The sequence below is a fragment of the Coregonus lavaretus genome (genome assembly GCF_964263955.1).
Source record: "Coregonus lavaretus genome assembly, chromosome: 28".
NCBI classification, from domain to species: domain Eukaryota; kingdom Metazoa; phylum Chordata; class Actinopteri; order Salmoniformes; family Salmonidae; genus Coregonus; species Coregonus lavaretus.
The window spans coordinates 20,386,187-20,439,351 of NC_140015.1; the positions used below are offsets into that span (position 1 = coordinate 20,386,187).

Sequence of the window (53,165 nt, forward strand, 5' to 3'; positions counted from 1 at the left end):
ACACACACACACACACACACACACACACACACAGCAGTTACACTACCTGGGAGTGAATCTGGTTCTCTCCACTTTTTCAGCCTGCTGTCCATAGTACATCTCTTGGCTTTCAGTGGGGGCTAAGCTTCCCCTTCTCACTACAGCCATAGTTTTACCAATCTCAGCTACTATATCTAGACTTACGATGAAAATACGTATTTTCCAGACGTTGACAGCACGTGCATTTCAGGTGCTGAATGAAAGGTTAGAAGACATATATTCCAGATGTCAAAAAGAAACATTTTCCGGACGTTGAAATCAGGTGCATCTTATGTGCTGAATGAAAGTAAAACATTTGACTTTTCCAGAAGTACATTTACAGACATTGAAAATAATTCTTTTTCGATCATTGGTTCTATGGCCAAATTTCACCTGCTATACATTCTCAATTAAGTAAGCAATAAAACACAATCATTTTTTCACACCTCTAAATGGGAAAGAGGAGAAAACTGAAGTTTGCAACTAAATATTTGTTTTATTGCTCCCATCTATCACATGCACTTATGTTAGAGTTTTCAAAAGCTTTAAAACAGACAGGGATGATGTTCAAAGTAGTCATACAGAATAAACCAAAAGTCCAATTCAACTACAATAACATTCTGTGTAACGGTTACAGATTTTATTTTCTTGCTATGACTGCGATATGTTATTGTTTATCTACCTTAGTTGAATGCACTGACTGTAAGTCACTCTGGATAAGAGCATCTGCTGAATGACTAAAATGTAAATGTCACAACACACTTGCAAAACATTCTGGGTATTATTCTAATGAGCTCTGCCCCCAAACAAGTACAAATGTGGTCAGTGTGGACCAGATCCAAATCTGAACAAATCATAGACCTGTTTCACAGATTTGAACATCACAGTACAGTATGGCAAAGTTTAGTACAGTAGAGCACAGTAGAACACAGAAGAATACAGTACAGTACAATACAGTACTGTATGGTACAGGACAGCAGAGTTTTATTCAGTAGAGTACAGTACATTACAGCACAGTACAGTAGAGTTTAATTCATTAGAGTAGAGTACAGTAGAGTACAGTAAAGTGCAGTAGAGGACAGTATAGTATAGTTTAATTCAGTAGAGTACAGTACAGTAGAGTTTAATTTAGTACAGTAGAGTATAGTACAGTAGCGTACACTACAGTACAGTATAGTTTAATTCAGTAGAGTACAGTACTATACAGTAGAGTTTAATTCAGTAGAGTAGAGTGCAGTACAGTATAGTTTAATTCAGTAGAGTACAGTACAGTTTCGTTCAGTAGAGTACATTAAAGAAGGGTAAAATACAGTACACTATACTTTACTTTTCTTTACTGTACTGTGTACTGTAATATACTTTACTATGTTGTGCTCTACTGTACTGTGCTGTACTGTGCTGTCCAAACTTGTGAAACATACAGTAGATGCCGATGATCGGTTCAGATTTGGTCTGGTACGGGCCGGACCAAATCTGAACCAATTATAGACGTCTAGGTTTGGGCTAAATCAAGGCTGGACCGGACCAAATCTGAACATCTATGTTGTTGACGTTAAAATTAAGGCCGGCCCAGGTCAAATCTGAACCAATTATAGACGTCTATGTTTGGCCCAAGTAACAGCTTCTACCCCCAAGCCATAAGACTCCTGAACAGCTAGTCAAATGGATACCCGGACTGTTTGCATTCAAGGAACATGAACCAAATATACACTGAGTGTACAAAATATTAGGAACACCTGCTCTTTCCATGACATAGACTGACAAGGTGAATCTAGGTGAAAGCTATGATCCATTCAATCAGTGTAGATGAAGGGGAGGAGACAGGTTAAATACTTTTTAAGCCTTGAGACAATTGAGACATGGAATGTGTATGTGTGCTATTCAGAGGGTGAATGGGCAAGACAAAACATTTAAGTGCCTTTGAACAGGGTATGGTAGTAGGTGCCAGGCGCACCAGTTTGTGTCAAGAACTGCATCGCTGCTGGGTTTTTCACGCTCAACAGTTTCCTGTATGTATCAAGAATGGTCCACCACCCAAAGGATGTCCAGCCAACTTGACACAACTGTGGGAAGCATTGGAGTCAACATGAGCCAGCATCCCTGTGGAACCATTTTGACACCTTGTAGAGTTCATGCCCCAACGAATTGAGGCTGTTCTGAGGGCAAAAGGGTGTGCAACTCAATATTAGGAAGGTGTTCCTAATGTTTTGTGCACTCAGTGTAGACATCTATGATTGGTTCAGATTTGACAGGTAGACTTGATACACAGGGAAGTGTCTATTGTCAAAAATCGACGTCCGTAGACGATGAAATCAAGGCCGGTCTGGACCGCACAAAAAAAATACCTAAAAAAGACCGTCTGTCCGGACAGGACCAAAAAAGACGTCCAAAAGACGGCGCCTGACGGTAAATGCATAGTGGGCTTTTGCACCTCAACAGGAAAGCACCTGTATTTGTTGACTCTACCTTCCTTCTTTCAGTCGTTATTGTTGTTTTGTCTGTGTTTATATTTCCTGGAAGGTTTCTTGATCATTCAGCAACACACTACTGACAGCTTTCTATGATATCAGCAATGTACATTGTTTTTGTTTGACAATAGACACTTCCCTGTGTACCAGGTCTACCTGTCAATAAACTGAAATATATAAATTCACACAATAAGTGCTTAGCACAGGTCAAGTTTCTGTCATGTGGATTGCAATTGACAATTTTTTGTGTGCAATTGACAATTTTTTTCTTAGGGTGGAAAAATAAGCTGAATTGTTGTTTGTCTATTTGGTGTGTATTTTTAGATACACATACACCTACATTTATTATGTTGCAGTGTGTTTTTAGTTTCACTATGCTTCTCCAGACAATAGTGTCTCTGTGTCCCTAAATAACACTATTATTAGTGTGGTGATGGTAATACTATCACTAACTGAAAATGTGTTCTCAGTTAACTTACCTGTCAAAATAAAGGTAAATGGATAAACAGTAAAACAGTAGGCTGCAGTAGGAGACTAGTTGGTGTAGTGGTAGATTCCTTGACATGAACCTTGGTAGGTTCTCTCTAAACTGTGTGTGTGCTTCAAAGCAGACAGTCTAGCACCAGTCTAATGACACACGGGGATAACCTGGATGATGTAGCCCATCCTGAATGGACTGGTACTTATATGGTCATAAAAATCCTTACAGTGCACATACCTCTTTCATTAAACACCACCTTATCTGTGCCCCCCTTCTCCTCCCCTCAACTATTTCAAGTTGAAGATTTTTTTTGCCCAGTGGCACTAGTTTCTTCACTGGGAAACGCCCCTTCAATAACATTATTGGCCCAGACAGTAAGGATTATTATAACATTGGCTGGGAGAAGCTGGGAGGGCGGAGACATACCATATAGGCCCCTCCTCCTCTGGACCGCACCCCGACTGAATACGCGAAGAGAGAATTTAACTAGCTAGTGGAAGAGAGAGGGGAAAAGAAAGACAGAAAAAAAGAAAGAGTGAGGGAGAGCAAGAGAGGGAGGAAGCTAACACTATAGTTTGATCCGAGCTCTTTGCGAGGCTGTTGTCGACTGAAAAGGAGTTTGTTTCGCGGCGACACGGAGACCGACTCAGCCACCGGTTGTAGCTAGCCAACCCCAAAAGCGTCTGCATCTCAACAGCAGGTACAATTCCAGCTAGCTAGATACCTCTTCTAGCTACATTCTCATTTCCTTCAGCCTCTTCACATGCTTGTGTCTAGCACCCGCGGTGAGCAAGTGTACCTAACCAGGAAGGACGAGAACTGCAACTTCATCACCTCACTTGGTGGGACCTCATAACCCAGATGTATTGATTATTGAAAACTTTTCAACATGTAACTGTATCAACTTTTGTCTATATAGTTGATACAATTGAGGTGGATATTAGTTTCATTGTAACAGGCACGGTGTCAAAGCAACATATCAGCGACTAAAGAAGTAATGGCGAGAAAAGACGTAGCAAGTCACGTATGCTAACTTGCTAGTTACAGGAAGTGATTCGCATGAATGAGTTGTAGAAAGGGAGGGAATGAAAAGTAACGCTACATAATTGAATGCATCAACTATGAGCACGGGCCTGTCAGAGCCCTTTTGAAGTGTATTTCATCGTGGATTAACTTTTCTAACATGTTGTATAGTTTAGGTCTCGCTGTGTGGTCAGCCGCCGGGCAAGCAAAGAAGTCTGTAGGCTACCCGGGGAGTGTTGTTGCACACAATTACGTCACTCTTTAATTGATTCGCTGTGTACTGTCCACGCTTCATGTTCTTCGATTGACCGATTTAGGTCTACGTCATTGAATTTGTCTTCTGTTTGCATTTCTCATGTATTTCATCCTACACTGCAATGAACCCATGATCATGCGTGAAATGGCTATGTAGCCAGTCGTATGCAGTTAATGTATTACTTCTCAAATGATCCTAACTCTCAAATGTTATCTTTCTTGGCCTAAGTAATTTAACTAAATTGGACTTGATTCACTTTTCTTGGTAGGCCTAGTGAACCTTGTTACACTATCAGACATTTATATATGCAATGACACCAGTCTATTTAAGAAGTGCTTTGTCAGTAATTTGGGTTTGGATAGAGTCAGTGTTTTGTGTTGTGAGATTGTAGATCACTGCGGTACTTTGATTTGGATGATTTCGACCTCCGGGACTTTGCCTGGCTACCCAAACTCCTTGCTCCGGCCAAACTCTACGCCACGCCCACGGACGTTAGTTTCTTCTCCACAATGAGTCTTGATCTGAATAGCTCCACAACGCAGAGGCTAGCGCTCTAGAAATCAGAGTCCCCAACAACCAGATGTTCCGGTTTTCAGGGGAAATGGAAATAGCCTGTGACTCGACTTCCGCTTTTGGACATTAACAATATGACACTCCAGCTTAACTCCTCCTCCGCATTTATCGGATTGGTTGAACAGTACAGAAGAGAACCTCTCCCAAGTTTATTTTTATTTTTTTCTCATCAAGACCAGTATGTAGGCGGATCTAGTTTCAGGTGTTTCTTTCACACCTGCTAGTTAGGTTACTAGAACACAAACCCATTCTAACCATTCTGATTGCTCCCAGAAACCAATGGTTTGGGCCAGAGCCAGAACACACATGGGTGAAGCAGCATTTTGGAAATGTCATTGGCTTTGATACTCTGAATGGTTAGAGATGATCCAATCACTAATGACCTTCATTTTGACCTCACCACAAAGGACTTCAACTTTAGCAGTCTCAAACTGAACTGTAGCGAATATATATATAGAGCAGAGGAAGAATTCAGTTTGAGTCGTCAGGCAATCCGGGACTCACAGATTACAGTAAATTGTGCATGGTTCTCCCGTCAGCTTGGGCAATTCTCCTGATATAGGAACATGGCTCAGTCTAGGCCTGTGCAAAAGTCTGTTCCCACTAAACTGAGTGAATGTCTGTCCTACAGATATGGCCACATTTGAATATCATGCCCATTGATTCAAACTTGTTATTTCAAGTGACACACAGGCCAACTTCTTACAACATGTTTTTCTGTCTTTTGAAGGCAATAGTATGCAAAGACAAGTTCATGACTGTCTTGCATACAGCCTTGGTGTCTCTTTTGTTGGTGTCTTTTGTTTCAATAATGCAGGGTGTTGGTTCCTGTGAGAATAACAATTTCCTGTTTGTGCTTTCACTGCACTAAACTATGAATCAAACCCATGGCAACATCTGAAACTAATCCTCTGGATTTCAACATTGCTCATTGGAAAGGCTTTCACCATTATTATTAGATTGAGTTAAAATGACCTGGTGGATATAAACTGATTAGTCTTACTTGTGGTGATCCTCTTACATTCTACCCACTGTGTTTCAATGATGTCCCTACTAGAATGTATCCAATTCATGGGCCTCCTGTAGCTCAGTTGGTAGAGCATGGCGCTTGCAATGCCAGGGTTGTGGGTTCGTTTCCCACGGGGGGCCAGTATGAAAAATGTATGCACTCACTAACTGTAAGTCGCTCTGGATAAGAGCATCTGCTAAATGACTAAAATGTAATGAACAGTGGGTCGACCACATTTGATTAATATGTAGCCTAGCCTAAAAATATGCTTAAAATCATACAGGACAAATGAAAATGCCTGTGGATGTGTTGAAGGCCAGCTAGGATGCAGACATCCTGGCTAAGGAAGATTACTGTTGGGTATCAACTTGCTTTTGTTTCAATGAAAAACATGATTTGGGGCAAGGGCACTGTGGCACCCAAAAGTGTCCCACAGTTAGCCAAAGTTCAGTGGTAGCTGGGATTCTTGAGTTGACGCTATCAGTCAGTCCCAAGGCTCACTTCACAACCCCAAGGCGTTTCTGTCAGGTGAGGCCCTCTGACCTAACTAGATTTACAGGACGAGTTGCCCTTTCAGAGATGAGGGACAGTAAATGGGAAAATGCTTGCTGATAATCCGGACAATGGAAACAAAAAAACAAAAAAAAGAGCCCTGCATTTTTTTACCTTACCATCACAATTATGCAATTTCCCCAAGTTAACAATCCTCATCATTTTATATTCATCTTAGGCCCTATGTCCCAGCTAGCTACATCAGATCAGATGTATTTGATCAGATGAAAGGTCATCATCTGGACAGGATGCAGTATGTTTCATTAATATTTATGAGCCTTTTCATATAATGTACAGTACATCTCCAGGCAAAGGGGCAAGTAGAAAGCAAAGATCAATCATCCACATTAGTCAATATCAGTCGAGTAATGTATACAGACCGGCTAGTAGCCACAGATTGCACGCGTGATAGAACAGCAGAATATGTACTGCAATCTTTATTTACTACACTGCTCCACGCACCTCACCTCTTTTTCGTCCACAAAACAAAAACGGTGACGGCGTTGGGGTGGACAGTGGCACCGTTTCCCCTAATACGGATTCCATCTTTAAACTAGGGTTCGGAATTGCCAGGGACCTCACGATATTTTCATGATACTTGGGTGCCGATACGATTTGTATTGCGATTCGATACTGTGATTCTATTGGGATTCGATGTTCCAAACATATATTGCTCACCATTTGTCTGCTGCAGAGAGACGAGAGCGCATGAGAAATACATAATGGAAATGAATGTCCTGAAAACAAATTGTCTCCCTATTTAAAAAGATGGAGAACAAGCTATGAGGGAAAAATACTGGATAAAATAATGAGTAGAACTAACATGGCTATATACAGGGAGTAGGAGATGACATGGCTATATACAGGGAGTAGGAGATGACATGGCTATATACAGGGAGTAGGAGATGACATGGCTATATACAGGGAGTAGGAGATGACATGGCTATATACAGGGAGTAGGAGATGACATGGCCATATACAGGGAGTAGGAGATGACATGGCTATATACAGGGAGTAGGAGATGACATGGCTATATACAGGGAGTAGGAGATGACATGGCCATATACAGGGAGTAGGAGATGACATGGCTATATACAGGGAGTAGGAGATGACATGGCTATATACAGGGAGTAGGAGATGACATGGCTATATACAGGGAGTAGGAGATGACATGGCCATATACAGGGAGTAGGAGATGACATGGCCATATACAGGGAGTAGGAGATGACATGGCTATATACAGGGAGTAGGAGATGACATGGCTATATACAGGGAGTAGGAGATGACATGGCTATATACAGGGAGTAGGAGATGACATGGCTATATACAGGGAGTAGGAGATGACATGGCTATATACAGGGAGTAGGAGATGACATGGCTATATACAGGGAGTAGGAGATGACATGGCCATATACAGGGAGTAGGAGATGACATGGCCATATACAGGGAGTAGGAGATGACATGGCCATATACAGGGAGTAGGAGATGACATGGCCATATACAGGGAGTAGGAGATGACATGGCCATATACAGGGAGTAGGAGATGACATGGCCATATACAGGGAGTAGGAGATGACATGGCCATATACAGGGAGTAGGAGATGACATGGCCATATACAGGGAGTAGGAGATGACATGGCTATATACAGGGAGTAGGAGATGACATGGCCATATACAGGGAGTAGGAGATGACATGGCTATATACAGGGAGTAGGAGATGACATGGCTATATACAGGGAGTAGGAGATGACATGGCCATATACAGGGAGTAGGAGATGACATGGCCATATACAGGGAGTAGGAGATGACATGGCTATATACAGGGAGTAGGAGATGACATGGCTATATACAGGGAGTAGGAGATGACATGGCTATATACAGGGAGTAGGAGATGACATGGCTATATACAGGGAGTAGGAGATGACATGGCTATATACAGGGAGTAGGAGATGACATGGCTATATACAGGGAGTAGGAGATGACATGGCTATATACAGGGAGTAGGAGATGACATGGCTATATACAGGGAGTAGGAGATGACATGGCTATATACAGGGAGCATCAGTACAGAGTCGATGTGCAGGGGTACGAGGTAATTGAGGTAAAGCGTAGTTCCCTGACCGGGAATTGAACCCGGGCCGTGGCAGTGAGCGGTACAGCGCTATATCGTCAAATTATTTATATATAACTGTATTAGATTACATTTCTTTCCCATCACTACTTTAAATAACATACAGGTTTGATATCATGGATTCTAAGTAATGCAGACATCAAACACAGGATATTACGTGCACGTACATCAGTGCTGTCTGATTCAGACTTAAGTCATATTTCACTGCGGCTGGCCTGCCAGTCAACCTCTTTCAAACTTTTATTTTAGTGCCATTACTCTCACTAACAACTCCTATCTATTTATATGTAATAAACTCATTCCTTAGTTCAGTCTGGCTTGAACAATGTGATTTGAATTGGGTCAATCAGATCGGTGGAGTTGGCAGGCCTAGTGCAAATCCCACTACTAGGTGTATTCTACTGTTTGCTTGCTTGTTTCCTTCCTTCCTTCCTCTACTCCATTCTGTCAATTTCTCCATCCCTCCTATTTGAGGCCACATCCCATCCTCCCCCTCATAGCGCACACCTGTAGGGTTCCACTGAATGGAACAATGGCAGGAAATGACTTCTCTATGGCTGGTGTTCCAAACAAACAAGGCTTGTTCACTTCTCTGGACTTTCTTAACCGTGGCAACTCTGATTGCTGCTTGGTTTATGATACATGCTAGGCCTATGCTCTTTGGTAGAGGGATGAGATCATCAAGCTTGCTCTTGCCCTGAAAATCCAACCTGATGTAACTTCCTGTTGGAGCTGGAATAAAGCTGGCATACCAGAAACAAATGTTTATACTGCCTATGTCTGTTCCCTAATGGAAAAACCTATTGGACTACTTCCTGTAGGCCTATTGATGTGGGGTATAGTGAACAAAAATATAAACTCAACATGGAACAATTTCAAAGATTTTACTGAGTTACAGTTCATATCAGGAAATCTGTCAATTGAAATGAATAAATTAGGCCCTAATCTATGGATTTCACATGACTGGGAATACAGATATGCATCTTTTGGTCACAGATACCTTTAAAAAAAAAAAGGTAGGAGCATGGATCAGAAAACCAGTCAGTATATGGTGTGACCACCATTTGGCTCATGCAGCGTGACACATCTCCTTTGCATAGGATTGATCAGGCTGTTGATTGTGGAATGTTGTCCTAATCCTCTTCAATGGCTGTGCGAAGTTGCTGGATATTGGTGGGAACTGGAACATGCTGTCGACCCAGAGCATCACAAACATGCTCAATGGGTGACATGTCTAGTGAGTATACAGGCCATGGAAGACCTAGGACATTTTCAGCTTCCAGGAATTGTGTACATATCCTTGCGACATGGGGCTGTGCTTTATCATGCTGAAACATGAGGTGATGGCTACAGATGAATGGCACGACAATGGATCTCGTCACGGTATCTCTGTGCGTTCAAATTGCCATCGATAAAATGCAATTGTGTTCATTGTCTGTAGCTTATGCCTGCCCATACCATAACCCCACCGCCACCATGGGGCACTCTGTTCACAATGCTGACTTCAGCAAACCGCTCGCCCACACGATGCCATACACGTGGTCTGCGGTTGTGAGGCCAGTTGGACGTACTGCCAAATTCTCTAAAACAACGTTCGAGGTGGCTTATGATAGAGAAATTAACATTACAATTTCTGGTGGACAGTCCTGCTGTCAGCATACCAATTGCACGCTCCCTCAACTTCAGACATCTGTGGAATTGTGGTGTGACAAAACTGCACATTTTAGTGGCCTTTTATTGTCCCCAACACAAGGTGCACCTGTGTAATAATCATGCTGTTTAATCAGCTTCTTGATATGCCACACCTGTCAGGTCAATGGATTATATTGGCGATGGAGAAATGGTCACTAAGAGGGATGTAAACAACTTTGTGCACAAAATTTGAGAAGCTTTGTGCGAATGGAAATTTCTGGGATCTTCTATTTCAGCTCATGAAACATGGGACCAACACTTGACATGTTGCATTTTATATTTTTGTTCAGTGTAACCAATAGAGAGAAACAGATTACTAGTTAGGTAGAGGTCTTTTGTAAGAAACCATGTCGGTGGTGAAAAGCTGCCTTGCATGTCCGAAAATAGACTTTGTTCCGGGTTGGGTGTGATCTGCGCACCTGGTGTGTATGTGTGGTTTGTTTGTAGGCAGACTGGCTATTGCCCAACGCATTCAACTTGAGCACTCGAACACCGTTTCACACTGAACTTTGAACCGCTCTCTGTACAGGGACGTCCCTCTGACTGCCACTCCATATTTTATTTCCTTGTCAAGCCAAATGCAGTTCAGGTACTATATGCCCCACTATTTTGAATACAGCACACATTCAACTGGCCCTGAGTGCTTTTTGTTTGGTTGGTGAATAGCCTCCTTAAACGTTACACTCAATTTGTTGTCTTCATGTAGCCTGGACTGTAGAGTGTGATTCAACGGGAGTGCACTTATACTGTAGATAAGACTTCTATTCAGAGATCAGGAGAGAGAGGAGTTAGCAGACAAAAGGGAGTGGATGTTTTAGTGTAAGTGAAAATAATGCGACGAGAATGAAGAGGTGTTCACGGTCTGGTGAACGCTTTTTTTATGTCCTGAGTAGGGTTTAGAAGGACATGTTTATTTAAGTGACAGAGGAAGCAGGCATGTATGACTCCCTCCAGCATTCTTTCACAACTGTTAAAGGCTTACAGTGGGGGAAAAAAGTATTTAGTCAGCCACCAATTGTGCAAGTTCTCCCACTTAAAAAGATGAGAGAGGCCTGTAATTTTCATCATAGGTACACGTCAACTATGACAGACAAAATTAGATTTTTTTTCTCCAGAAAATCACATTGTAGGATTTTTTTATGAATTTATTTGCAAATTATGGTGGAAAATATGTATTTGGTCAATAACAAAAGTTTCTCAATACTTTGTTATATACCCTTTGTTGGCAATGACACAGGTCAAACGTTTTCTGTAAGTCTTCACAAGGTTTTCACACACTGTTGCTGGTATTTTGGCCCATTCCTCCATGCAGATCTCCTCTAGAGCAGTGATGTTTTGGGGCTGTCGCTGGGCAACACAGACTTTCAACTCCCTCCAAAGATTTTCTATGGGGTTGAGATCTGGAGACTGGCTAGGCCACACCAGGACCTTGAAATGCTTCTTACGAAGCCACTCCTTCGTTGCCCGGGCGGTGTGTTTGGGATCATTGTCATGCTGAAAGACCCAGACACGTTTCATCTTCAATGCCCTTGCTGATGGAAGGAGGTTTTCACTCAAAATCTCACGATACATGGCCCCATTCATTCTTTCCTTTACACGGATCAGTCGTCCTGGTCCCTTTGCAGAAAAACAGCCCCAAAGCATGATGTTTCTACCCCCATGCTTCACAGTAGGTATGGTGTTCTTTGGATGCAACTCAGCATTCTTTGTCTTCCAAACACGACGATTTGAGTTTTGACCAAAAAGTTCTATTTTGGTTTCATCTGACCATATGACATTCTCCCAATCCTCTTCTGGATCATCCAAATGCACTCTAGCAAACTTCAGACGGGCCTGGACATGTACTGGCTTAAGCAGGGGGACACGTCTGCCACTGCAGGATTTGAGTCCCTGGCGGCGTAGTGTGTTACTGATGGTAGGCTTTGTTACTTTGGTCCCAGCTCTCTGCAGGTCATTCACTAGGTCCCCCCGTGTGGTTCTGGGATTTTTGCTCACTGTTCTTGTGTTCATTTTGACCCCACGGGGTGAGATCTTGCGTGGAGCCCCAGATCGAGGGAGATTCAGTGGTCTTGTATGTCTTCCATTTCCTAATAATTGCTCCCACAGTTGATTTCTTCAAACCAAGCTGCTTACCTATTGCAGATTCAGTCTTCCCAGCCTGGTGCAGGTCTACAATTTTGTTTCTGGTGTCCTTTGACAGCTCTTTGGTCTTGGCCATAGTGGAGTTTGGAGTGTGTCTGTTTGAGGTTGTGGACAGGTGTCTTTTATACTTAGTTAAAACAGGTGCCATTAATACAGGTAACGAGTGGAGGACAGAGGAGCCTCTTAAAGAAGAAGTTACAGGTCTGTGAGAGCCAGAAATCTTGCTTGTTTGTAGGTGACCAAATACTTATTTTCCACCATAATTTGCAAATAAATTCATTAAAAATCCTACAATGTGATTTTCTGGATTTTTTTCTTCTCAATTTGTCTGTCATAGTTGACGTGTACCTATGATGAAAATTACAGGCCTCATCTTTTTAAGTGGGAGAACTTGCACAATTGGTGGCTGACTAAATACTTTTTTTCCCCCACTGTATGTAACCATTATCTAATATCCAATGCGCTTTCACTTGTTCAGCAAGCGGGTGCAATATCATGCCAAATTTAAAGCCAATCGTGTTCAATATTGCTGTCGAAATGCCAACAGGAAAATGAGCCATTTCATAAGCCCTTTGACCCCAAATCATTCTACGTTTGTAGGTGTAGATATGTGTCAGTCTAACACCTACTGGCTGTCAACCAGTACAGTTAATATAATAATCCTGAAGGAAAATGCTTAGTTCAATTTTTTAAATATGTGCATCTCTAGCAAGGAATGTGGATAAGGGTCTGTCATGGAGTGTGGTTAGTTTCCAGCACTTAATTTACAGAGGGCCGAGAACTTTTCGTTTCAATGGTGTCTCCTGGCGCACTCTGTAAGAATTCACACAACAAGTTCCACAAATGGCAAAATAGTTTTCCCTCTTTGTCATTTCCTCTTCCCTCTCTCTCCTCGGCTCCCCCTCCCTCCCCTGTTTTAGGCAGAAAGACGGTGTCTGAGTCCATAATGAACTTAGACTCTCCTGCCCTCTCTGGCCTCGTCTGGCGCTCTCTCTCTCTCCCTCAGGGCGTCAGACAGTGGAGAGGACAAGGAGAGCCAGAGGTAAGGTGAGAGGGCGGGAGATGGAGGGATAGGCTGTTTTGAAGCTTAACATGCATACAAGACTGACCCTGCTAGACTGGACCCAACAAGAGACCATCTGATGACTAGAGTAGGGACAGACAGGATGGGGTAGGATGTGGTATGAGAGGAGGATGTATTAACGGTTGTGTACTATTAATATTCCAGTCAATGGAGCCATACACCATGGCCAGTTGGCCACAGCTGTTTAACGGCTTTATAATAGTATGAAAAATGTATGCACTCACTAACTGTAAGTCGCTCTGGATAAGAGCGTCTGCTAAATGACTAAAATGTAAAATACATGTAAAATAATGTGGCTGGTGGGATACAAGGCTTATTTGGTCTCCGACTGACGAGATGGAGGATCAAGACCTTCTCTTTTCCAGCTACTCAGCATGGCTCTGGGTGAGGTGGAGCAGGGGAAGGCACTGAGCTGGAATGGAATGAGAGTGGAGAAAGGAGGGAGGGAGTGAAGGATGACTCTGAAGAGCAAGCAGCCCTTGGTGTGCCTTTTTAACAAGGGGGCCAGGCGTTAACAAGGACACTCCTTACTTCCTCCCTTTGTGCCTACATTCTAGTCTCTGTGATGTCGGTTTGAGACTGAGTCATAATAAAAGACTGAGGCCTACTAGGCTTACCCAGTGTTATCTTAATGCCATGTACAGGCTAGGCAATGTCTAGCAATGGCAGCGGCAGACCATCACACTTTAGGTTCGCCTTCACCTTTTCTTTCAATGTAGAGCACCTTCCATAGAATGACTGTGAAAAGAATAGATGTCGTTATAAATGTAGCCCTGTGCTGCTCTCAGGAGATGATTGGAGGAGATGCAAGTATGTCACTGACTAATCTGTGTCAAGAAGACGTGTAGAACACCAGCACAGGCCTCTCTGCTCCCTCCCTCCCCAGGGCCGTCCAAAACGGCTGCATGCTCTCCTTTTTGAAGTCTGATTTTATCCTTGTTATCTCTATTCAATATCAGTGGGTTATATTCCTATCCTGCTGGCTTATCTATGTCTTGCTGGTAGACAATGCAAGCTAAACTCTCTGGCAACATACAACAGATGGCCTGTGTATGTTTGAGCTGCTTGTTTGAGGCTCGACTGACCCGGTGATGGGGATAAGAGGCATAAAGACAAGGAGAGACTGATGGGGATAAGAGGAAAGAAATGTGCAGCATTCCTTTGCTCTCTGTCTCTGATAAAGGGTCAGTATGGGAGGAATGTGACCCTGGAAGACTGGATAAACAGAGGGGAGGGGGAGGGGGGGGGGGGGGGGGGGGAGACGAGCTGACCGAGAGGGGGCCGGGGGGACTAATTTGTGGGGTACCTCACACTCTACAGCAGGAAACTGGGGAGTAAGGATTGAGGAACCGAGTTGAGAAAGGGAAGGGTGTAGTGATGGAAGTCAGCTGTAGAGCTCTGAGGGGCGTGAGAGGAATGGTGCTACAGCCCTGGTTCCCTCCCTGTGTGCCTAACTTAGAGCAGGGTTAATGTGCCATTTAGTGTTTCTCATAACCCTTTCTCTGTCTGTAATGCCAATATCCAACGCAGTACAGCCTTTCTCAATACATTCCCAAACATCTACTTGCCCTAGCCTAGTCTTTGTGTGCAGTAGACTGCACTGCCCCCGGTGTAGGCTAACTTACCTATAAAATATTTGTTTGTCATTCTACAGCAGGGAAACCTCACACTCAATGATTTTGTTATTTCATAAGAATAGCTTTATGATTGCTGGCACCATAAGAGAACTTGCCACCTGTGAAATCACATTGTATGATTTTTAAGTAATTCATTTGGCATTTTATTGCATGACATAAATAAGTATTTGATACATCAGAAAAGCAGAACTTAATATTTGGTACAGAAACCTTTGTTTGCAATTACAGAGATCATACGTTTCCTGTAGGTCTTGACCAGGTTTGCACACACTGCAGCAGGGATTTTGGCCCACTCCTCCATACAGACCTTCTCCAGATCCTTCAGGTTTTGGGGCTGTCGCTGGGCAATACGGACTTTCAGCTCCCTCCAAAGATTTTCTATTGGGTTCAGGTCTGGAGACTGGCTAGGCCACTCCAGGACCTTGAGATGCTTCTTACGGAGCCACTCCTTAGTTGCCCTGGCTGTGTGTTTCGGGTCGTTGTCATGCTGGAAGACCCAGCCACAACCCATCTTCAATGCTCTTACTGAGAGAAGGAGGTTGTTGGCCAAGATATCGCGATACATGGCCCCATCCATCCTCCCCTCAATACGGTGCAGTCGTCCTGTCCCCTTTGCAGAAAAGCATCCCCAAAGAATGATGTTTCCACCTCCATGCTTCACGGTTGGGATGGTGTTCTTGGGGTTGTACTCATCCTTCTTCTTCCTCCAAACACGGCGAGTGGAGTTTAGACCAAAAAGCTATATTTTTGTCTCATCAGACCACATGACCTTCTCCCATTCCTCCTCTGGATCATCCAGATGGTCATTGGCAAACTTCAGACGGGCCTGGACATGCGCTGGCTTGAGCAGGGGGACCTTGCGTGCGCTGCAGGATTCTTATCCATGACGGCGTAGTGTGTTACTAATGGTTTTCTTTGAGACTGTGGTCCCAGCTCTCTTCAGGTCATTGACCAGGTCCTGCCGTGTAGTTCTGGGCTGATCCCTCACCTTCCTCATGCTCATTGATGCCCCACGAGGTGAGATCTTGCATGGAGCCCCAGACCGAGGGTGATTGACAGTCATCTTGAACTTCTTCCATTTTCTAATAATTGCACCAACAGTTGTTGCCTTCTCACCAAGCTGCTTGCCTATTGTCCTGTAGCCCATCCCAGCCTTGTGCAGGTCTACAATTTTATCCCTGATGTCCTTACACAGCTCTCTGGTCTTGGCCATTGTGGAGAGGTTGGAGTCTGTTTGAGTGTGTGGACAGGTGTCTTTTTTTATACAGGTAACAAGTTCAAACAGGTGCAGTTAATACAGGTAATGAGTGGAGAACAGGAGGGCTTCTTAAAGAAAAACTAACAGGTCTGTGAGAGCTGGAATTCTTACTGGTTGGTAGGTAATCAAATACTTATGTCATGCAATAAAATGCAAATTAATTACTTAAAAATCATACAATGTGATTTTCTGGATTTTTGTTTTAGATTCCGTCTCTCACAGTTGAAGTGTACCTATGATAAAAATTACAGACCTCTACATGCTTTGTAAGTAGGAAAACCTGCAAAATCGGCAGTGTATCAAATACTTGTTCTCCCCACTAAGTATGGTAAAGTTGAAAAATATCCCGAACTTTTAACATTTTTTGAGTGTTTGCTTTTTTGCAACATTGTATATGTAAAAATAACGGCGCTAGTTGTTGTAAAATGTCAACGTTTACTTCTACCCTGGGGAGTAAAGGAAGGTTTTAGGCTAACGACCCTGGCGGTGGTGGGAAAGCACTACGTTTCCGTTGTTGGAATGATGATAATTGGGATTTTAAAGGCTCCAGTGCCTGTGAGAAGCACAGCGCGTTCAGATAATGGCCTTCCCTTTTCTCTGTCCCTCTGTCTATAGCTGAACGTTATGAGACACCCTTCCCTTTTTCTCCCACTGGTTTCTTGTAATACTTGTCTAGTCACTCCATGTGGGTTACTCCATGGAACTGACTTCAATGACTTAGATGTTGTTCATGAGCTGTGAGGCATGCAAAAGCTGAGCCCGTCCTGTTTGGGCCTTCAAACGATGTCGCTCACCTCTGGCATTGTGGTTGTGTTTTACACAAGCTTTGTAAACAAGATTCAAGTCTGAACATTGTGTTTAGGCCTTTAACCCCATTTTTTTATGGAATATTTAGACTTGAAGTCCCTTGAATGTTCTCTAACTTTTGTTTTTGAACATTGAAGGTTCCTTAGGCCTCGTGGTCCTCTGTAGCTCAATTGGTAGAGCATGGCGCTTGTAACGCCAGGGTAGTGGGTTCGATCCCCAGGACCACCCATACGTAAAAATGTATGCGCACATGACTGTAAGTCGCTTTGGATAAAAGCGTCTGCTAAATGGCATTATTATTTATTTATTTATTTATTTATTATTATTATTATTATTATTATTATTATTATTATTATTATTATTATTATTATTATTATTATTATTATTATTATTATTATTATTATTATTATTATTATTATTATTATTATTATTATTATTATTATTATTATTATTATTATTATTATTATTATTATTATGTACAACAGTCAAACATCCCACTCTGACCTACTCCTCCTCCCTAAAAAACCCAACGTTGCGAAATGCAAATTGTTTTGAAGATTGTTCTCCAAGCGTGTAATCAACAAAGTCGTTCCCAAAACCACGTATTTAGATGAAATGGTCAGCACATGTTGCACATTACCACGAATGTAAGTTTTACAGCACTGTGACTTACGATTTGTTAGTGAGGTCTTCTTGGCTGGAGAGGGAGAGCGCCCCGTAATTTGATTAGCATCTGTAGCGGTTGCCAGGAACGTGGGGGCCTAGTTGACATTAGTGTGTTTTATGTCGACCTGACTTAACCTTAGCACTCTCCCTGTTGTAGAGAAACATTGGCGTCCCCAGCGTTCCTCAGACATTACATAAAGACAAACGGCCAGGGACCAGACCTCTCTGACAGACACCAACTCACAACCCAACAAACTTTGGTAGTGGGTTCGATCCCCGGGACCACCCATACGTAAAAATGTATGCGCACATGACTGTAAGTCGCTTTGGATAAAAGCGTCTGCTAAATGGCTTATTATTATTATTATTATTATTATTATTATTATTTTCTGAGCAGTGGCGATCTTTAGGTCAGAACAATCCCATGGGTATTGAGGATGTAGATTGATGCGAGGGTGAAATGAAATGTAATGCCCACATTCTTGTTTTGGGTATAGATAATGCAAGATAATGCTTTGTAGTTTAAGGGAAGTCTTTGTTTACTTGGCTCAGTATATGTCAGGACTGTTGCTCATTTACATCAGGTTTGTTTGTGGGTTGAGGTACAACTAAATTGAATTGATACTACAACTAAATGCTCCATTTCCTAGCCCTAACCAACTTCCGGGTCTCTCTTTCCACAGCAACCATGGCGACGGACGCAGACAAGTTCCTGTACGTGGACCGCAACATGGTCAACAACCCTCTGGCCCAGGCAGACTGGGCCACCAAGAAGCTGGTGTGGGTGCCGTCGGAGCGGCTGGGCTTCGAGGTGGGATCTCTGAAGGAGGAGCGCGGTGAAGAGTGCCTGGTGGAGCTGGCAGACTCTGGCAAGAAGGTGAAAATCAACAAGGACGACATCCAGAAGATGAACCCACCCAAGTTCAGCAAGGTGGAAGACATGGCTGAGCTCACCTGCCTGAACGAGGCCTCAGTGCTGCACAACCTCAAGGAGAGATATTACTCTGGCCTCATCTACGTGAGTATTTTACACCAGGCACACACTGAGCTGAAGGACACAGCTGAAAATCATTGTCTTTTTTTTTTTTTAGATGTTATCCAAGGTCTTGCTTAATGGTGGTTACGAAAGCACTGTTCGCTCATATCACAACTTGGCTTGGTTCCAAACCAGGTAGTCCTTCTATCCAGCCTCATTACCCCATTAAGCCCATTGTTTCAGATGACCCATTGTGTGCAGGTTGTCACCCCAAACGAAAGGCTGTAATCTGTTTACCAAGCTTTTTAAAAATCAGAACGATTATGTTCAGTCCTCCCTTTCTGGCTCCCTTCCCTCTCTTACTCTCTGTATCAGCAGGAAACAATACTCTCCTGAGGGGGAGGGGGAGGGGGGGGGAGGAGAGAGGGACACGAGGAGGGGCGGGGGTCAGAGAGGGACACGAGGGGGGGGGGTCAGAGAGTAAAGCTGTTCAGAGTTGAGTTTCAGGCGGAGCTGGAAATGAAATGGATATGGAATGTAAATCGCGCTCCAATTGTTATTGTTCCCCCATAATGCCACTTATGCCTCTGTCCACAACTGGGAGTGACTTGGTGCCTGCTACACTGGGCTTTGACCCGGACAAGTCAACACACCCTGGCCCTCTTGGGGTTCTTGTATTGCTGTGTTGCGCACAACTGGACCAGGTACCCTTCAGAAAAGCCCCTCTCCTGGGAGAGGCAGAGACAACTACCAGACCAGAAGCAAGGGCACGGAGCAATGGGGAGGGGAGTGCAGGAATGTAGCTGAGAGGGAAGGAGACAGAAATATGGAGGGCGGATTAACATAAATGAAGTGGGGAGGAGAGATGCTCCAGATGCCCATACCAAGATGAGGGGTATATGGAAGGGGACAGAGGGGGGTGGGGTGACATCACCTCGGATAATGTCACTGTTTGGTAGAAGGTCTTGGTGATTGTGAAACATGACTGATCTAACCCAGACTCTAGCTGTAGTCAGGGAGGGGGATTGGGATATAAAGTATGGAGCTGGTGTTGACGAGAGACTTGGAGAGGGTTAGATTCAGAAGATAATGTTCACTATGATTTCCCCATTCACAGCGTATGTGTTCTCTCCTGAAACATCTGTCCACTCTAGTTCTCGGCTGTAGACCATAAGAGGGTCATATAATATGCAGTCAGTTGAAACTATTACATTGGCAGTGCATCTACTGCAATCTCTCACTGATATAGACAGTGGAATTTTGTGTTCTTTGTTCAGGCCATGGATAGAAGAGATGCTCAGTAGTTAATATTAATAAGCATTTCTCTTTGTATCACAGACATACTCCGGCCTCTTCTGTGTGGTTATAAACCCCTATAAGAATCTGCCCATCTACTCAGAAGAGATTGTGGATATGTACAAGGGCAAGAAGAGGCATGAAATGCCCCCCCATATATACGCCATCACTGACACGGCCTACAGGAGCATGATGCAGGGTAAGTGGAGACCCTTGTTATACCACAACATCGTAAGTAACCAAATGTGTTCAGATGAGACTGAGTAAAAGGGTTATTGGTAGTATTTTAACATCCATGTTTAGTAAGATAATTTGTCTATAAGATATGCATCGGTTTAGACTCCTACAGGCAGACTTAGCTCTGAAAGTTTGCATTTAACTAGTGAAGCATTGGCCTCAATTTCTGAGGGCTCCTGCCTTCCTTAACCAAGGAAAGGCCATTAGTCAGTCTAAGGGGATGTAGGCTACCTACAGTACATTCTCAGTACTCTCTTTCCCAGACCCATTATCTTGATGTACCGTTGGGCATTGTCAGGCTGTCCATTCACTCCCTCTTGTCTTGTTAGTCCATTGTTGGCCCCCATTGAAGTAAAGGGAATCATTTAACTCTAGGAGAGAGGGAGGGAGTTACCGCGCAGTATGTGCAGGGGGATAGTTAATTGGCTTGTTGGTTAAAAGGCAGCACCCTTTCCAGTCACAGGAAACCGGATATTGATTTCCTGTGTGACCAATGCACTTCCTGTTTCAGAGAGACAAATGTGGTGCATGTGCTCCTTAGATAACAAATACACACTGTAGAATTCACATTTTATATAAATCCAGCTGGCAACAACATACTTCTGTTATTCTGACAATGGAACTGTGAAGTTCCTCTGCACAACAAGCACCCATGATAGGCTGCAAATAATAACATAAACTATTCTGTCACTATTGAATTCAAATGTCCTAATAATAATAATAATAAAATAAAAAATAATATGCCATTTAGCAGACGCTTTTATCCAAAGCGACTTAGTCATGCGTGCATACATTTTTGTGTATGGGTGGTCCCGGGGATCGAACCCACTACCCTGGCGTTAAAAGCGCCGTGCTCTACCAGCTACAGAGGACCACAATGTTATTCAATCCAAACTTAATGCATGTAATATGTACCTTTTTTAAAACCATGGCTCCACCTCTTTTCACAGACCGTGAAGACCAGTCCATTCTTTGCACGTGAGTCTTGAGCACAAAACCCTATGAACAGCAAATCTTTGTCTCTCAACATGACCTTGAAATATCTTGGTTTTAGTTGTGATGTTGCTGACAACTGATTGACTTCCTTGTTACTTTTTTGGTTCTGTCTTTCTCTCCTCTTTCTCATTTTCTCTTCCACAGAGGAGAGTCTGGTGCTGGGAAGACAGAGAACACCAAGAAGGTCATTCAGTATCTGGCCCATGTGGCCTCTTCCCACAAGACCAAGAAAGACCAGGTCAGTCAGTCAGTCCTCTACCTTCTAACCTTACCTCAACTACTTTACTATTCTCTCTCCTAATTCCCTCTGATGTTCACCCTCTCCTCTGATGTTCACCCTCTCCTCTGCTCTTCACCCTCTCCTCTCTTTCCTATACCTGTTTTCTTTCTCACTCTCCCTCACTCTCTGAAGTGGGCCTGGTTTCCTATGGTCCTTTATCAGCTCGGAACCAGGCTTTTCCGAGTCATCAGTGCTCAACTACTTGTACTGTGATTGTGTGTGAGAATAGTGGTGCCAGTAATACTTAACATTACATACTTGTCAAGCCATCACCATATTGTTCCAAGTCTTGGATAGGTGCGTTTTCTACATCAGTCACACCGCTCTATGCTACCAGAGCCATAGAGTACCACTAAATAAGGGTTGGCCAGTCCTGGTTCTTGAAGACTGACAGTAGCACAGCACTGCAGGCTGTAGATTAAACTCCCTTGGTAGCCGGTTCATAGTGTGATATCTAAACCACAGTGGACTGACGTCATTATTCCTATTGTTGACATTTCTCCTCCAGCAGCTGAGCTCTATAAAGCCATGAGACAAAATAAAACCCTGCAGTGCTGTAGTTGGCCACCCCTGTGATAGATGCAGCTGTAACTACAGGGTTCAAGAGAGGCTCAGTCTTTTCTGAAAGCAGACCAGTATCCGTATCTATCATTCCTTTTGAGGTTGTGTATTTCTCTTTTCCCATCAACAGACCAGCTCGTTCCTGTCACATGTGAGTTACCCTCTCCCTTCACCCCCCACCACCCCCTTCCTTCCTCTCCCATCACATCTCTGGATCTCCTCCTCCACACCCTTCCTCCCTCTCCCTGGCTCTTGCGCTGTCTCTCTCCCTCCTCCCCCGTGCTGCTGGAGCGTGCTCTGTGGTGGGCTAGTGGGTCACTTGGAAGTGTAGGTCACATGACCAGTGTTGGTCAAGAGGAAGAAGGAATGTTCATTATTAAAGGGGAAATTGCCATTTTTGAATTCAGCCAGACAAAACTAAGAGCACATCCCTTTTGTATTGTTGATTTGATCTTCTTTAAATACTAAGTTCAAATGTATTTAATGAGTAACCAACTCTGCAGTTTAACAAGTCTGGCTGAATTTTGCATAACGCTGTTGATCCTTTGTTTTGCCCCTGGTGGTTCCAGAAGTGTGCTTGATGTGTTTACCTGTGTGTGAGACTCCATGTCTGCTTGCTGTGTGTGTTCCAGTGTGTCTGTTTAGAGATCTGGTCAATGTTCTCTCACAGTTCCCCCTCCATTTTTCACTCTTTGTCCACACCATTTTAAAGATCTCTGGACAAACTCATTGAGTTGCTGTGTGCATTGTGATGCCAGTGGAGTAAACTGTGATTGTATACCTCTGTGTGAGTGAGTTCACTGGGGATGCTTCATACCAGTCAACAGATCCATTATTCCCTTCTCCTTATTACCGCATTACCGGTTAAGCAAGCTCCTCAGATTGATAACATTGACAACGCCCCTGCTATAGCAGCTACATTTTAAAATTTTTAGTCATTTAGCAGACATACTTATCCAGAGTGACTTACAGGAGCAATTAGGGTTAAGTGCCTTGCTCATGGGCACATTGACAGATTTTACACGTAGTTGGCTTGGGGATTCGAACCAGTGACCTTTCGGTTACTGGCCAAACTCTCTTAACTGCTAGGCTATGTAAGAATATGAGTGTGAGTCTGTATTTGTATTGAGTGGGCTCCAAGCTCCTCACATTAAGAATGTTGACGAAGCCGGCTCTTTAGGGCATCAGTAGGCTTTCCTGTCTACGTATAGATCCTTTAAAAATGAAAATACACTGTAGTATTACTAGTGGCATTTTAGATGGATTCATGTGCATGGATCCACCTGTACAACAACAGTCTGAAGTAGAGCTCAGTGTGAACTATGTGCAGGTTTAGGGCTGTAGGGTTTTTGTATAGTTACCAATGTCCGTGTAGTGAATCTTGACAGTCAGTTCTCTGCATGGGGTCTGGGGGTTACTCTGCTATGGGTGAAAGGTGACGGTTACTGATGAGGGCCACAGGGTCGTCCATTGGGTGTCAAGGTGTGGGTACTAACACTGCGCTGTGTGTGGGGAATTGTGTACTTGTGTAAGTGTTCCCGTGTGTGTGTGATATTCAATGGTCTGCATGCAGTTTGTTTTATTTTCTCCATAAGTAAGGTAGGCAGTTGGCAAATGTGTGATTTTATCTTACGACTCATGATTCAATTATGGACTTGGGCGTAAAAAGGGAACATCCAAATACAAATCAAATGTTTAAACAACTTAAATCCTCCCAATGAAGTGATACTAGAGTAAATTAAAAGCAGATGACTGTATATTTCTCACAATGCACGACTATGAATTATCCATCGGAATCACCAAAGGTATTCACAGTTTGATCCCACTGCTGAGAAAGGACAAATGGCATGTCCTGTAAGGGTGTCACTATAGAATTTGCACTTATCTAGATAAGTCCTTATATGGATGTGGTGATTTTAAAGGATCCAATGGGATGAAGTCATTGGTTGATGGAGGGGTTCTGTGTTTGTCCACTAGGGCGAGCTGGAGAAGCAGCTGCTGCAAGCTAACCCCATCCTGGAGGCCTTTGGAAACGCCAAGACTGTCAAGAACGACAACTCCTCCCGATTCGTAAGACATTTTAACATCTCTTAGTGATGCTTGTGTTTTGACTTCTATTTATTACTTTTTTCTGTTGGACAATTATTGCCTGCTTCCTTAGTCATTCACTGTGTTCTCTCTCCCAGGGAAAATTCATCAGGATCAACTTCGATGTCAATGGATACATTGTGGGTGCCAACATTGAAACCTGTATCCTTCATACTATGTTAACTACACTGAAATTCACTCCCTCATTTGAAATATACAATGGTTTCTCTATAGATTCAACTGTAGTTTAACTCCAGACACCACTCGGTTAGTGTTTACGGTAAACTAGACAATTAAGTCACACACACACTCGCCCCGGCCAGTAGAAGCTCATAATCCATTCTGAGTGGCTCCTTGACTCCCTGACCTCCAGACCTGCTGGAGAAGTCCCGTGCCATCCGCCAGGCCAAAGACGAGAGGACCTTCCATGTCTTCTACTACATGCTCACTGGGGCTGGAGACAAACTGCGCTGTAAGCCTCCTTCATTATCACCTTTATCAAGTACAGGTAACTGTGCATATCAGATCTAATAACTCTGTGCTCCCCTCAGCCGAGCTGTGTCTGGAGGGCTACAACAACTACCGCTTCCTGGTAAATGGAAACGTGACCATCCCTGGCCAGCAGGACAAGGACCTGTTCACCGAGACCCTGGAGGCCTTTAGGATCATGGGCATCCCAGACGACGAGCAGATTGGTGAGTGGGAAGACGGGACGCACTACCCTCTCACAGGTTTATTTTGGGGGGTGTGTGACTCTAACCTTTGTTGTTCTCTAATGCAGGTCTGCTGAAGGTGGTGTCTTCCGTGCTCCAGCTGGGCAACATGAGCTTTAAGAAGGAACGCCATTCAGACCAGGCCTCCATGCCTGATGACACGGGTACAGCAAACCTTTATGTGGGCTGGTCTTATCCTAAAAGAGATCATAGTATCTATCAATTACACTCTACTGACCATCAGACTATACACCTTTCAGTCCACAATCATTATTTTTGGTTTCAAAGTCTAGTTCCATGCACTGCTGTAGGCATCAAACTCTTATTCCCTTGGGGGATCCCTCCCTCTCAACCCCATCTCATCTCTCCGTCCCCTGTCCCTCCCTGTCACAGCTGCTCAGAAGGTGTGCCACCTGATGGGCATGAGCGTGACAGACTTCACCCGTGCGATCCTGTCCCCTCGTATCAAGGTGGGCAGGGACTATGTGCAGAAGGCCCAGACCCAGGAACAGGCTGAGTTTGCGGTTGAGGCCCTGGCCAAGGCCACATACGAGAGGATGTTCCGCTGGCTGGTGATGAGGATCAACAAGGCCCTGGACAAGACCAAGCGACAGGGAGCCTCCTTCATCGGCATCCTGGACATTGCTGGCTTTGAGATCTTTGAGGTAAACTGGAGTGGGGGCAAAGACCAAAGGGATTACAATGTCTTGAGTAAGAACCAGTCGTGGTCAAAAGTTTTGAGAATGACACAAATATAAATTTTCACAAAGTCTGCTGCCTCAGTTTTTATGATGGCAATTTGCATATACTCCAGAATGTTATAAAGAGTGATCAGATGAATTGCAATTAATTGCAAAGTCCCTCTTTGACATGAAAATGAACTTAATCTCCAAAAAAACATTTCCACTGCATTTCAGCCCTGCCACAAAAGGACCAGCTGACATCATGTCAGTGATTCTCTCGTTAACACAGGTGAGAGTGTTGACGAGGACAAGGCTGGAGATCACTCTGTCATGCTGATTGAGTTAGAATAACAGACTGGAAGCTTTAAAAGGAGGGTGGTGCTTGAAATCATTGTTCTTCCTCTGTTAACCATGGTTACCTGCAAGGAAACACGTGCCATCATCATTGCTTTGCACAAAAAGGGCTTCATAGGCAAGAATATTGCTGCTAGTAAGATTGCACCTAAATCGACCATTTATCGGATCATCAATAACTTCAAGGAGAGAGGTTCAATTGTTGTGAAGAAGGCTTCAGGGCGCCCAAGAAAGTCCAGCAAGCGCCAGGACCGTCTCCTAAAGTTGATTCAGCTGCGGGATCGGGGCACCACCAGTGCAGAGCTTGCTCAGGAATGGCAGCAGGCAGGTGTGAGTGCATCTGCACGCACAGTGAGGGGAATACTTTTGGAGGATGGCCTGGTGTCAAGAAGGGCAGCGAGGAAGCCACTTCTCTCCAGGAAAAACATCAGGGACAGACTGATATTCTGCAAAAGGTACAGGGAATGGACTGCTGAGGACTGGGGTAAAGTCATTTTCTCTGAATCCCCTTTCCGATTGTTTGGGGCATCCGGAAAAAAGCTTGTCCGGAGAAGACAAGGTGAGCGCTACCATCAGTCCTGTGTCATGCCAGCAGTAAAGCATCCTGAGACCATTCATGTGTGGGGTTGCTTCTCAGCCAAGGGAGTGGGCTCACTCACAATTTTGCCTAAGAAGACAGCCATGAATAAAGAATGGTACCAGCACATCCTCCGACAGCAACTTCTCCCAACCATCCAAGAACAGTTTGGTGACGAACAATGCCTTTTCCAGCATGATGCTGGAAAAAGTGATAACTAAGTGGCTCGGGGAACAAAACATCAATCTTGGGTCCATGGCCAGGAAACTCCCCAGACCTTAATCCCATTGAGAACTTGTGGTCAATCCTCAAGAGGCGGGTAGACAAACAAAACCCCACAAATTCTGACAAACTCCAATCATTGATTATGCAAGAATGGGCTGCCATCAGTCAGGATGTGGCCCAGAAGTTAATTGAAAGCATGCCAGGGTTGATTGCAGAGGTCTTGAAAAAGAAGGGTCAACACTGCAAATATTGACTCTTTGCATAAACTTAATGTAATTGTCAATAAAAGCCTTTGACACTTATGGAATGATTGTAATTATACTTCAGTATACCATAGTAACATCTGACAAAAATATCTAAAAACACTGAAGCAGCAAACTTTGTGAAGACCAATACTTGTGTCATTCTCAAAACTTTTGACCACGACTGTATATTTGTTGAAAGCGATTTTCCTCTCGTCTCGATCTCCACTTATCTAGAAAGACAGAATGGGGGTGGATGCCTGCAGGGAATCTGTTTTCACCTGTCAAGTTCTTTCACATCATTGCATATTGGGGAACGGGGACAAATAAAGAGAAACACTTTAGTTTTTGGTCATGATGAATGCACTTTCTGACAATTTCTCTTTCTCCTCTAGCTGAACTCGTTTGAGCAGCTGTGCATCAACTACACCAACGAGAAGCTGCAGCAGCTGTTCAACCACACCATGTTTATCCTGGAGCAGGAGGAGTACCAGAGGGAGGGCATCGAGTGGAGCTTCATCGACTTCGGCCTGGACCTGCAGCCCTGCATCGACCTCATTGAGAAGCCTGTGAGTCTACCCCTTTGTATCTCCCTACCTTTCATCATGTACTGAATACTCCCTTTCTCACTCCACCCTTTCCTGTATATACCTCCCTGTTAACCTCTCACTTCCTGCAGTCCCATCCCTTTCCTCCAATCCTCTCTCATATCTCTCTCCACCTGCCACCTCCCTTCATCTCTCCCCCTCCCTCCATCTCTTTCAGTTCAGTCCCATGCTATGCTGCAGCTCCAGGCTCCCTGGTCTCTCTAAGCCCTGTTCTCTGCTCTCCCTCAGGCTAGCCCCCCTGGTATCCTGGCCCTTTTGGATGAGGAGTGCTGGTTCCCCAAAGCCACTGACAAGAGCTTTGTGGAGAAGGTCCTGCAGGAGCAGGGCACCCACTCCAAGTTCCACAAGCCCAAGAAACTGAAGGATGAGGCCGACTTCTGCATCATTCACTACGCCGGGAAGGTAAACGGACCAGTAATGAAGACTAAGTTTAGACTCTGCTTAATCTGTGTGCCCTGGGACATCATGTCCCATGCAAACCTTGTGTAATACTAATGTCTATATGGTGTTCTGTCTCCTCAGGTGGACTACAAGGCTGACGAGTGGCTGATGAAGAACATGGACCCTCTGAACGACAACGTGGCCACACTGCTCAACCAGTCCACTGACAAGTTTGTGTCTGAACTGTGGAAGGATGGTGAGTGCAGCCAATGATAGTTACCAACCAGTAAGAACAACAGACTTAAGTGGATGAACCCTCATGCTGGGAATTGCTGATATGTTTTCAGTAAAGGGTCTCTTCCTGTCTCATATCTACTTTTCTCTCTCGTCTCGTATCCGATGTCTGGTGTCTGGACCTTTGTTCTTACCCATTCACTCTGTTTTGGATTCTATCCATCTGCTCCTCTGTATGGCCCATTTTCGTTTGTTCTCCCTCCCTCTCTTACTGGGTCTCAGAGGTACAGAGGTCTCAGAGAGCCTCTTTTTATCAGCGTTTTCCTTTTCTCCACTCAGATTCAGGTGACCGTTTTTTCTTTTTCATCATTTCAGTCTCCTTTATTTACTCCTGTTCTGCTCATCCTTCTGTTGTTACACGAATATAAACCTTTCTCATCTCAGCATCAACTTTTGCCTATGTTTTTTAACCTGTTTGCTCATACCCTGTTTCCCCTGTGGATCAATGTTGATTTATCAGATATATTTTTTACAAGGGGTTGTAATGACCCCCCCCCCCCCCCCCCCCCAGCTCTGTGTGCAGTGAGATCTACCACTTGTTGCTCTTTCATTGGACTCTCCCTCTCTCCCTCTGTGTAATAGTGTGGTTTGGGACCCCTGGTGTTGCTCATGGGTACTGCAGCAATGGGTATATACTGCATGGGTTTGGTTCCGTCGTCACCAATAAAAACATGCCCACAAATGCACAGTTTGTCACAAACATTGATTTCCAAATAGTATGTAGGTTCGCACCACACATTTGACGTATTAAGATGGTCACATAGTGTAAGCAGTTACACACACACACACACACACACACACACACCTTCACTCACTGCATCGAGTTGCGTCTCGTTCTAGTGTGATTCCCTCTCCTCCCCCCACGCTTCACTGGCATTTTGTGACCCCTCTCCTCTCATTCCCCAAATCCCCCTTCCTACTGTATTTGTCCTCTGCATTCACCCAGTGTTGTGGTGTCACTGGTTTTGAACCAGTCAGTCATCTCTCTCCATCCTCCATGGAGAGATGAGACCCCCCCCCCCCCACCTCCATTATACTCTGCTTCATGTGTTTTATGTTGTGGTTTGTTTTCACTGTGTGGTGTTTGCCTGGTTAGATATTCCCAAATGTGCAAGCCTCTCTGGTCTCACTTCACCCTCTCTCCTCTCCTCTTGTTCTTCTCTCCGTCTTCCCCCTCTCAGTGGATCGTATCGTGGGCCTGGATAAGGTTGCAGGGATGTCTGAGATGCCTGGTGCCTTTAAGACCCGTAAGGGCATGTTCCGGACGGTGGGCCAGCTTTACAAGGAGCAGCTGTCCAAGCTCATGGCCACTCTGAGGAACACCAACCCCAACTTCGTCCGCTGCATCATCCCCAACCACGAGAAGAAGGTACCAGTCGATCACCTCCACCAGTGAAAACATCCAAACAATAGTTTCTCTCAAGATGCCCTCCAAACACAGTAGGCAACAGAGGCACCCAGAACTTATGCTAGTGGTGTTATCTTGGCAGCTTTTCATTTACGCATCTAAACAGGTTCCCTTTCTTCCCTCCCCTATAGGCTGGTAAGCTAGACCCCCACCTGGTTCTGGACCAGCTGAGGTGTAATGGTGTTCTGGAGGGGATCCGTATCTGCAGACAGGGCTTCCCCAACCGTATCGTCTTCCAGGAGTTCAGACAGAGGTACCGTAAACAATCCCATTGTGGCTGCATACGAATGTCTTGTCTTTTCACCAGTTCCCCAACTTAACCTCATATTATTGTTGCATCATGCTGTGTATGTTGCTTCTGTTGAGTTGAGTACAACTCTGATGATCCCCTGCATGTGCCTTTGTCTCTCTCTAAGGTACGAGATCCTCACTCCCAACTCCATCCCCAAGGGCTTCATGGATGGAAAACAGGCCTGTGTGCTCATGGTAAGAGAGAAGGGCATTATTCTCTTGTTCTAGAACATTCTCACTCATTCAGAATGAAACAGAACGAAGAGATGAATATTGTCACAGTTGAACTGATTGTATACCTCACCCTCCTGTCAGATCAAAAGCCTGGAGCTGGATCCCAACCTGTTCAGGATTGGTCAGAGTAAGGTGTTCTTCAGGGCTGGAGTGCTAGCTCACCTGGAGGAGGAGAGGGACATGAAGATCACTGACGTCATCATCAGCTTCCAGGCCTGGTGCAGAGGCTACGTGGCCCGCAGGTAAGGAGACCCCCTGACTCCAACGGTCTTATCATATGGCTGCAGTGAAAAAGTTTTGATTCAGGTCTTATAACTGTATTTAGAAGATACGTAAGTGTTTCTCTCTCTCTCGCTCTGCAGGGCGTTTGCCAGGAGACAGCAGCAGCTGACCGCCATGAAGGTGATCCAGAGGAACTGTTCTGCCTACCTCAAACTCAGGAACTGGCAGTGGTGGAGACTCTTCACCAAGGTACACACTGTACTTATGCTACTGTTGTTCCTTTACCGTGGTACTGGACTCAGCCGAACCCCCTGGGAATACTGGGGTACAATAGCCTTTCTATTCTCCTCTTAACTGTCCCTCTCCCCTCGTCCCCCAGGTGAAGCCCCTGCTGCAGGTGAGCAGGCAGGAGGAGGAGATGCAGGCCAAGGACGATGAGCTGACCAAGGTGAAGGACAGGCAGGAGCATGCTGAGAGGCAGCTGCAGGAGATGGAGGTCAAACAGCACCAGGTAAGAGGAGGCCCTCCATCACTGGAGCAGCCCTAAAGTAACATGTTGATCATTTATAATAAAACAATAGTTTGCGCAACCTAACTTGAAACGGCATTGATGAACCCTTAACACCATATTTTCTCTGTCTCCCCCAGTTGAGTGCCGAGAAGCAGGCCCTGCAGGAGCAGCTGCAGGCTGAGACAGAGCTGTGTGCTGAGGCGGAGGAGATGAGAGCCCGTCTGGCCGCTAAGAAGCAGGAGCTGGAGGAGATCCTTCATGACCTGGAGGCCAGAGTGGAGGAGGAGGAGGAGAGAGCTACACATCTACAGACAGAGAAGAAGAAGATGCAGCAGAACATCACGGTGAGGACACCCACACAAACCAACACACACTTTGTGGGCAGCGTGGCAGGTACACACTGTGCTAACTCTTTCTCCTCCTGTGTGTGTGTAGGACCTGGAGCAGCAGTTGGATGAGGAGGAGGCTGCCAGGCAGAGGCTGCAACTGGAAAAGGTGACCACAGACTCCAAGCTGAAGAAGATCGAGGAGGACGTCATGGTTCTTGAAGACCAGAACAACAAACTCATGAAGGTCCGTATCCAACCATCAATGGGCAGACAGGTGTATGGATGGAAGAGGGATGGATCTGTATAAGTAAAATGGATAGAATTGTGTTGTGAACTCCTGGTTGTGTTGTGGGTGTCCCACAGGAGAAAAAGCTAATGGAGGAGCGTATCTCTGAGTTCACCTCTAACCTGACTGAGGAGGAGGAGAAGTCCAAGAGCCTTCAGAAACTCAAGAACAAGCACGAGGCCATGATCACTGACCTGGAGGGTAGGTGGAGCACATGCACCATGTTGACCAAGTTGCTCTTATTTCCTCCTTAACTCTTCTTCTCCTTCTCTCCCTTAGACCGCCTGCGCAGGGAGGAGAAGGGCCGTCAGGAGCTGGAGAAGAACAGGCGTAAGCTGGAGGGAGACTCTACTGATCTCCTTGACCAGATAGCTGAGCTGCAGGCCCAGATCGCTGAGCTCCGCGCCCAGCTGGCCAAGAAGGAGGAGGAGCTGCAGGCAGCCCTGGCCAGGTGGGATCTCTACAAGATCTCTGAAATCACATATAAACATACGTAGTGGCTTTAGTGTGATCACTCTGTAAGAACTCTGTAAATTGTATTTACATGGCATAATGAATGTTACAACACCCTCCATTTCCCTCTCCTTCCCTCCTCAGGATTGAGGAGGAGGCAGCCCAGAAGAACTTGGCCCAAAAGAAGATCCGGGAAATGGAAGCCCAGCTGTCTGAGCTGCAGGAGGACCTGGAGCTGGAGAGGGCCGCACGCACCAAGGCTGAGAAGAACCGCAGGGACCTGGGAGAGGAGCTGGAGGCCCTCAAGACTGAGCTGGAGGACACACTGGACTCCACTGCTGCCCAGCAGGAGCTCAGGTACTGACACCCGAGGGAGATCAGTTACATAGTCGTCCACTGTGTTTAAATGAAACTGGTTTATTGTGAAATAAGATGCCACATAATGGATGCCATCATGTTGACCTTCTAGAAAAATGTTTTCATGAGTTGATGACAATTCTCATACACTCTCAACTTCGTTTATTTTCCTTGTTTCCCAGTATTTAGCTTAGCACACAATCTGACAATGTCCTATTCCCGCTTTCCTTCATTTCTCTACTTCTGTCTGTCAGGACCAAGCGTGAGACTGAGGTGAACCAGCTGAAGAAGGTTCTAGAGGACGAAGCCAAGGTCCACGAGCAGCAGGTGGTGGAGATGAGACTGAAACACAGCCAGGCCTTCGATGAGCTCAACGAGCAACTGGAGCAGGCCAAGAGAGTGGGTGATATACACGCATACATACATACATGCATGCATGCATGCATACAGTGAGGGGAAAAAAGTATTTGATCCCCTGCTGATTTTGTACGTTTGCCCACTGACAAAGAAATGATCAGTCTATAATTTTAATGGTAGGTTTATTTGAACAGTGAGAGACAGAATAACAACAAAATAATCCAGAAAAACGCATGTCAAAAATGTTATAAATTGATTTGCATTTTAATGAGGGAAATAAGTATTTGACCCCCTCTCAATCAGAAAGATTTCTGGCTCCCAGGTGTCTTTTATACAGGTAACGAGCTGAGATTAGGAGCACACTCTTAAAGGGAGTGCTCCTAATCTCAGCTTGTTACCTGTATAAAAGACACCTGTCCACAGAAGCAATCAATCAATCAGATTCCAAACTCCACCATGGCCAAAACCAAAGAGCTCTCCAAGGATGTCAGGGACAAGATTGTAGACCTACACAAGGCTGGAATGGGCTACAAGACCATCGCCAAGCAGCTTGGTTAGAAGGTGACAACAGTTGGTGCGATTATTCGCAAATGGAAGAAACACAAAATAACTGTCAGTCTCCCTCGGCCTGGGGCTCCATGCAAGATCTCGCCTCGTGGAGTTGCAATGATCATGAGAACGGTGAGGAATCAGCCCAGAACTACACGGGAGGATCTTGTCAATGATCTCAAGGCAGTTGGGACCATAGTCACCAAGAAAACAATTGGTTACACACTACACTGTGAAGGACTGAAATCCTGCAGCGCCCGCACTGTCCCCCTGCTCAAGAAAGCACATATACATGCCCGTCTGAAGTTTGCCAATGAACATCTGAATGATTCAGAGGAGAACTGGGTGAAAGTGTTATGGTCAGATGAGACCAAAATGGAGCTCTTTGGCATCAACTCAACTCGCCGTGTTTGGAGGAGGAGGAATGCTGCCTATGAGCCCAAGAACACCATCCCCACCGTCAAACATGGAGGTGGAAACATTATGCTTTGGGTGTGTTTTTCTGCTAAGGGGACCGGACAACTTCACCGCATCAAAGGGACGATGGACGGGGCCATGTACCGTCAAATCTTGGGTGAGAACCTCCTTCCCTCAGCCAGGGCATTGAAAATGGGTCGTGGATGGGTATTCCAGCATGACAATGACCCAAAACACATGGCCAAGGCAACAAAGGAGTGGCTCAAGAAGAAGCACATTAAGGTCCTGGAGTGGCCTAGCCAGTCTCCAGACCTTAATCCCATAGAAAATCTGTGGAGGGAGCTGAAGGTTCGAGTTGCCAAACGTCAGCCTCGAAACCTTAATGACTTGGAGAAGATCTGCAAAGAGGAGTGGAACAAAATCCCTCCTGAGATGTGTGCAAACCTGGTGGCCAACCATAAGAAACGTCTGACCTCTGTGATTGCCAACAAGGGTTTTGCCACCAAGTACTAAGTCATGTTTTGCAGAGGGGTCAAATACTTATTTCCCTCATTAAAATGCAAATCAATTTATAACATTTTTGACATGCGTTTTTCTGGATTTTTTTGTTGTTATTCTGTCTCTCACTGTTCAAATAAACCTACCATTAAAATTATAGACTGATCATGTCTTTGTCAGTGGGCAAACGTACAAAATCAGCAGGGGATCAAATACTTTTTTCCCTCACTGTACATACATGCATACATACACAAGCCCTCAAGAACTCCTTTGTATTACAGTATCTGTACATGCACTGACCCCTGGTGTTCTATCCCCCTCCCCTAACAGAACAAGGTGTCAGTGGAGAAGACCAAGCAGGCTCTGGAGAGTGAGCGTAACGAGCTGGCCATCGAGCTGCAGAGCCTGATGCAGGGGAAGGGAGACTCTGAGCACCGCAGGAAAAAGGCTGAGGGCCAGGTCCAGGAGCTACAAGTCAAACATGGAGAGAGCGAGCGCCAGAGGATTGAGCTGGCTGAGAGAGTGGCCAAGATGCAGGTACAGTACCATTCATCTCCTTTCAGGGACGATTTGAAATATGTGACCTGTACACTAGCTGTAAGGCCCATATTGATGACTGTTTTGGTTGTGTTCCTCTAAAGGCTGAGTTGGAGACTGTCAATGGCTTGCTCAGTGAGGTGGAGGGTAAGTCCATCAAAGCATCCAAGGACTGCTCTTCTGTGGAATCTCAGCTGCAGGATGTACAGGTACAGTACTCCATAGACTACAACAGATCCAAGTATTAAATAATGAACTAGTTTTGTCATGGTTATCTGTAAACGTTGCTATAACCGGACTATAACCGTGCCAGCGTTTCTCTTCTACCTACAGGAGCTGCTCCAGGAGGAGACTCGTCAGAAGCTGTCCATGGGCACTCGTCTGCGTCAGCTGGAGGATGAACAGAACACTCTGAGAGAACAGCTGGAGGAGGAGGAGGGGAGCAAGAGGAACGTGGAGAAGCAGCTGCTCACCGTGCAGGCTCAGGTAAACACACACACAGCAGCATACACCTTAAAATTGGATTGACTCAAATGTGCTATTAGATTTATTTGTTCAACACATCACTAGAACCCATAAACCACACCACAATGTTTGAGTGACAGGCGGTGTCCCCCTATAGCTGGCAGAGATGAAGAAGAAGTCTGAGCAGGAGGCGGGCTGTCTGGAGAACGCGGAGGAGGGGAAGAAGAGGTTGCAGAGGGACTTGGAGGGGCTCAGCCAGCGAATGGAGGAGAAGTGCAGTGCCTTTGAGAAACTGGACAAGACTAAGACTCGTCTGCAGCAGGAGCTGGACGACATGGTGGTGGACCAGGACCACCTCAGACAGACCGTAACCAATCTGGAGAAGAAGCAGAAGAAGTTCGACCAGGTTAGTAGTAACACTAGCTAGGTTTTCATCCAGTTGGTTACAGATTTTCATGCGAATATTCTAAAATCTGCATAAAAACAATGTGATTTCCCAGCAGAGATGTTTCCATCAAATTGACTTTTGCGGATAAAAGGCTGTACGTGATGACGTAGTACACGTAAAAATAACTTTTGCGGATAAATTCCAATGTAACAAATTTTTTAAATGTTTTTACGTTAAATGGGTTTCCATCGAATTTTCAACTCTACTGATGGTTTTGTCAGATTATTATTTTTTGCGTTCTATAGCGAATGTGCCCACTCTGGCCTTGATACGTGCGCTTTAGCCAACAGCTCGCAGATACTGTTCGGGTAAGCTACCTACATATGGTTATTATGGACAGAAGAGCAAGTATTTTATTTGTTAAACGGCAGCCAAGCATCGACCATCATGTCACCAGAATAAGAGTAAGACCCTCATTATTTATTGGAAAGGAGCATCAAGCTCATTACTGTGCACTTTCACCACCCTGTGACATTCATCATATGCATTTCATCTAACCTAATAAACTGTATGCTTTCCCGAGTCGTAGTGGGAGGACCTCACGTCATCACGTTACTCCAAGTTTACTTTGATATGATGGTTACTATATCAATATTTGTGCATAAAGGCGTTTCCACCACCATTTCTCGCATAATTAATTTTAGACGCAAAAAGATCCCACCTGTTTTGCTGTTTCCATCAGGCCTGTCGTGATTATTATTTTTTTACCAGACATGTACTTTACTCGCATTAAAAGGTTGTAGGAAACCTGGTTACTGTCCACAATTTAATTCACTCAAACTGGAGGGTAAATTACTTGGAAGGGTTGATTTATGAAAATCCATAACTATTAGGGAAAAATCTGGGTCTTGAAATACAGTATGTTGTATGACATTCCTCCATTTTACTTATAGATGCTGGCTGAGGAGAAGACCATCTCATGCCGCTATGCTGAGGAGAGGGACAAGGCTGAGGCTGAGGCCAGGGAGAAGGAGACCCGGGCCCTGGCTCTGACCCGCGAGCTGGAGTCCCTCATTGACATGAAGGACGAGATGGACCGCGCCAACAAGCTGCTCCGCGCTGAGATGGAGGACCTGGTCTCCTCGAAGGATGACGTCGGCAAGAGTGTAAGACAGCCGAGTGTCATTTTTTTTCGGCGGGGGGGCTGGGGGGCTGGGAGATGTTGAATTGTTCAATTCAAATCCTTTGTTTTCATACTGGTCCCAAAGTCCTGCTATTTCTCATCACAATCTCCACTATTTTCCTTCAGGTGCACGAGCTGGAGAAGTCCAAGCGTGGCATGGAGCAGCAGCTGGAGGAGATGAGGACTCAGCTGGAGGAGCTGGAGGACGAGCTGCAGGCCACGGAGGACGCCAAGCTGCGTCTGGAGGTCAACATGCAGGCCATGAAGGCCCAGTATGAGAGAGACCTGGCAGGACGAGATGAGATGGGCGAGGAGAAGAAGAGACAGCTGATCAAACAGGTACACTAGTAGCTACAGGCTTAACTTGGTAGGTAACGGTTCCTTACTGTGTGTTATTTGTCCACTGTAAAATGGGACACGTAGTCCAGTGATTGAAAGCTTGAATCTCTCTGGTCCTCAGGTGCGTGAGATGGAATTGGAGTTGGAGGATGAGAGGAAGCAGCGCTCTGTTGCCGTGGCAGCCCGTAAGAAGCTGGAGCTGGACCTGAAGGAGCTGGAGGCAGCAATCGACATGGCCAACAAGAATCGTGATGAGGCCCTCAAACAGCTTAAGAAGCTTCAGGTAACAACCAATTACATTATCACCAGCTTCTGACCTGTAGTATGTTTTTATACCAGGACCGCATTCTATTCAAATCAAGATGCATGCAGATGGTGAGTAGTTTGCTAGAAATATATGTTTTGGACCTCTCCCTCCTCTCCACCAGGCCCAGATGAAGGAGCTGCTGAGGGAGCTGGAGGACACTCGTATGTCCAGAGACGAGATCATGGCCCAGGCCAAGGAGAACGAGAAGAAGCTCAAGAGCATGGAGGCCGACATGATCCAGATGACAGAGGTCAGTCTGCACTGCTGCCCCTCATCTAACATCTCACACTAGTCTCTCGTTTTATTCTCACCTGACACCTCACCCTCCCAAACAGTAAAAAACCGACTTCTGTAACTCTAACTATTTTTATAAATCCTACCGTGAGAAACTGTATTTGCACATAACTCAAACTTTTGCACAAATGCTCCACAAAAATCATGATTAATGTGAAAAGTTAGTTATGAGCGCTTATCTCAAGTTAGGATTTGGCCCTGTGTGTCTTCCATTTTCATGCCACTCCCACACGCACTCTTTGGTTCCCCCCCCCCAGGAGCTGGCTGCTGCAGAGCGGGTGAAGAGACAGGCCCAGCAGGAGAGAGACGAGCTGCAGGATGAGATCAACAACCAGGCCGCCAAGAAGTAGGAACCATTTTCTACATCTTTCATAACCTACTGTTGTTTATCTCTGCCTATAATGACCCAAATGTCTATCCCTCTCCCTCCTTTCTTTTCCACTTCCTTTTTCTCTCAGCGGTCTGATTGCGGAGGAAAAACGGAGACTGGAGGCTCGTATCGCACAGCTGGAGGAGGAGCTGGAAGAGGAGCAGTGTAACACTGAGCTGGTCAACGATAGGCTGAAGAGAGCTCTGCTGCAGGTAGGACAGCCAAGGACGGCAGTTGACTTTCATGCAGCATGTGTACAGACGGGATAGTTTATGTCTAATGATAAGGTGGGTCAGGCCATAAGTACAGTTTAACCCCTTGTCTCTGTCAGACTGACCAGATGACTGTAGAGATGACGGCAGAGCGCAGTACCTCCCAGCGCCTGGAGGGGGCCCGCTCCCAGCTGGAGCGCCAGAACAAGGAGCTGAAGCTGAAGCTGCAGGAGCTGGAGGGAACCGTCAAGTCCAAGTACAAGGCCACTATCGCTGCCCTGGAGGCCAAGATCGCCCAGCTGGAGGAGCAGGTGGACATCGAGACCAGGTGAGTGGGTCTGAGCCTGACCTTAGACCCCCTGAGGCTCTACCATCAGCATCCTCATTCAGATAACCTGCCTCTCCTGGGCTCTGCATAATTCTAAATATTAACTGAAATTGCAGCATGGGTGAGGTCAGATGGTGAAAATCCCACAAGCCATGGAGAAGTTAAGTAGAAGTTTCAGCCTGTCCATGTGACCCAAATGTTTCTTTCCACAGGGAGAGGCAGCAAGCGTCCAAGCTGGTGCGCCGCACAGAGAAGAAGCTAAAGGAGGTCGTCCTCGCGGTGGACGATGAGAGACGCAACACAGAGCAGTACAAAGACCAGGTCAGGGCTCGGATATCTAGCTTAAACACAAGCCCAACAGCTTTACACCAGCCAACATGAAGTCTCTGTGTAACTCTCTAGTTTGTATGAATGATTTAATGGATTACATTTATATAAAGCGTTTCACCAAATTTCAGTGTACTTTACATTGTCTTGGAACCCCATCCACCACCTATGTGTAGCATCCACCTTGGTACTTGATGCTAATGCGTGTGTGTGTGTGTGTGCACGCAGTCGGACAAGCTGAACTCTCGTATGAAGCAGCTGAAGAGGCAGCTTGAGGAGTCTGAGGAGGAAGCCCAGAGAGCCAACGCCAACCGCAGGAAACTGCAGAGGGAGCTGGAGGACGCCACCGAGTCAGCCGACGCCATGAACCGCGAGGTCAGCACCCTCAAGAGCAAGCTCAGGTACGTACACTCCTCCACTGCACATCACCCAAACTGACTAAATGCTGAAGCACTGTACTAGCACCCTACACAGCATACTTGCATTTACAATGTATGTTTCAAACACATTCCCTCATCTGCTACATTACTGATCATATGTCCTCAGAGGGCCTCCATTTTGATTTGTTGGCCCTCCATGACTCTATTCCATGGTATATGTGTTGTGTCCCTGTCACGACCTCTCTGCCTTACTCACTGATCCCTGCTGTCTCTGTTCCAGGCGTGGAGACCTCCCCTTCACCATGCGCCGCATTGTCAGCCGCGCAGGCATTGAGAGCGACGAGGAGAGTGAGCCCAAGAGCGAGACCCCCGAGCCCAAGCCTGAATGAACAGCCAGTGTTCCCTGCTGTCCGCAACAGTCATACACACACAACACACACATACCACTTAAAGTAACGCATGCACTTAGAGGGACACAAACATCATGATACTGTATGATTTAGAGGCAGTAAATAGGCTTTTTTCACAGCCAGACCTCAGTCTCTCTCTAAGCCTTATGGGGAGACTTGACAATCTATGTACACTTGTATTCCGTACACATCCATACAAGCCAATACAACATAGTACTTCAGACAATCACCATACTGACATACATAACGCATACAAACTTGTGGGCCCAATTTCTTTTCTCATGCTTCATTCTTCATTCTCTGGGAAAAAAATTAAAATGAATGATATTTTTGTAAGGAAACATTCCAATAGAAATAGTCCTGTTTTGGGATCTTTTTTCTAACTGACGCAAGAACGAACGAAATAAGTATAAATAAATGAAGAAGGATTACTCGAAGGGGACCAAAGTAATATCGCAATCTATAGATTTGTATTTTATTCGAAAGTTTTTATAATGGTTAAGTATGAAAGTACTACATGTCTATTATGGCTCTTGCTCGCTCTCACCTCAGTTTATAATGGAGGTTTATGTGCTCAATTGTACCGGATTAATTTAGCTGTGGATAGTACTTAAAACACATATGCTTTTGGGCTTAAGAAACCGTTACATCTATAGACACACACAAAACACACAAAGCACACAAAATTAATTGGAGAATCACAGTAATGTACAAACATTTGATTGTGCTGAAATTTCTAATTTTTGCACTGAGATTTAAGACTGGATTAGAAATTATAAACCATTACATAGGTGCATTAAATTGAAGACATTGATAGACAGGGCAGATGCACCTCAAACAAGAAAAGACAAAGTGAGAGTAACTGCAGGCTCATATGTATTCATGCCAACACACACTAAAGCCGTACACACACACAGTCAAATTCTACTGTTAAAGGGTGTTAATTCCTGGATCCATGTATTGATTTTTATATGCATTTCTTTACTACTATCAATGTTTTTATTGATGCGCAGGGCAAAGGTTACGGGGTGGTGGGGTAGTTTATTACTCACGGCACACTGTATTCTCAGAGCACTGCTTGGCGGGGTATAGGGGTGGTTGAACAGAATCAAGCATGTTGTTGGGATGAGTGGGACGTGGTTACATTTTGCAGCACCGTAGTCTAACACATCACATGATATCTTGATGGCATCCTTTTTACTTTCTCTGACAAAAAGATTGGGAAGATGAGATGACTCCCTGTTGAAATGCCTGGCCAGGTGTTAATAGTCCTTTGTGTTTGAGGGATGGGGTGAGGTAGATGAGGGATGGTGCTTTAGGTCTGGGTGAACTATGACCCCTGCAGGCTGTGCTCAGGGTTGCCTTTTTTGCTCACACTGCTGGGAAGTGAGAGGAATTTGTTATTAATTACAGATAACAGACAAAGGATCACTCTCTTTCTCACACTTGGAAGCAAAAAAAAGAAAATATAAAAAAATCTACATTTTGTACTGTTCATTTTCTCTGCAGCTCTGAAAATGAAATCGTGAGGCGAGTTGTTGGTATTATTGCAATAAAGATGGCTTTCTAAACTGCTACCACTGACTCCTGAGACTATTTCTTTTTTATGTCCATATTAATGGGGCAATCAGCAGTTGCTTTTGTACCTAGCTACATTTTAAAAAATCTATTGCTTCTTAAAGAATATAACTTATAAATGCATTTGAGCTTAGTTCAAAGTAAATGTAAACAAACAAATAGCCTCAACATGGTTCAAACTAAAAAATGTATATAATGGATGGTCAGTCCTTACATCCATAGTATTGTCAATGAATTTGAGTGGTTCCATTTCTCCAGCCCCATCCCTCAGCTGTTTACTGAAACAGGGGCGGGTATTTCGCGTTAATGTTTCTACTGCTGATTGCTGCTTTAAACTGGCAATACTCTAAACTATACTATCTGATCTAATATTGTGCAGTGGTCTTTTTTGTTTTTTTGATGCAACGTCATCTCAGACATGACCACAAGAGGACAGTCTTGACTGAAAAATCCCAATTGAAATGGTTCCACAGGACAAGCTCGGGATAATAATGCAGCAAGTCTAAACCGGTTTAAACAGAATCTTGCACACAAGGATGGACAGATTTGGGTGAGAACTGAGCGTTGTTCTTATATTGTATAAATACAACGGCTACAATATTTCAGTGAATGGCCTTGCTTGATAATAGTTTAATCAAATAATTACATATTTCTGTTGATTACATATTTTGTATTTTCTCCATTTCAATGCTTTGCCCTATGAATTTATAAATTTGTTCTCATTGTCCACGTTTTGTAACTAACTTGTCATCGAGTTGTGTTCTCTACAATGTGTTCTCATTCTAATTAATTTAAATAGTATTAGACATTGTACGATTTTCGGACTGGGAAATGATTCTGACAACTATCTTGCTCATGATAGCGAGGGTATTGTAGTAGAGCTTCCTATTGGTTGATTCTGGTACTTTCACGTTGGAAAGTTTCAAAGTCGCGGCATTAGCTCCTAAATTCCTGGGTGGGATTCCTGAGATACATAGGAGTTCCAAAGAAGATCACTGTAGGTCTATGTTTATCATGATTAAAAAATTATCCAGTGTGAGACCTGTGATAAATGTTGCCCATATTTGTTGTAGTTGTAAGAAAGTTAAAAATATGACTTTTTAATTATCTTGAGTGTTAGTTAGTACATTAGAGGTTGACATGGGAGTGCAAATTCATACTGTCCCGTCTTGACCTGTACATTTTTTCCTGTACTGTCCTGATCCCGCAACAGTTCTATAACCCTGGATAAAAATCACTCCTGTCCCGTGCTAATTCTTACGCGCAGAAATGTGTAGGCTATTGAAATATGTATACACTGTACATCCTCAAATTCCCTAATGTCTGAATGAGTGTGCTACTAGTCATTTAGCGATGTCTGTGTTACATTAACAATAGTCATTGTATTAATCTGTTTCAGTGTATAAAATGAGTGTGATGAGTCACTTGACTCTCTCACAAAATCAGTCACATAGATGTATGCCCATTGAGATTGAGGGGTCTGTACCCATTTAAAGTAATGTCTTGAAATGACAGAACATATTCCATAAAAAAGGAATATCAAGAGTCTGGAGTATGGACACATTATTAAACCCAGTCCTGGACTAAAAAGCACTTTCAAACTTCATTTGGCCACCGATGCCTCTTCAAAAAGTATTGAGAGCATGAGGCTTCAGGCCCCCCTCCACATATACATGCATGTGTACACCACACAGAGAGACATATACTCACACAGATGTGCACACACACTCATGAGAAACATGTGCAGCATGATCAGGGTGTATGTTTTGCTAATGTGCTGGGTGGTGATCTTTGATTAGTTAATAAGTAACTGTGTGTCTTAAATTGGTACCATAGTGTGTCAGGTCTGTGCTGTGGTGAGTGTCCCAAACCCAACAGTGTATCAGTCAGTGTCAGAGGCAGTGCAGCTCTCCAGTATCTGCTTTAAGGGATACACTGTATCAACATTGCAAAACCCCTGTGCTGTAAGTTACAGCCTGTAACATTCTATATCAGTTTTGAAATGTTCTCCTGTTTTGTGTTATGTAATGGTGTGCGCAGCTGAAATGTCCATTCTTGAAATCTTCACTTGTTATCTCATGTGCAGGAGCGTTTGGGAAAGTTGCTGAATGGCCAGCGGCAGAGTAAGGACTGAGAAAGTGATTCAAAAAGAGGAAAAAACATACGAAGATTTTGATCATACAAGGACAACATTATTGGATTTGAATTCATTCTCAACTTTCAAAATAACCATGGAACTGTCTCTGGTGAGTGGAATATTTTTTCCTTTTCCCCCCTTTTTTAAAACATATTTTTTATATATCATTTAGCATTTGATCCATAGTGAAAGTCTGAAGGACAATAATTCTAGAGTAACTCCAGTGACTGATATACATGTACTGTACTGTGAATAGGTGAGTATGTTTTATTGACAGGGTGTCAGTGGTCTAAGGGCTTGGGTTTTAATATTTAAGATCTCAGTTAAGATTTCACATGCATTTTATGTCAGGCTGTGATTTTGGATCAGGGAACCCAGCCCTACTTTCTCAATCCAGCCCCTATGTTAATCACAGTACCATCCTGTGACATAGTTGATTGACACAGTTGTCCATCCCCCTCTAACCTGATGGAAGTTTCAGGCAACTTTCATACTATGCACTTTCTCAGGCTGTTCTAGAATTCAATGTTTTCTGTGTTTACAAGTTCTCTATTGTCCTCTGCCCTGAAGTGGGTCAAACTCCGGGGTGCCACCTTAAATCTTCATAGACATGCCAAACAAGTGGGCAAGGCTTTGCCAAGCCTCCACTGTGCCAACACTGCCATTGGTCAACAAGCACTGTTGGTGGGCTGTTGCCATAGCGCCCTCATTAAGGGAGGGGCAGGGACATTTTGAAAAAGTGTTGTATGTTTCAAGTCCAAGTGAATGAGTACAGGTTGTCAATGTTACATCGCAGTACATGAACTACCTAGTAATTTACCAGAGCTGAGGACATTGAAATGTACTAGAATTCATGCCCAGTGATAAGGAAATAAAGGCATTTTTACACTCAAGTAGTTCTATAGTTCTATAGCAGCACATAGCCTAACCATATACGCTCTAGAATGTAAACCGTGATAAGTTGTTTTATGGAAGCCAGAACATACAAAAACATGCGTATGCGCTCATACACACACATACTGACATTTACATTGTATGACGCATGGCATTTTGCAGAGATGTGCATTAGCTGGAAGCAGAAAGACGAAGGGTAGAGTAGGAGTAGCAGCATTGAGAGGTTGTGTGTGAGAGAGAGTGGAAACATACGCCAGTGGATTAAGCTGCATTTGTGAAGGGAAACTGAGGCAAGCTTATAGAGAAATGAAGTGAGGGATGGAGGCTTTTGCCCTGACAACCCACCACTGTTCATAACAGCGTAGCCAGAGAGGGGAGGAAAACACGGACAAATGCAGGAAAAACAGATTCAGCCACTGAAAAGGAGCCCGGGGAAGGTAGGGATGTGAGCTGTAGGAGGGATGTGTGTGTTGTTTTGTATATTGTGTGTGTGGCGTCTTATTTTTTGTCTATAATACAGCATATGAACATTGGAGTGACTGGGGATGGTGTATGTGATGCTTTTTCTGCAGCCGTCCAGTTCTTTGTTGATGTTTGTGTTGGCAGATTGTTTAGAGAACTAAGCATGCCAATTATGATCATGCATTATAACACATACCTGATGTAGGGTGACACTTGCAGGCAGGGGAATAGTGTGGTTCATGGGTTGATGCATCTTAGTTTTTCCAATGGAGAGTCCTTTACCCATTTGCCTGTTCTCTTCGTGGTCCCATGTAAACTTACACAAAAAAATTTAAACATTTCTTTGTGTTGTAATCACTCATATTCTTGAGTCTGAATGTTTGTTTTACTACTTTTGTGGGTGTTTATATAATGTGAATTACTGTAGCGAGTGTATGTGCATTTGTCGTATTTCCCAGAACCCACTCTGCCTGGTGCTCTCCATCGTAAACAATCATAAAGCCCATCACGCTTTGGGCTCTCACTGAAGAGCACTCTACCATGACTGCTGTGTGATCGGTGTTAACACTCTCCCTTCCTCTCCTCCCTGCTTGTCTCTCCCCTCAGGCTCACCCGGCTCTCAAGGCCTTTATGTGTGGCTCTCTCAGTGGAACATGCTCCACCCTGCTCTTTCAGCCTCTGGACCTGGTCAAGACCCGCCTGCAGACCCTTCAGAGCAACATGCAGCCTGGGTGAGTAGCCTTCAGCTGGCTCAGTCAATACCTCTACAGCGTAGTCCACACACTTCCACATAGTAATCAGGTGAGGTTACGTTTGTAGTAAGTTTTCTGGCTCTAGATTACATGCTTGTACTAGACCATGAGACCCACTAGCATTGCATTACTCTATTGACTCGTCTCATTGAATAAGCAAGATTGTAGATCTGAACATTGAGAGTCCAAAGATTCATAAAACTCATGCTGGTTACATATGGCCTGCATGTTAGTACCAACTCAATGTCACGTCAGCTATTTTGAAATGAAGCGTAGTTGCAAGACACTTAAAAATCACTTTTTGATCGTTTCAGAGTACAGTGTGTTACTTGTGTTAATACGTCTTTCTCTCTCTCTTTCTCTTTTTCAGTTCAGCAAGAGTGGGGATGGTGACTGTGTTCTTAAGTGTTGTACGGACAGAGAAGCTCATAGGACTTTGGAAGGGGGTCTCACCAGTAAGTCTGCCTCTTTATGATCAGTAATATAAATAGAAACACATCAGTTGTGTTGAATCTGTGTGTTGAGTATACTGTATGACTCTGACAGCATGTCTACTCTGCTTCCTCCTCCAGTCATTTGTGCGGGCCATCCCCGGCGTAGGGATCTACTTCAGCACCTACTACTCTCTGAAGCAGCACTACTTCCTGGAGCAGGGCCCTGGGGCCATGGAGTCTGTGCTGCTGGGAGCTGGGGCCAGGACTGTGGCAGGGGTCTGCATGCTGCCTGTAACTGTCATCAAGACTCGCTTTGAGGTATGTTCAGGTAGAGAGACGGAGGGGAGGGGCAGGAAGGAAAAGATAAATACTTTGTATTTTCTATATATGATTGCAGTGACTACATGAGGACTGTTTAATGTGTATACTTGTCTGTTGTTGTTGTTTCAGAGTGGCAGGTATAACTACGTGAGCGTGGCAGGGGCTCTGCGCAGTGTGTGTCAGACAGAGGGACCCAGAGCTCTGTTCTCAGGGCTGGCCGCCACCCTCCTCAGAGATGCTCCCTTCTCAGGCCTCTATGTCATGTTCCACAGCCAGGCCAAGAACACTCTGCCACAGGGTCAGTATCAGGACACAGGACACACACTACACTAATGCTCAACACTAGTATTTGTTTCACTAGTTGTGTGTGCAATCACTTTGAAGTGTCAGTATGGGGACATTGATGACATAAACATAGAGCAGTAGTATTTGTTACACTAGTAGCCACATTTGATAACTTTGACGTATCTCTCTCTCAGTGTGAATTGTTTGGTGTGGAGTGGAATTTATAGTGTCTCTCTGTTTCTTTCTCCCAGAGATAAGCACATCTCCCTACGCGCCCCTGGCTAACTTCAGCTGTGGGATTCTGGCTGGGGTCCTGGCCTCCCTGGTCACCCAGCCAGCTGACGTGGTCAAAACCCACGTCCAAGTCAGCCCACATCTGTACAAGAGGACTGCAGACGCTGTGCGATACATTTACATGGTAACTATCTCTCTGGGTGTTTTATTGAATACAGCTCTATTACTAAGCATAGGGCAATAGCACTGTTGTATAATATACTGACGTTGTTCTTATGTGGGTCAGGCTAAATTGTTGTCTATATGTGTTTATATATTGACCTCTAGTTTGAACACAGTGTCACACTATGTAATAAAACATCAGGGTTGATTTACAGTAGTTGACATGTGCCATTATTTCACTCCCTCTCTCAGGAGCACGGGTTTCAAGGGTTCTTCCGGGGCGGGGTGCCACGTTCTCTGAGGAGGACCATGATTGCTGCCATGGCATGGACGGTGTATGAACAGCTGATGGCCCGCATGGGGCTCAAGTCCTGAGGAGGGATGACAAAAAGGAGGGATGACAAGAAGAAGGGATGACAAGTCCTGAAGAGAGAGAATGAAATGAGGAACGTGTGGGGATCGAGGAAGAAAGAGAAAGTCAAGTCACTGAAGGAGGACAAACCATTACAGTGAGGAGTGCCCTGAAAGGCACTGTAGCTCAGTTGGTAGAGCAAGGCGCTTGCAACGCCAGTGTTGTGGGTTCGTTTCCCACGGGGGGCCAGTATGAAAATGTATGCACTCACTAACTGTAAGTCGCTCTGGATAAGAGCATCTGCTAAATGACTAAAATATAAAAATATAAGGCACTGCTGTGTAGTGTCTTAAGACTGCCTAGTTGTGAGAGTGTGCCAATGGACTTCTTCACTGACATACAGTATTCTGACATAACATCATTAACACATTGCATAAATATGATACTTCAAGGACTGGTATGGATACTTTGACAGAGAGATTGGGACTAGTCGTTTTATTAAAATGTCTGTATAATTGAATGGATTGCAATAGTTTTGCGTCGCACAATATTATCTGTCTTCATTGTGTGAGGCTACACCAAACTAGACTTTAATTTATGGTATCTTATTCTACTGGACTACTTTCAAAATACCATGTTGCACTATAAGTCGTATAATAATATTGTTGGTCCCTGACTAGCCACTGGACTCCCAGCCACACTGACTGTTTAAGCTACTCCAGGCTTTAGATATACAGTACCAGTCAAAAGTTTGGACACACCTACTCATTCCAGGTTTTTTCTTTATTTTTACTATTTTATACATTGTAAAATAATAGTGAAGACATCAAAACTATGAAATAACACATATGGAATCATGTAGTAACCAACAAAGTGTTAAACAAATGAAAATATATTTTATATTTGAGATTCTTCAAAGTAGCCACCCTTTGCCTTGATGACAGCTTTGCACACTCTTGGCTTTCTCTCAACCAGCTTCATGAGGTAGTCACCTGGAATGCATTTCAATTAACAGGTGTGCCTTCTTAAAAGTTAATTTGTGGAATTTATTTCCTTCTTAATGCTTTTGAGCCAATCAGTTGTGTTGTGACAAGGTAGAGTTGGTATAGCCCTATTTGGTAAAAGACCAAGTCCATATTATGGCAAGAACAGCACAAATAAGCAAAGAGAAATGACAATCCATCATTACTTTAAGACATGAAGGTCAGTCAATCTGGAAAATTTCAAGAACTTTTAAAGTTTCTTCAAGTGCAGTCGCAAAAGCCATCAAGCGCTATGAGGACCGCCACAGGAAAGGAAGACCCAGAGTTACCTCTGCTGCAGAGGATAAGTTCATTAGAGTTACCAGCCTCCGAAATTGCAGCCCAAATAAATGCTTCACAGAGTTCAAGTAACAGACGCATCTCAACATCAACTGTTCAGAGGAGACTGCGTGAATCAGGCGTTCATGGTCGAACTGCTGCAAAGAAACCACTACTAAAGGACACCAATAATAAGAAGATACTTGCTTGGGCCAAGAAACACGAGCAATGGACATTAGACTGGTGGAAAACTGTCCTTTGAGATTTTTGGTTCCAACCGCTGTGTCTTTGTGAGACGCAGAGTAGGTGAACGGATGATCTCCGCATGTGTGGTTCCCACCGTGAAGCATGGAGGAGGAGGTGTGATGGTGTGGGGGTGCTTTGCTGGTGACACTGTCAGTGATTTATTTAGAATTCAAGGCACACTTAACCAGCATGGCTACCACAGCATTCTGCAGCAATACGCCATCCCATCTGGTTTGCGCTTAGTGGGACTATAATTTGTTTTTCAACAGGACAATGACCCAACACACCTCCAGGCTGTGTAAAGGCTATTAGACCAAGGAGAGTGATGGAGTGCTGCATCAGATGACCTGGCCTCCACAATCACCCGACCTCAACCCAATTGAGATGGTTTGGGATGAGTTGGACCGCAGAGTGAAGGAAAAGCAGCCAACAAGTGCTCAGCATATGTGGGAACTCCTTCAAGACTGTTGGAAAAGCATTCCTCATGAAGCTGGTTGAGAGAATGCCAAGAGTGTGCAAAGCTGTCATCAAGGCAAAAAGGGTGGCTACTTTGAAGAATCTCAAATATAAAATATATTTTCATTTGTTTAACACTTTTCTGGTTAATATATGATTCCATGTGTGTTATTTCATTGTTTTGATGTCTTCACTATTATTCTACGATGTAGAATATAGTAAAAATAAAGAAAAACCTTTGAATGAGTAGGTGTGTCCAAACTTTTGACTGGTACTGTACAGTGACTTGCGAAAGTATTCACCCCCCTTGGCATTTTTCCTATTTTGTTTGTCTATAAGCTTGGCACATCTAGCCACTGGGATTTTTGCCCATTCTTCAAGGCAAAACTGCTCCAGCTCCTTCAAGTTGGATGGGTTCCGCTGGTGTACAACAATCTTTAAGTCATACCACAGATTCTCAATTGGATTGAGGTCTGGGCTTTGACTAGGCCATTCCAAGACATTTAAATGTTTCCCCTTAAACCACTCAAGTGTTGCTTTAGCAGTATGCTTAGGGTCATTGTCCTGCTGGAAGGTGAACCTCCGTCCCAGTCTCAAATCTCTGGAAGACTGAAACAGGTTTCCCTCAAGAATTTCCCTATATTTAGCGCCATCCATCATTCCTTCATTTCTGACCAGTTTCCCAGTCCATATGTTCGGGGAGTCGCCCACATGCCTTTTGTCGAACACCAAAAACGTGTTTGCTTATTTTTTTCTTTAAACAATAGCTTTTTTTCTGGCCACTCTTCAGTAAAGCCCAGCTCTGTGGAGTGTACGGCTTAAAGTGGTCCTATGGACAGATACTCCAATCTCTGTTGTGGAGCTTTGCAGCTCCTTCAGGGTTATCTTTGGTCTCTTTGTTGCCTCTCTGATTAATGCCCTCCTTGCCTGGTCCGTGTGTTTTGGTGGGGGGCCCTCTCTTGGCAGGTTTGTTGTGGTGCCGTATTCTTTCCATTTTTTTATAATGGATTTAATGGTGCTCCGTGGGATGTTCAACGTTTCGGATATTTTTTTATAACCCAACCCTGATCTGTACTTCTCCAAAACTTTGTCCCTGACCTGTTTGGAGAGCTCCGTGGTCTTCATGGTGCCGCTTACTTGGTGGTGTCCCTTGCTTAGTGGTGTTGCAGACTCTGGGGCCTTTCAGAACAGGTGTATATATATACTGAGATCATGTGACACTTAGATTGCACACAGGTGGACTTTATTTAACTAATTATGTGACTTCTGAAGGTAATTGGTTGCACCAGATCTTATTTAGGGGCTTCATAGCAAAGGGTGTGAATACATATGCACGCACCACTTTTCCGTAATTTTTTTAATTTCACTTCACCAATTTTGACTATTTTGTGTATGTCCATTACATGAAATCCAAATAATCATTTTAAATTACAGGTTGTAATGCAACAAAATAGGATAAACGCCAAGGGGGATTAATACTTTTGCAAGGCACAATTCAGCTGTGGAATTCTACAATGTTAGGTACCTGTTTTGCCTAGACTTTAGCACAACTTGTATCTGCTTGTCTTTAAATTGAAGGCAAAGAACACTAACTGCTTAACATACTGATCTGACCAATCTCCTTAGCTGAAAATGCACTTTAACTGCTCCCGTAATCTGAAAACCCTGGAGTGTGTCATACCGCAGTGAGTTGGTTGGAGTCTGCCTGCCTTCCCTTTGTGCCAAACGATTGCCACTGTACTAAGATATTATTCTGGTAGTGATGTTGTAACACATAATAAGCTTTGCTTGCTGTCCATTTGAGCTGTACAGTTGATTTGCCTTAAAATGGTATTATAATTTTTCATGTTTTCATATTTGATATAATTTATTACTGTTTATTGTAATGGTGAATAATTATGCTGGTGTGTTGAAGAGAACATTTTACTATTTTTTAAAGAAAATTCATAAAATTATATAAGAATACGACATGAGTCTGCTAGTTTTCATTATATAAGGTATTTGCATCCCTTTACACCTCTTTTCTTCCCTTTCTCTCTCCTCGCTCTCTGTGATACAACAGAAAGTGACATGGCATTAGTGCCTTTCCACCACTGCAACCCATTCGTCCTCAGAAGGAAATTAACTTACACATGACATACTGAATCCTGGCTGAGGCGGTGGGTAGGCGGTCACTGTGACAGAGACAGGCTGACACGCAGGCAGCTCAGCTTAGTCCAGACACATGTTCCAACAATGCCCTACTTATATGGCCCATAAATCACATGACAGTTGGTCTCGGAGCGTTAATAACTACTCCTACAACCCAACATTGCCCTCGTTATTCAAAGGGGATAATATGATAAGCCCACACAGTACTTAAGAGCAGTGGATGTTTCCAATATTACTACAGCAATATCGGAGGTAGCTTTTACTTTTCATTTCACCTTATACACACAGCCATTATGCCTACCCACAGTAATAACAGTGCATGATGATAATGTGCTTATCACAGAGCTGTCAGACAGAGATAAGACTGGGAGAAGGGGGCAGGGGTGTGACATCAAAAGGGACAGTTCATGATAAGGTGGGTGAAAGACAAGAGTCAAGCAAAAAGAAGTCATTAGGCTATACTGATCTTCAACTGACCTAAACCAGTTTGATTCAGGGCTGTGTCTGTGTTTGATAATTTGTTCATCTAGAAACCTTGTTGTACATTAAAACAGTGTTATTAGCTAAGTATGCCATATTTCATATGTTATTAGCTAAGTATGAGTCACATTTCAATGTCTGTGGATTACATGTCTGACTCATTATGTAAAACAAACACTGTTAACCTATTGGAAACTTTTGCACACAAACTGTGGTTATTTTTGGAGCTTAATGACATGTCACCCAGTTCCATCCCAATCAGCTATTCTCATTGGAAACCTCATATCAAAGACTGCAGTGATAGCCTGTGTCACAGTGGCCTTTGCTTACTACATTAGATAGGGAACACTGACATGTGAAGTGAGTTTGACACAGATTATGAGTGTATTGAGGTCGTAGATGATGTATGTGTGTAAACTTGCTGTGGAGAATACATAGATGCACCGCATGTATTAAGATTGAGCCACTGAAATGACTTTGAGAACACCCCAGTCTACTTATTAACTTAATTATCATTTTTTTAAAGTGGCCTATTCAATAAGTCATAAAAGTTTGTTATTTTTTATTCACTCAGTCACATAACCCCACTTCCCGCAATAATAGCATTTTAAAACAAATGGCAAAATCACTATGTACCAGTGGCGGCTCCTGAAAAAATTCTCAGGGGGGGGCAATTTTTCTGATGATTTAGGTGACCTACACACATTTTAAAAAAGATATGTCCAGCAACAACATGAAGACAGGGGCAGCATATAAGTCAATACCAGAAGCATTTATTGACTGATCTCAAAAGTGTTGGCTTACCAGGGTTGGTGGAGCCCTCAGTTTCATCTTTGCCTCGCAAAGCTAACTCAAACACTCCGCAAAACTTCACACACTGGATTAGCCGGCTGAGGATGTGGCGGTTCTTGCTAATGTCGTAGTAAATATATTTGTTATAGTGAATATGGAATATGATATGTTGAGTAAAATGTTGTGCTAAGATCTATTTAGGTCAGGAGCTGGTTATAAGTTCTGTTCCTATCCAATAACAATGGACAAAAGGGTCCTATCTTGTCAGCCTTGTCAGTTTCAGTTCTCCAGTAAACTTGTGATTATCAACACTAACCTCATCGTTGTGGCGGCGGACAGCTAGCCTGTATCCCTCATCCAGTTGAGTG

The 53,165-nt window shown here is 44.2% G+C and overlaps 2 protein-coding genes across 4 annotated transcripts; both read left to right on the plus strand.

The window, feature by feature from the left end:
* Positions 1-3,426: 3,426 nt before the first annotated feature.
* Positions 3,427-41,337, plus strand: LOC311103737 (myosin-9-like). 2 transcript variants are annotated; one of them, XM_084145371.1, is made up of 41 exons: positions 3,427-3,667; positions 18,481-18,815; positions 20,112-20,268; positions 21,257-21,284; positions 21,447-21,540; positions 22,274-22,294; positions 24,121-24,213; positions 24,330-24,393; positions 24,605-24,703; positions 24,783-24,926; positions 25,013-25,108; positions 25,338-25,609; positions 27,421-27,594; positions 27,862-28,035; positions 28,156-28,270; positions 29,490-29,677; positions 29,848-29,969; positions 30,133-30,202; positions 30,323-30,483; positions 30,604-30,712; positions 30,843-30,974; positions 31,112-31,318; positions 31,410-31,547; positions 31,667-31,790; positions 31,869-32,040; positions 32,187-32,399; positions 32,654-32,798; positions 34,551-34,757; positions 34,862-34,966; positions 35,091-35,243; positions 35,380-35,628; positions 36,564-36,776; positions 36,920-37,132; positions 37,254-37,415; positions 37,561-37,689; positions 37,991-38,079; positions 38,192-38,315; positions 38,435-38,643; positions 38,856-38,964; positions 39,199-39,371; positions 39,631-41,337. In XM_084145371.1, exons 2-41 carry the CDS (start codon positions 18,486-18,488, stop codon positions 39,737-39,739), a joined length of 5,886 nt encoding a protein of 1,961 aa, XP_084001497.1. In that variant the 5' UTR covers positions 3,427-3,667; positions 18,481-18,485; the 3' UTR covers positions 39,740-41,337. The 2 variants fall into 2 exon arrangements, with proteins under 2 accessions (XP_084001497.1, XP_084001498.1); XM_084145372.1 differs by lacking the exon at positions 22,274-22,294 and having other exon boundaries at positions 3,485-3,667.
* A 505-nt stretch (positions 41,338-41,842) lies between these two features.
* LOC311104313 (mitochondrial glycine transporter B-like) lies at positions 41,843-47,737 on the plus strand. Of its 2 annotated transcripts, none has more exons than XM_084146126.1 (8): positions 41,843-41,888; positions 43,425-43,584; positions 45,438-45,562; positions 45,954-46,038; positions 46,156-46,335; positions 46,468-46,636; positions 46,875-47,041; positions 47,272-47,737. In XM_084146126.1, exons 2-8 carry the CDS (start codon positions 43,447-43,449, stop codon positions 47,392-47,394), a joined length of 987 nt encoding a protein of 328 aa, XP_084002252.1. In that variant the 5' UTR covers positions 41,843-41,888; positions 43,425-43,446; the 3' UTR covers positions 47,395-47,737. The 2 variants fall into 2 exon arrangements, with proteins under 2 accessions (XP_084002252.1, XP_084002251.1); XM_084146125.1 differs by lacking the exon at positions 41,843-41,888 and adding an exon at positions 43,170-43,302.
* Positions 47,738-53,165: the final 5,428 nt, after the last annotated feature.

What these genes read in the sequence shown, in the direction of transcription:
- LOC311103737 (XM_084145371.1), top strand. Translation starts at nt 18,486, where the DNA reads ATGGCGACGGACGCAGACAAGTTCCTGTACGTGGACCGCAACATGGTC. An exon ending in CCAGCTCGTTCCTGTCACAT is followed by an intron (nt 22,295 to 24,120) that starts GTGAGTTACCCT and finishes TTTGTCCACTAG; the next exon opens with GGCGAGCTGGAGAAGCAGCT. An exon ending in GTCTGAACTGTGGAAGGATG is followed by an intron (nt 28,271 to 29,489) that starts GTGAGTGCAGCC and finishes TCCCCCTCTCAG; the next exon opens with TGGATCGTATCGTGGGCCTG.
- LOC311104313 (XM_084146126.1), top strand. Translation starts at nt 43,447, where the DNA reads ATGGCCAGCGGCAGAGTAAGGACTGAGAAAGTGATTCAAAAAGAGGAA. An exon ending in TAACCATGGAACTGTCTCTG is followed by an intron (nt 43,585 to 45,437) that starts GTGAGTGGAATA and finishes CTCTCCCCTCAG; the next exon opens with GCTCACCCGGCTCTCAAGGC. An exon ending in TCATCAAGACTCGCTTTGAG is followed by an intron (nt 46,336 to 46,467) that starts GTATGTTCAGGT and finishes TTGTTGTTTCAG; the next exon opens with AGTGGCAGGTATAACTACGT.